At 38.3% G+C, this 72,089-nt stretch overlaps 6 protein-coding genes and 1 long non-coding RNA gene across 7 annotated transcripts in view; 4 read left to right on the top strand and 3 right to left on the bottom strand.

Moving 5' to 3' along the window:
- Positions 1 to 2,321, top strand: part of LOC134824291 (FERM domain-containing protein 5-like) — an 18,642-nt gene extending 16,321 nt beyond the window's left edge. The window contains exons 7-8 of the mRNA XM_063836107.1: positions 99 to 244; positions 466 to 2,321. Of these exons, the coding sequence (XP_063692177.1) occupies positions 99 to 244; positions 466 to 1,386 (1,067 nt within the window). The 3' untranslated portion in view covers positions 1,387 to 2,321. The remainder of the gene's footprint in view (positions 1 to 98; positions 245 to 465) is intronic.
- LOC134824468 (SUMO-interacting motif-containing protein 1-like) lies at positions 1,387 to 1,883 on the bottom strand. Its single transcript, XM_063836373.1, has 2 exons — positions 1,449 to 1,883; positions 1,387 to 1,401 (listed from the first exon to the last, which is right to left on the bottom strand). The coding sequence occupies exons 1-2, from the start codon at positions 1,881 to 1,883 to the stop codon at positions 1,387 to 1,389; spliced, it is 450 nt and encodes a 149-aa protein (XP_063692443.1).
- A 19,166-nt stretch (positions 2,322 to 21,487) lies between the features above and the next one.
- Positions 21,488 to 22,733, bottom strand: LOC134824467 (uncharacterized). The gene is made up of 4 exons (XM_063836372.1): positions 22,651 to 22,733; positions 22,254 to 22,435; positions 21,992 to 22,088; positions 21,488 to 21,567 (listed from the first exon to the last, which is right to left on the bottom strand). The coding sequence occupies exons 1-4, from the start codon at positions 22,730 to 22,732 to the stop codon at positions 21,488 to 21,490; spliced, it is 441 nt and encodes a 146-aa protein (XP_063692442.1). The 5' UTR covers position 22,733.
- Positions 22,734 to 26,810: 4,077 nt separating this feature from the next.
- Positions 26,811 to 28,690, bottom strand: LOC134824128 (WD repeat-containing protein 76-like). Its single transcript, XM_063835862.1, has one exon. The coding sequence runs from the start codon at positions 28,688 to 28,690 to the stop codon at positions 27,194 to 27,196; it is 1,497 nt and encodes a 498-aa protein (XP_063691932.1). The 3' UTR covers positions 26,811 to 27,193.
- Positions 28,691 to 37,863: 9,173 nt separating this feature from the next.
- LOC134824422 (uncharacterized) lies at positions 37,864 to 39,204 on the top strand. The gene is made up of 4 exons (XM_063836325.1): positions 37,864 to 37,932; positions 38,049 to 38,160; positions 38,285 to 38,333; positions 38,519 to 39,204. The coding sequence occupies exons 1-4, from the start codon at positions 37,892 to 37,894 to the stop codon at positions 38,617 to 38,619; spliced, it is 303 nt and encodes a 100-aa protein (XP_063692395.1). The 5' UTR covers positions 37,864 to 37,891; the 3' UTR covers positions 38,620 to 39,204.
- A 9,856-nt stretch (positions 39,205 to 49,060) lies between these two features.
- LOC134823980 (uncharacterized) lies at positions 49,061 to 51,171 on the top strand. Its single transcript, XR_010161333.1, has 3 exons — positions 49,061 to 49,125; positions 49,339 to 49,446; positions 51,100 to 51,171. It is a non-coding gene; the product is annotated as an uncharacterized LOC134823980 (long non-coding RNA).
- A 139-nt stretch (positions 51,172 to 51,310) lies between these two features.
- LOC134824466 (uncharacterized) lies at positions 51,311 to 59,925 on the top strand. Its single transcript, XM_063836371.1, has 5 exons — positions 51,311 to 51,425; positions 56,442 to 56,631; positions 56,944 to 57,103; positions 58,076 to 58,173; positions 58,804 to 59,925. The coding sequence occupies exons 1-5, from the start codon at positions 51,311 to 51,313 to the stop codon at positions 59,300 to 59,302; spliced, it is 1,062 nt and encodes a 353-aa protein (XP_063692441.1). The 3' UTR covers positions 59,303 to 59,925.
- Positions 59,926 to 72,089: the final 12,164 nt, after the last annotated feature.

The following is a 72,089-nucleotide window of genomic DNA, read 5'->3' as shown; positions in this document are numbered from 1 at the left end:
CGTATAATTATCTAATTATATATAATTACCGTATAATTATATATAATTACCGTATAATTTTATATAATTACCGTATAATTTGCAAGAATATAATACAGGATCACGTGAGCAAGAACACTCCTTTATAATAGAGAGAACAAAACACTGCAAAGCTCTGTGGAAGATCTGTATTGAACACCACGACTTCTACAAGAGTTTACCTCCAATTGACAGAAACGCTACTCTTCACAGGTCTACTAGTCAGGTAAATGTGATAAAAAACTTAAATCTTTGTTTACTTCGTTTAGCAAAAACTTGTAAAATTTTTAAATTTTCACTACTAGAACTCTTGAACAAATCATAACTTGATCCGTAAGTAGCCGATATGCTTGTAATCTTCACTTATGAACTAATATGTGAGAGATTATCTAATTTGTGAGAGATTATCAACTATAAGCTATTCTAAAACCACCTAATTTCCCTCAGAAGTCACATAGAAATGGAACACAGAGCCGTGCTAATATCCCGATAGAGACCCCGCGAGAGCGAGCAGACCAAACACCGCGTGATCGAGGAGACTCTCACCACACACCGCGAGGAGACTCTCACCACACACCGCGAGGAGACTCTCACCACACACCGCGAGGAGACTCTCACCACACACCGCGAGGAGACTCTCACCACACACCGCGAGGAGACTCTCACCACACACCGCGCATTCACCGCTCTCAGCCCAACACTCCACATCGCAACACTGACGCTGCTCCACGCAACACGACCACTCCTTCCAGGCCACAACACGTGCCACGTGTACCAGACTACTCCCGCAAAGCTGAGCCGCGCGCTCCTGAGTACACACGTGCAGCACCAGACACTCGCCCACGTGCAGCACCAGACACTCGCCCACGTGCAGCACCAGACATTCGCCCACGTGCTGACTACTACAACTCCCTGCCGCGGAAGCGCCATGACTACCCCGGGGACACGAACAGATACAATGAGACGGGATACTACGATAAGAATATAACTAACTACAATAACCATAGTAACGGAGCACTTAACAAGCGCTCTAAGTCTATAGGAGCAGGAGATGTGCTGGATCTAGACTACCCTGAAAAACAGCGTCCTTACTCTGGGACCAACTATCGTACGGACTATCGGGACTATAATTACGGAGCTTCTAACGAGGCTTTTAGAACCTTCTTTACAGACACAGTGCTACAAAACAAGACTCAATACCACAGCAGTGTAGGTAAATCCTGGGCTAACAATGTTAACTATGCGGCACAGCCCCCAACAAACGGGTCTAAGAGCACACCTGATGTCAGATTAGCTGCTTCACAGCCTGCCTTCATGACCTCCTCTGCTATGAGACAGGCCAACTTTCTCATGACCACTGAACTGTAGTCACGTGGTGTTGTGCTGACGTCACGTGGTGTTGTGCTGACGTCACATGGAGTTGTGCTGACGTCACGTGGAGTTGTGCTGACGTCACGTGGAGTTGTGCTGACGTCACGTGGAGTTGTGCTGACGTCACGTGGTGTTGTGCTGACGTCACGTGGTGTTGTGCTGACGTCACGTGGTGTTGTGCTGACGTCACGTGGTGTTGTGCTGACGTCACGTGGAGTTGTGCTGACGTCACGTGGAGTTGTGCTGACGTCACGTGGAGTTGTGCTGACGTCACGTGGAGTTGTGCTGACGTCACGTGGTGTTGTGCTGACGTCACGTGGTGTTGTGCTGACGTCACGTGGAGTTGTGCTGACGTCACGTGGAGTTGTGCTGACGTCACGTGGTGTTGTGCTGACGTCACGTGGTGTTGTGCTGACGTCACGTGGAGTTGTGCTGACGTCACGTGGTGTTGTGCTGACGTCACGTGGTGTTTTCATGATGACACTTGGTGTCATGATGTTGCAGGATAGCTGATATTTAATTTAAAGTTCAGAATATTGGAAGACGTTTCTAATGTTTATGTTTTAGAGCTAAAAACTCTGGTTTATTAGATTTATTATTTGACATTGCTGAGTTGGGTTTTTAAGGTTTAATCACGTGACATACTATCAACTTAATCGATTAACACTATTAATTAATTAATACTATTAATTAATTAACACTATCGGTCAATTCGCACTATTCATCAGAGAATTTTATACGAATGATTACTTTAGACATATTATTCGTGACTGTAGGGTATTTTACTCAAATTATTTCACATACATGTTGACAGTATAATCATTATGATTGTTTATATTTGTACATGATTATCAGTAACTTTAATTCAGTTGTTCTATGACAGAGAATATGACATTTTGTTGACATAAGCAGTTTATACAAAAGTTTAGTTCAAACAAATAGCGAGTTTAACTTTATCAGAACAATAACACATGTTTCGTGTGTGTATACATATTACATACATGCATATGAGTCAGAGTCCTTAATTTGAAACAATTTGCAATGCTTACCAAGTCTTTATATAGGAGGGAATATGATGTGTTTTATGAAGGAGTTAGTATGATGTGTTTTATGAAGGAGTATACTACTTGCTTGTTGGTAGGGAGATTTGTATTCAATAGAAGTAAAATATCACGTGTTAATGTATGTACTACTGGTTTATCCACCCTCTCCCTTTATGTTAGTAGGTCGTATAACGTAATCAGTCACTAGGACAATGGTTATCAGTCATGTCAGGTATTTTGATATTACACATGAATCTAGGTGTGGTACTGTAGAAAGAGGGAGAGGGGGGGGGGGGGGGCACCGCTATAATCCTCAAGCAGTATGTGTTTGCACATTTCAGCAGTAAAAGATAAAACATACATGCTACATGAAGAGGTCTCCTTCTAGTCGTTGGAGTGGCCTGCATCACACACATCTCTTCTACGGCGTAACATGTTCCTCCATTCCACTCGTTTCAGAGCTAAGTGTTTTACTGCGTCTCTGCTGATGTTATCGACACCTGTAAATTCAGCCGCATCCTCGAGTACACAGGCCATCCAGCCTTTGCAGGGTCCCCAAAAGATAAAAGAATTACGCTAATTTAAATAGTGCTGATATCTGGTTACTTAAACCAAATGGTTCCACCTGGACACGACCAACCCTGGCCCCTTTGCTCGAGGAATAATTTATCTCTGAGTTCTGATCACAGTTACAAGATAATCCACTTAGCAGTTACATAACCGGTCTTTCAATTGGTTGTCATGGTAACCATGATATCAGTAATGTGTGACAACACATTCCTTTGTATCTTAAAATTCACGCTCATATTGTCCTGTTCGAGAAATTCTACATCCAGTGTTTAGCCCCTTTAAATTATAACGGTTTTTAACGCATCTTTAAAACTGACGAATAACCTGGTATTGTGATGTTTATAATGGTAACTCATTTCATAAACATGTCTGTTGACATAATATCTGAAGTCTGAGAACATTGTACAAAAAGACTTGGTCAGTGGTAACTAGGAGTGTACAATACAATAAGTGTAGCTGTTTCACCCTGACAATGTAAAAACACACCTTACTAACTTCTTTATAATATTCTTCACATTTAATTAACTAATTAAACAGTTTCCTGTTCCAAGCCCACGTGCTCCCCTCACACGCGCCTTATAGGCTCTTCAATAAACTGTGTGTACAACTACTAGGTTTAACTCTAAACTTTATAAAGTGCTTTGTAACAGTATATCCGGAGTTAAGTTCACTGAAATAGTGAAATGTGTGTGAATAATATGTAATGACGTATCCTGTAGAAACAGATTTATTATCCGATATCGTCAATCATTACTGAACGTTTCGTGAGATTGAATTTAGAGAGAAAAGAATAACAAATTCTTACTGTGATCAAAATAACCGGCATTTCCAATTTCCATTAACATAAGCGCATTTCCATTACTGAAAATATGAGGAGGTCTACGAAAAATAATTGTCGGGACGCGCGAACACAATATCGCGTTTAAAGTTTTGTTGTGCACATCGAGTACTGGCGCGCGCAAGTTAAGCATTGCCTGACTTAGCGGCAGCAGAAAAACCGTATTAATTCCGATGATAAGCAAGACGAGTTATATTATAGATACCAGCAATATCACAGTGCTGGCAAGCATGACCGTTGCCCTTACACCTTCTATACTATTACACCCACCCCTGCAGATTTCGTCGATTTCAGGTGCCGTCGGCACCATAAAAATTAAAAGCAAACATACATTTTTTCCCCTAAAATCGAACGCTTTCTGCGCAAAAAATTGACCTCAACAGAAAAAATTAAACATGGCTTCAAATCCAAATTTGAACCAGAGATTTTTCACTTCCTCTCGATAAACTTAATTTTCAACCCAAAATAAAGTCTCAAAGGGGTAAATTACTCAGGTCAGGATTGTAGGCAATGATTATATTATTATGCCAAACCATACATTTTTGTAAATTCATTAAATTTTCAATTTAGCCTAAAACACCCTATTTCGCAAAAATTTTCCGGGGGGCTGCGCCCCCCTAGCCCCCGCCAATGTGGTCCGCCCCTTACCTGGACCCCGCTGGGGGCCGCGCCCCCAGACCCCTGCCACAGCTTGCAGCTTCGCTCGCCGACAGCCCCCCCCCCCCCCCCCCCCCCCCCCCCCAAAGAAAAATCCTGGCTACGTGCCTGAGCAAAATATAGGTTAAGGGCTTTTCAGATGATTTGGCTCCTCAACAGATACCGACGTACATAACGGTCAATATGTAGTTTAGGTTTACCTGGCCCGTAGGTTACGAATGTGCCCGAGGAGGAAAAAAAAGCAAACTTAAGAAAATTTCTCGGGAACTTAAAAGTTCACCTCAAAACGAAATCTGCACCTATGATTACACCCCCTTTACTGTTTTTTCAAGCATTAAGGCTCATTTGAAGTCGTTCAGCAGGTTTATTTTAGTTCAAAGCATTCTAATTCATTCTAATGTCAAAGATGACTTGCTACACGTTGTATATGATAGGTCTTATCCACTCTGCCTTAAAATGGTGGTGCTATACTTACTTAGTTATATATATATATTTTTTTTTAAATTTTATATATATATATTATTAGTTTGTACCAGGTACAGGTTCGATTCCCGACTCTGTCACTAGCCGTGGGGTGAGCGTCGTCGACGCTCAGCTAAGGATCCTAAGTGGTCTATGCAGCCCCCCGGTCCACTCAGCCAAATACTCGAGAAATCGGGTGTGAGGGTTAAATGAGGAGCTGCCCATTGCAGCAAAGTCTCGGGCGAAGAAAGTACCTTAACCGTCACTGGCCTAATGTGTAATTGAATCCTTCGGCTTCCTGTAATTGGCTGGTTACACACTTGTGTAACAATGTGGCTGTTGGAATGTCCGAAGAAAAATAAGTGTTGAGATAAAAAATTTAAAAAAAGTCAGCCACAACTATCAGTAAAACAACGCCTTGAATCAGGATCCAGATCTATTGTTAATCATAAATAAGCTTGAAAACTTTAACTACCCAAATTTACGCCCATTTCCTCCGGTTGGAGCAGAAATGGCAGTATGGCAAGCGGTAAAGAAGTCTTCAGCTTCCTTAATACAGATATAAAGCTGATATATCTCTGATATATAAAACTCAAAATCAACAACTATTGAGTGATTTTCACAATCTTAACCGTAGGTCCAAATCACAGTCAATAACGCTCCGTAGCTCCCTGAAACAATACTTTAATCTCTCCAAAACTTCGTAGATTTCAGCGTCTCATATTCACACCTAATTCCCTACAGCCCTCACTTTACATGGAGTTTAAACAGCAACTTGCTCTGTTTCAGAAAAGTATCATTCTCACAAAGAAACACCACATCCCTCATATTAATCCTGTGACTTCTGAATCTGGGGTTAGTGGGAGCGGAGGTGTTCATGTTGTCCGCTAACTCTGATTTAGGGCGCTTCCTGGCCCCGATAGCTGCTAGGGCTGTCTTGTTAGCTTCACGCTGTCTGATCAGTTGTTGTTCTTCTAGTGCCACCTAGAGGAGAGTAAATGAGAAATAAAGTAAGCTTTCTGAGCTGTAATTTATAAAATACGGCAAAAATACTGTTTTAAAATGTTTCGTCAATCTATCCTGTCATAATAAGGAGTAAGGAGTTTCTTGAAATGTAAAATTTACCTGTTTAGCTTTCGCCTTCGCCTCGGAGTTGGTTTGCTTGCTCCTCGACTTGGCCTCTTTGCTCTTTAAGCAGCTGGACTCTCTCTTTCTGTTCTTCTTTTCGTTTCTTCTAGCTGGATCTGTTGCAACACTTTTAACTGCGACTTTACATCATTTATCGTTATCACCTGAAAAGGTGTAAGTTTGTTAACAAACCAATTTGAAAATTAATCAGGGGCCTGATCAATTTCAAAATATGTTTATTTAAGAATTGTGACAAGGTTTTAACCTGGTCGTCCTGTTTCCTGAGATCCAGTCTGTGGTGGTTAATGGACACCAGTCTCTCCATCAGGTCCTTCATTCGCCTCCAGCGCGTGAGACAGCATCTGTTTAACAGCGGGGGGAACAGGAACTTACTCCGTGTCTAAAAGTTGTTTTTATTTCGAGAATTCCTTTGGATTTTCTTAATAAACTAAATCGTTGTTTATGTAAGTTTTTTTAAATAGCTGGGTTACTTGTTAATTGCTGAGATGATTTTAACTCTCCAGTTTTTAATCGCCAGAAAATCTCAAACCTGTCACAAATGCGGGATATTTTGTTGCCGATTGATTCAGTGGTAACCATAGTGACATCAGCAGTGCTCCTTTGCTCCTGTGACACTTGATCTTGTGTACTGATCTTAGCGGCTTCTTCAGTCAGGTTAACTCCTGGAAAGAGGAAAAGTTACAGAAACTAAGATATCTTACCGTTATTACTGAACACTATGTAAATACATTCGTGAAGGAAAACGGTAGCAATATTTTGGTAACGTTGGTTGAATATTGTTCGGAGAGTTAAATTATTCTGGAAAATTTCAGTTTGGAATATGGTATTTTTCCATTTTCAGAGTAACAGTTTGTAGTCTGAGCAGGTAGTGTATCTGAGTTCACAAAAAAATCACAGAGGATAGAGTTTCATAGATTGCTAAAAATCTAATTTTCATTTTAACTTTTCTGAAAATCACCATTTAACAACTAAACATAAGATTATAAAATCATAAGATTAAAAATCGAATCAGATCATTGTGTAAGTATTTATTATTTATACACTTCAAAAAGTTAGAAAATTAAAAAAGAGACAATTTTATGATTTATTAACTTCATGCGTTTTACTCCGAACTTCCGAAATATCAAATATCATTTCTTTGATTAAATTGAAAGAAATAAAATTGTTATAAATATGTTCTAATAAATAGGTGAGTACTGGAGATGTCACAAGATTTCTTGCATGAATAAATAATGAATATTTTGCAGAACAGTATACAACCAATTCGTCAGCTCTACTGAAACATTCGGCTGAAATCTATTTCATCACTGAATATTGATCGATGAACTACATTTTCTGACCAGATCTATTATAGTCGTGTAGTGGTCAGTGGTTTATAAACTCTCATTGGTCAATATATTGTTAATCCGGAGGTCTCTATTTTAATCTGATCCACCGTTCCTTTTCACCGACTTCAGGTCCAGCCACCATTCGAAAAACAGGGAATTCTGCGATAATGGAAATAATTTGAATTCTCCTGCTTCATAACTCTGTACAGAGCTCTGTTTGAACTTTATATTCTCCTATTGTATTTTATATGTTTGTATCTATATTTTAATGTGAGTTAACTCCTTATATTTCAGGAGTATGTTATATATAAGATATATCTGTTAGCCGTGGGGTCTTTGTATATCTATTGACTTATTTCCTGACTTATCAACTCCAAACGTGAAAGGTGTCTGGCAGCTAGTTGAAGACATCATGATCTCTCTCTGTATTAAACTCAGATAAATGTTAGTAATAATCGACGTTAACATTTTGCAATTTACAATTGCACTTAAATCACATCTAGCAAGTTACTAATTCTTTGCATTATATATGTTACGTCACCATAGCATATATCTAGTCCCCTACTACACGGCATGTAAACAGGGATTGGCTAGTTAGAGGCGGTCCGTGTAGGCCTTACACTGTGCTTTCAGCAATACTCATATGTCATTCATAGTGTACGTTATATAAGATACAAATAAACATTTTATAATTGTTTCAATGTTCAACACTGCTAAAAAACAAATACCTACTTGCCCATCGATTAAGCAGTCGCCAAAACAAGGCCCAAAGTTAATTTACCTTCACACCTTGTTTTGGAGACTGAAGGATGTCAATAAATAAATAATGGATAATATTAATACTGAATATGATGGATAATCAGTAATATCAATCCACAATCACGAATCATGTTTTCGATGGGCAAGCACTCGCAACTGGATGCTGAAACAAACGGCGCAAGTCTTGCACCGTTCATGCAGCATACGTCGCGAGATATCATGAGCTCCGCTAACTCTGCGATTCTAACAAATGAATTAGGCTCCCCCGACAGAAACACAGGTAACAGGGGGTTGTGGAAGGACACGAACACTGTTCGTTAACTCGTACCCCGGGTACCCCCTAGATCATGTCCCACCGGAGAGAGCCCACCACCAGTCATATCGAAAGCAGCTTTTAATTCTGCATTATAAATATCGTGTCGTCATGATAAATATATATTACCACTACACACTTTTATGCACAGTACAACTAAAATATTAACAAGAGACAGAAGAGTTTTACATCGGCTCAGCACCGCCAGGACGTTGGCTATACGCGTGGTTCATAAATTAGTTTGATTTGGGTACGGTTCGACCGGGAAAGTGGTCGGGATCAGTTCTCATAATGAGTGATCACTGTTGACTGTCGTCAGAAATATTAGAGCGGGAACTTCCCCACTCCCCAGGTTCCGGACGAAACGCGCACAGTATTGAGAGTATCAGCGCGCAATATGGGAATGCTGTGCGCCTTCCCATATTGTTTTATCATTCGGCGATCGCGTTCTACGTGACTGGTGAGGAATTCAACTTATCTATCCATAGATAAGATTATCAGTCAGTAAGTGGGAATAACAGGCACAAATCACTTTAAACTCATAATTCAGTGAAATTTTTGTCACCTAATACGGGCATGGTATCCAGAGATAAGATTATCAGTCAGTAAGTGGGAATAACAGGCACAAATCACTTTATACTCATAATTCAGTGAAATTTTTGTCACACAAATCAGTTCCATACCTGTTTTGAGCTCTTAGAAGTGACTGTTTAAGCAAATTCTTGACAGAGCTGCAAGAGGAGGTGAAATTCATCGGCCCAACTTTACGAAATTTGTTCCACAGCCATGCAGATTTGTAAATAAATTGATTAGTTGGAAAGGGAGTGATTAACAGATTATCTTTCCTATTTGATAAGCCGAATAGGTAGTATAACGAAATTGGCCTTGGTACTCGTGATTTAATGATCTTAAACAATTCCATTAAACAACGGTATCTGTATAGGTTCTCTATAGCAAGTAGTTCGTGTTTTGTGAATAGAGGTTTGGTGGACTCTTTAACATAGAATTTAGATCCTAGACGTTGAGAATTAATTGGTCAAAAAAAAATCAAAATCGACCAGAACAAAGTAAACCTGAACGCATGTCCAATCAATGAGGCAGAGAGAAGTCAGTTGAGATCAGCAGCAGGACAGCTGTTCTGGGCAGCAACACAGTCACGACCAGATATTGCGTATGGCACATGCATTGCATCCAACTCCTATGCTTCGGGTACGATCAAAGATCTGAAACTGGTGAACAAGACAATTGTGTTTATGCAGAAAAACCCACTGTCAATCAGGTTTCCTTCACTTGACCTTCAACACACAACAATGGTTGTATTGTATTGTATATTGATGCTTCCTTTGGTAACCTGGCTGATGGATCCTCACAAGGTGGGCATCTTGTATTGATGGTTGACCGATCTGGTCAGTGCTGTCCACTAACCTGGCAGAGTAGAAAGATAAAGAAAGTATGTAAGATCACATTAGTTGAAGGCCTGGAGTCTGCAGAGCTGATCAAAGCGCAGTGGAATGAAATTGTGAAAATAGATGTTCCTATAATAGTCTGTATAACGGATTGCAAGTCCCTCTTTGATGCTGTGAAAACAACAAACACCCTTGAAGACAAAGGGTTGAGGATTCCCATGGCTTGTCTAAGACAAAGATTCAACAGAAATGAAGTACGTTATGTGTGGGTTCCAACAAATCTCCAGCTTGCAGACTGTTTGACAAAGGCAGGTGCATCTTCGTCTTTGTTGCGTGAGGTGTTAGAAAAAGGGAAACTTCCTAGTGAATTGAGTCAGTACTCTGAATTGTAATTGATGTAATGTGTAATGAACGTTGTAATTGAACTATTAAACTGTAATGTGTCATGAAAGTTAGAACTGAACTTTTAAAATAAAAAGTGTGAACGAATGTGAATGAATTGTTTGATATAATTCTATTACTTTGATTGAATTGACCCATGGCAGAATCTGTGTTTTAAAGGTAGCGCAGTTTGATACTTGGGTATTTTGTTTTTAGGGATTTTTAATATTTAAACATTTTTTAATATTTGAGAGAAAGTTTAGTGAGATTGTGAACTTTATATTCTCCTATTATATTTTATATGTTTGTATCTATATTTGAATGTGAGTTAACTCCTTATATTTCAGGAGTATGTTATATATAAGATATCTCTGTTAAGCTGTTAGCCGTGGGGTCTTTGTATATCTATTGACTTATTCCCTGACTTATCAACGTGTGTCATTTCTTCACTGATTTAACACTCTGTGCTCACGGATATTTTTCAATAAACTTCTATTTCTTTATTCCATTTCTTCAAACTTCTTTACCTGCCATTAAAATCAATCAATAAATAAACACACCACAAACTATTCCTACCAACCCGTTATTTACCTGCCATTGAAGCTACATCGTTGATCTCATTATCATCCTTAGATAAAGTATACTTCTTTTTGTACTTGTCTGCGAAAGTTTGCTGTGGAACGGAGAATGTTGGAGCGGGGTGATAGTGTGATCCTCCTCCTACTGCACTACCGACTGAGGGAAATGGGTAGATTATGCCACGGTAATATGGCCTCTATAATCTATATGGCCTCTATAATCTATATATTCGAGCTTTTCATTTAGAATTAAAAGAGGTCCTTCATATTATGGAGCCAGACATGATACGCATTACACGCCAGGCGGTATATTACCGGTGGTAACCAAACGGAAATTGGAAAGGTTAAAGTGTTCCTTAGTAATATAAACTATAAAGATACTACTACTGTATCTGTTAACTCGGGTGGCAGACAACTGAACCCAATTGAACCTAGTTCCCACGCAGTTAACAGGCACTCAATCAGCTTAATTGGGTGACCAATCAGCTTAAATCCCAAAACGACAACTGAACCCAGGTCATATCACAACTGCACCCAAATTGGAAATACGACAACTGAACCCAAGGAAATACGACAACTGAACCCAACGATCGGATTTTCAGGTTCTCCTTCTTCGCAGGGGACTGTGGTCATTATCACTATAGGATAGATCATGACAACTGTAATTTAGAGCATTGGAGCCCTGTGTTCCACTGTTTCATGTCTTCCAAAGCTGATGGAACTCACCATTAGCACGCTGGATACTTGGCTCAGGTTACTTGACTCAGATCTCGTGACTCCTGATGCTTTGGGAGGGCCTGCCATGGTTCAGATCTCGAGCCCTGGGTCGGATCTCGATGCTTGAGGAGCAGTGGATCGTATCCTTTTCGGCACGCTTCGTGAACACGTAAGCTTGTTAGATCAGATCTCGCGATCGAAAGGCACCTGAGACCTTGTCATCTATTAGTACGCTTGTTATACAGATCGGATCAATACATAAGGAAGAGAGATGGTGGTCACAGTATCGAATCATGGTTGTCTTCAGCAAGTACATCAGCGGCAAAGAGGAGATCAACTACTTCTGGATCAGATGAGGTTAAACTGTTAGTGATTTCGAGTGATGATTGGGTTCAGTTGTCGTTTCAAAGTTAATTAGGTAGTCTGATTGGGTTTATAATTATTTTCCCAAGCTACCCTGTCTAGGAAAAGTCCAAATTGGGTTCAGTTGTCCGGTAGCCGTTAACTCACACTGATGTCCAATAGAGTTGACAGGCAGGGGAGCAGAGAGTGGTATAAGTTTAGAGGTTTGGACCGGAGCAAGACCCGGAAATGGAGTGTGGGAAGACACGGTTTGGGGAGGCGGCTGTTTTCCCTGCATACTCTGCATACTTCTCTGCCGGGACTGAAAGTGAATTTTAGAACCACGCCAGATAAACCCCAATCAAATTGAATTTTCAGTTACTATTATAGATTTAATTTTAGGACCATTTATTAATTAACATGAAATTAAACGGTAAGAAATTCTATATTTTGTCGTAATGTCTGAACACTCCGGATTAGGAAGTTCATCCGAAATCCCCCGTCCGGGATATCTACTATTAACTTCTCGATTCGGGTCACGAAATCCTCTCCGAACCTCCACGTGGTGTGGCCTGGTTGGCACTAACGGGTGGTGTGCTCTCTTGTTGAGTACTAAGGTTGGGACTTGCCAACTCAAAGTTCCCATGGGAACCAGGAAGTCAACAATAACAGCTACCAAGCACCAGGAAATTTCTCTTTCAGTTATCAGGTTACAAGATAGTACACACACAAATGACGATACGTTAGACACAGATACCTAGCTCTAAGAGCTATTAAATCACCAGGAAATTCTCTTTCAGCTTTCAGGTCCCATCGAAGTCACCCACCACAGAGCTAGGGATTCCAATTCGCTCATCCTGACTACAAGGACACACTGATAATGAGTAGTCTTGACACTTCTCTCTCCAGTAACCACTTTTCAGGTCTTTTCAGTTCAGACAGCTAATGCGTAAGGGCTGACACACGCTAGACACAGGCTCGTGATAAGACAGAATTAGGGATTTCAACTCTGACTACGAGGACACACTGATAACGAGAATTCCTGGCACTTCTTCCTCCAGTAACCACTTTTCAGGGGACCGGGTTAGCTTTGCCACACTCTTTATTGAAGTGTGACTGGACGCTCTACAATCATCTAGTAGCAGCAGAGTTTGACTGACATCCTTTCTGGTTCTATTCAGTTTCTACAGCGGAAGTTCTCAACACTCGAATCAGTTCATCTTGGACATCCTACAGAGATGCTTTATCACAGCCTGCCCCATTACACGGGGAACCCTTAGATCTACAGTACCCTGGTGGACAGCTTAGCTCATTAAAGCATAGTGGACCTCTTTAGTTCTGAGACGCAAAGCTAACCGGACCAGGAATAAACATCAATGCAATGCTTAGGGGATGCAAATAGGACATACAACGTTTAACGATTTACTCGAACTTTTGATTCATTTTTAAGCTCGACGTTACATGTTATCAATTCAGGACAGATATTCCTTCTTCAGGTTCATTGAGGAAATCGTACCCGCTATTTGCGTTATACATGGCAAGTATCTGGACTAATGATATAACTTAGGATCTCAATCAATCATAAATTCCTCTCAGATTCCCAGGCTGCATCTAAAGCCCTTAACACTTAACAGCACCAATTTTAACTCCAGGTTCGTTCTGAACATCTCAGACCAACTCAACTCGCTAGGTTTTCTCATCGAGTAGAACTTTGTTCCAGGACATGAAGGAGTATACGGTAAAGAACTATAATGAACACCCAAATAAAAGATTATCTCTTCAATCTCCTTATCAAGAAGTATAAACAGGTGGCACTCAGTGATAAAGGAAAACCCCCACTAACATTTTTCCTCAACAAAAACAGGTACAAGAAAATTAACATCACAGGCACTCACATCAGATGGCTAACATGGCTACTATCAGGACACAGCCCACTAGCATACTTCCAGACGGTAGCAAACAACTCCAATTTCGAAACACAAGACTGTGAACACTGCCCAGGGGAAGCAGAAACATCACAACACTTCCTATGTGAATGCATCCAGCTGATGACAACTAGAATGAGGATATTTGGTAAACCCATCCTAACAATTGAGGAACCCATCAATAGTGAACTCGACCACATTATCAAATTCGTGGAACAGTCAACAAGGTTTGACAGAGACGATCTATTTGGATAAGCATCTAGGACATACAACAAGGTTCATAAACAATCATACACTAGACCCACACAGGACTATCTCAGATAGTGATACATATTCAGGTGTGGACCATGCTCGGAAGTCCCTCGCCTGCCCGCTAAAGAAGAACATCTGAAGTGGGTTTGCTCTGAGCAAGGTAGTAACAGCTTCGAGACTCCAGAGGTCTGTTGCGTTGATATCTATTATTCTATGTTTTTGTATATACTTAGGGAGTCCTGGAGTGTGGCTAGCAGGAGTCACACTCTGTGGGCACGGCGAGAAGGCCTCCCTCTTCACTAGGAGGCCAGAAACCGTTGACCAAAACAGAGAGAGAGAGAACTTCTCGATTCTTCCAACTCACCCGCGTAGCGACCCTAGCTGAACATGTTGCGTTAGATACCGATTAGCTAGCACCTCAGACCGCATCACATTCACGTAGCGTTATACGTGAAGCAGTCTCTGATCTTAACTCCTAACTAGTAACTATAAGGTATCAAAAGCGTAACGTGTTCTGAAGTTCTGAATACGCGTTGATTTCTTGGAATTGGAAAATTAAATTGGCAAATGTTGCCATCTCAGGAATATTTTTCCCTATAAATAAAATATGAACGATTATCACGTGCACCAAACACCACTTTGGGTCCCGGGATGCAATACAAGTAAAACAATTACATTGTAGGGAAATTTGACCGTGCGTGGTGTAACCGCGGCAAAATTCTTGGTCAGATCTTTGTTTGTCCATTAGCTGAAATGAAGTACGTTTCGACTGAAGACTGCAAGCACTTAGCACATACATAAGTCATTTATATTTTGTGTAAATATAAATGACTTATATCTCTCCCAAATCTTCTCGCATTCTCTGATGTCCAATTATTCACCAAAGGCAAGCAGAAACAATAGCGATCACAATAGATCTAAATTTTGTTAATGCTCATCGCTCACTCATGGTCCACTCATGGTCCCCAGAGCACTGATTATCGTTTGAGCTTCTTAAACATAGGGGGGACAACAAAGTTGTTACAATTTGAAGCTAATTTCAAGTGTTGTACTTGTTGAGGAGGCTTTACTTGGCTTCACTTCTCGAGCGAGGGAACCATTAGTTTCTAAAACTATCAACTGAAATCCGAGGTTATAATAATATCAGATACACTTTCATAAAATTAACCTGCATCTCGTTTCTCAAGACAGGAACACTCTGTTTGAGAAACACTAAAAGGTGAGGCTGAGGAGGTGACTTGAGGGCAACTTGGAGTTCATTCAGAAACGTTTCCTCGTCTATATTCGCTGTCATCACTTTTCCTATCAGATCCTTAACGGTTTGTCCAGTAGAGGCGTCCTGGAGATGGAACATATTCTATGGTTGGTTGACAAGTTGACACTAGTAGATCTAGTTCACTCATTTAACAGGGTTAAAAATTCATTAGCTATTTGCTTAACAAAGGTCCATAGTTCTTTAAGACAGGTTCACTTTTTTAAAAAGGTTCTTCATTGATTGTAAATAAATTTATAAATCTGCAACAACATTTACCTGTTTGTTGGAAATGTTAAGGAGGTTGGTAAGGAAAGCCTTGAGCTTCTGCACACTCTCCTGGGTACTCATACTGGAGAGGATGGCTGCTGTCTTCTGTTCTGATTTAGGTTGTTGAGGCTGCTGTTGTTGGCGCCTGATTGCTGGCTGTATTGGAATAGGTTGATTCTGAAGTGATATCGGCTGACTTTTCACCTGGGAGAAAAGGAGAGAAAATTAATGAAAATTTAAAATATTTCTGATGAAATCTGACGACGGATCGTAAAGGTTAAATCATAATCAGCAAAGAACCATAGGGCACATTTGTAGTTTCGACATTTGTTGATAGAGGTTCAGCTAGCGTACATTACAAATGATAACGCCAAGATGTTTATCGTCAAATTTTAATAATGTACCTGAACAAGAGGTAAGGTTTTTTTTTACATATTTGATAGATTTACAGATCTGGCTTGACTAAAATTTTCAGAAAAAATCATGTTCGCGGGAAGCAAAAATCCGATGAGTTTTTTAGGGGGGGAGGGGTAGGGGGTTGAGGGGGGTTGGGAAGGGTTGTCACATGACGAGAAATTTTTTGCAAAAATTAAACAATCTTTATTTGTTGATATTATTCACCCCTGTTGCCTAGAGTGGTGGGTCTGCACTTGAGAAGAGTGGGTCTGGCCGCTAGAATGGTGGGTCTGCAATCTAGAAGTGGGTCTGGCAACCAGAATGGTGGGTCTGCAATCTAGAAGTGGGTCTGGCAACCAGAATGATGGGTCTGTACCCTTAAAGAGTGGTCTGACAACCAGAGCAGAGTGGTGGGTGTGCACTTGAGAATAGTGGGTCTGGCAGCTAGAATGGTGGGTATGCAATCTAGAAGTGGGTCTGTTAACCAGAATTGTGGGTCTACACCCTTCAGGCTTAAAGAGTGGGTCTGACAACCAGAGTGGTAGATCTGCACTTGAGAAGTGTTGGTCTGGCAGCTGGAATGGTGGGTCTGCAATCTAGAAGTTGGTCTGGCAACCAGAATGGTGGGTGTACGTACACCCTTGAAGAGTGGGTCTGACAACCCGAGTGGTGGGTCTGGACTTGAGAAGAGTGGGTCTGGCAGCTGGAATGGTGGGTCTGCAATCTAGAAGTTGGTCTGGCAACCAGAATGGTGGGTGTACGTACACCCTTGAAGAGTGGGTCTGACAACCCGAGTGGTGGGTCTACACTTGAGAAGAGTTGGTCTGGCGGCTAGAATGGTAGGTCTGCGATCTAAAAGTGGGTCTTGCAGCCAGAATGGTGGATCTGCACTTGAGAAGAGTGGGTCTGTCAGCTGGAATGGTGGGTCTGCAATCTATAAGTGAGTCTCGCAGCTAGAATAGTGGGTCTGAAATCTAGAAGTGGGTCTTGCAACATGAATGTGGGTCTGCACCCTTGAAGAGTGGGTCTGGCAATCAGAATGGTACGTCTACACTCTAGAAGAGTGGGTCTGGCAACCAGAATGGTGGATTTTCGCCCTAGAAGGGTGAGTCTGGAAACCAGAAAGGTGGGTCTACAATCTGGAATAGTGGGTCTGGCAACCAGAATTGCGGGTCTGCATTCTAGAATAGTGGATCTTCACTCTAGAAGAGTGGGCCTGGCAACCAGAATGGTAAGTCTACACTCTATCAACCAGATTTGGGGGTCTATAAACTAGAATATAGGAGATATGGCTACCAGAATTGTGGGTTTGGACAACCCGAATGGTGGGTCTTCACTCTAGAATAATAGGTCTGGTGGGTCTACACTTTAGAAGAGTGGGTCTGGCAACTAGATTGGTGTGTCTGCAATCTATAAGAGTAGGTCTGGAAACCAGAATAGTGGGTCTGCAATCAAGGGAATCAAGATGAGTGAGTCTGGCAATCAGAATGGTGGGTCTGCACCTTAGGGTAGTGGGTCTGGAAACAAGAATGGTGGGTCAGAATTCTTGAATAGTGGGTCTTCACTCCAGCTAAGAGTGGGTCTGGCAACAAGAATGGTGGGTAAGAATTCTAGAATAGTGGGTCTTCACTCTAGAAGAGTCGGTCTGGCAACCAGAATGGTAAGTCTACACTCTGTCAAGTGTCAACCAGAATGGGGGGTCTAAACTAGAATATAGGATATATGGCAACCAGAATTGTGCGTCTGGAGTCTAGAGTCTAGAATAGTGGGTCCGGCAACCTGAAAGGTGGGTCTTCACTCAAGAATAGTGGGTCTGGCAATCGGAATGGTGCGTCTACACTCTAGAAGAGTGGGGCTGGCAACCAGAATGGTAGGTCTTCGCCTTAGAAGAGTGGGTCTGGCAACCAGAATGGTGGGTCTGCATTTTAGAATAGTGGGTCTTGACTCTATACCTACTAGAAGAGTGGGTCTCCTCTCTAGAAGAGTGAATCTAGCAACCAGAATGGTAATTCTTCACTCTGTCAACCAGAATTGGGGGTCTATGAATTAGAATATAGGAGATATGACAACCAGAATTGTGGGTCTGGACTCTAGAATAGTGGGTCTGGCAACCAAAATGTTGAGTCTGCACTCTAATAGAGTGGGTCTGGCAACTAGAATGCAGACACGTAAGCCAAGGGGAAGACCCCCGGAAAAAAATTGAACCCCAAAAAAATAAACCCCCTAGTCCCCATGGTCGCCTGGTAAGTGGGCTGTGTTTATGACTGTTTGATTAAACGACACGACAGGCAATCGACTTTAGCATTTCGTAAATTATTCCCAAATCCCACTATACAATATGTACTTATTCCATTCAATGTGACAAGTACTGAGTTCCCCCCTAGCCCCCAACTTTGTATTATCGCCGTCCTACAAATTTCTTTAATGCCTAATGTCGTCTAAAACAAATAATTTCTAAAAATTTTCTTGGGGGCTGCGCCCCCCCCCAGTCCCCCAACTTTATATTATTGTGATGTCTGATTATTACTGCGCCCCCCCAGCCCACCAACCTTGTATTATTTATATTGTAATGTCTGATTATTGCTGTCCCACAAATGTCGTCTGGAACACCCTATTTCTCAAAAAGTTTCCGAAGGCCAGGGCTGCGCCTGCCTAGCCCTCCAACTTTGTATTATTGTGATGTCTGATTATAATTACTGTCCTACAAATTTCTTTAATGCCAAATGTCGTCTAAAACACATAATTTCTCAAAAATTTTCTGATTGGCTGCGCCCCCCCCCCCCCCCTCCCTAGCCAACCAACTTTATATTATTGTGATGTCTCAGGATTATTACTGCCCTACTAATTTCTTTAATGCCTAATGTCGTCTGAATCACCCTATTTCTCAAAAATTTTCCGGGGGGTGCGCCCCCCTAGCCCACCAACCTTGTATTATTGTAATGTCTGATTATTGCTGTCCTACAAATGTCGTCTGGAACACCCTATTTCTCAAAAATTTTCCGAAGGCCAGGGCTGCGCCCCCCTAGCCCCCCAACTTTGTATTATTGTGATGTCTGATTATTACTGTCCTACAAATTTCTTTAATGCCAAATGTCGTCTAAAACACATAATTTCTCAAAAATTTTCTGGGGGCTGCGCCTTCCCACCTCCCTAACCAACCAAAGGAGCTTCGCCCCGGCTACGTGTCGTGTCGGGCTACGTGCCCAGAATCGAAAAAACTTAATCTTTAAATGAATAACGGAACCTTCATTATGAAGTTACGAGATGATAATATAATTGGGAGGCAAAGTGGGTATTGGGCTTGGGGCTCATAATGCGCAAAATTTGGCCGCTGTCGAGTGGGTCTGCCTAAAATTCACAGATCTAGCTATGGGTCTGACACATTTGTAAAAAAAAAACCTTAACAAGAGGCTGAATAGGAACCACCATAGGTTTACTCTGGATAGATCTTATAGGTTGGGTTATCATACTCGGCAGTACTCCAGCTACAAGCTGAAATTATAATATTTTCAGTACAGTTTGCAGAAGAAGATAAATGCTACATGGTGCATATCATCTAAGTCTAAAAAGCACTATTGTCTTTCTAGTCGTCATCGATGAAGATTTATAAGGAACGTCTAGAATCAATGTTTCCCGCAATCAGAGAACGAATGAGTGTTAAACTTCCAATTAACATTAAATCTTCATGACATTTGGAAAATATTTTCTTACCTGGGGGACGGAGGAGTGAGGTGTAGCGGAGACCATGATAGTTTGTGGAGATTGAGAAGAGGCAGCGGTGTACACTGCAAAGGGTCCTCCAGTCATGGTACCATTACTGAGGAGCTTACCGCTATTACCTGTAACAGTTACCTGTTTATTAATTATTTATTACCTGTAACAGTTACCTATTTATTACCTGGAACAGTTACCTGTTTATTACCTGGAACAGTTACCTGTTTATTACCTTTAACAGTTACCTATTTATTACCTGGAACAGTTACCTGTTTATTACCTGTAACAGTTACCTGTTTATTACCTGGAACAGTTACCTGTTTATTACCTTTAACAGTTACCTATTTATTACCTGGAACAGTTACCTGTTTATTACCTTTAACAGTTACCTATTTATTACCTGGAACAGTTACCTGTTTATTACCTGTAACAGTTACCTGTTTATTACCTGGAACAGTTATTTATTTATTACCTGTAATAGTTACCTGTTTATTACCTGTAACAGTTATTTATTTATTACCTGTAATAGTTACCTGTTTATTACCTGTAACAGTTATTTATTTATTACCTATAAAGCTATAACAGTTACCTATTTATTACCTGGAACATTTACCTGTTTATTACCTTTAACAGTTACCTATTTATTACCTGGAACAGTTACCTGTTTATTACCTGTAACAGTTACCTGTTTATTACCTGGGAAAGTTATTTATTTATTACCTGTAACAGTTACCTGTTTATTACCTTTAACAGTTACCTATTTATTACCTGGAACAGTTACCTGTTTATTACCTGTAACAGTTACCTGTTTATTACCTTTAACAGTTACCTATTTATTACTTGGAACAGTTACCTGTTTATTACCTGTAACAGTTACCTGTTTATTATTTTTTAAGTAAAACTGAAATTATCACCACTGCTAAGTAAGGCATACTGATTTTGAACTTTGTTTATTTTCAATCAGTCATTCTCAAGTAATTTTGAAATCAATTGTGTGTTCTTTCAGTCTTGGTTGCAGGAGGACGGAGTAACCATCCATTCATGCCGATAATTTAGAATCTTCTATAAGTTAATATGTAATACATTTCCACGTTTTCTACAAGACATTCTCCTCATTATCTAATATCTATAACTTGTGGTTCTAAATATTCTTGAAATTGCGCTAGATTGATTTAACTCATAAGATCCACTGGATAAGATTTAATAATTTAATGATTGACCAATTCAATTATCAAATACAAAATAACCAATAATTCAATATATGTTCAGGGTATGAAGTTTAAAGAATGAATGTAAGATTTGAGCCTACCCAGCTGCTTAATGTAGATGATCTGCGTAACTGTGAATTTTGCTCGCAAGCCACATTCTCTGATAAAGTTCATGACGATCCATCTTGTATCCTCGATGACTTGAACCTCGTCAGTAGTTCCAATATTCTCAAAAGTATAAGACTCCGATAAAATCAGATTTTCTAGGACAAAATGTATGTAATCAAAGGACCTGAGGGTCACCAAAACACAGATGTTGAGAGCAAAAAGCACCTCCTGCACAAGTATGGGCCCACGAAAATCTTGAATTTTAAAAAGAATTTCAAATATAATCACACAAAAATATCAAAAGCAATCAAATCATATAATAAAGTGAAATCCATGATGTGATGATATGCACAAAAATGAGAAATGAGAAATACAGACAGCAGGGATTTAAGCTCTTATGAACATAATGTTAGCTTTTAGGTAAACTGCCTCACATCTCTGTCTCAAGGGAATAATCTAGATCATAATCAAAGTCCTCCGGCAGAATTTTATCCCACATGTAGGAGAATACTGGAGAGAGGGGTGGTTAGATTCTGGGTGATTTGTTTGCTGGAGAGAGGGGTGGTTAGATTCTGGGTGTTTTGTTCGCTGGAGAGAGGGGTGGTTAGATTCTGGGTGTTTTGTTTGCTGGAGAGGAGTGGTTAAATTCTGGATGTTTTGTTTGATGGAGAGAGGGGTGGTTAGATTCTGGGTGATTTGTTTGCTGGAGAGGGGTGGTTAGATTCTGGGTGTTTTGTTTGCTGGAGAGAGGGGTGGTTAGATTCTGGGTGTTTTGTTTGCTGGAGAGAAGGGTGGTTAGATTCTGGGTGTTTTGTTTGCTGGAGAGAAGGGTGGTTAGATTCTGGGTGTTTTGTTTGCGCCTCAAGAATAAGGGGCTTTATTAATGTGGTGGTGGTGAGTACTGAGTATTTTTAATGGTAAGTGAGGGAGTTACCTTGTTGCGGTTGCTGTGGTTGTTGAGCTTGAGCAGGGTAGCCCGGTTGTCGACCAGACTGGATAGCACTCATGTAGCTCGCAGCTGACGTCATGAACTGAAATTTATTCTGTTAGTATTTCAGAAGTTTAATGTTAGTGTAAAGGAATATCACCTACGCTGGGGGAAAAATAGTAAATAACCAACATGAACATATAATATAGATTGTCCCCTGAGCCAAAAGTACAAACTCATAATTGTTCTAAACTCTCCAAAAACTAACACTAGGATTCGCAGCAGCAAGACTGGCCATGCTGCTAGGATAGTTACTAGCTCCATAACCAGCAGCAGTAGCCTGTGACGTCATTCCGGGAGCATGTGACGTCATACCGGTAGCATGTGACGTCATACCGCCACCGTGGGCTGCTGAGTGGCCGTTTAGACCTGAACTACCATTCAGTCCACCTGCAAAACATTTTAAATTTGTCGGTTTAAATTTAGAAATCGTTTCAAGACGTTTTGTTTTTTTGGAATAATTGTGATAATTGTGGCTTCACTTTAAATTGACGTTAAATAAAGCCCCAACATCTGACAGGTGATAAATAATTTCCCGGTAAATTAAAATCTTTCTTCGCTGATAAATTAATTAATTACGTGATTAGTTGCACTTGATGTTATACCTGAGTTAGTTACGGAGGCGTACTGTTGGGGGTTGTTTTGGTTCAGACTACTCATCATGTCGGACCCTGAGTAGGAGAACATGGCTAAATAGATAGTAAAGTTACCAGCATAGTTACCATAGCAACATTCAACATTTCAACATTGCAGCATTTCAACATTTTAAATTTCAAACATTTTAAATTTCCAACATTCGTTCAAGAGTTCAACTTTTAACATGTTTAATCAGCAATCAATAATATTTTAAATTTTTACTGTACTTGAATATCGATTAATAATGCTTTGAATAACAGAAAGACGATCGTGAATTTAAATAGGCTGACTTAATTTTAATTTAGTTATTAAATTTAGTTATTATTATTACCCTCATATTTGCAACCATTTCAAGGCCACTCAAGGTTAAGAAATAGCCACATGGACCCCTTATGTTTCGTAAGCTCAATCTTACCACGAGCAAGCTCTAACGCTTTTGCTAAGAACTTTTACTTTAGGACCCATTCCAAATGGAATCATATTCCTCTAGCTATACGTGAGATAGAGACTATTTCTGAGTTCAAAAGCAAGAAAACAACAATTTCAAGAAAACAACAATTTTATTTAGTATCAATTAAAGCAGACAAAAATATATTTCATATATATGTATATAACTAGCACGAACTTTAGATCAGATATCTTAGGGGACTTGGAGTAGCAAGAGATTGACTAGAAGGTATATACCTTTTTACAAAGATACGTCGAGAAGAATCCAGGGTGATACAGGATCGGAGAGTGCAGACCAAAAGTTTACGCACCCACCTTTGCCTCCTGAGTTCTTGGGTGGATAGAAATTTATGCAAACTTGGTCGTTTATACTCCAAGTCCCTTTCTTAAAAGAAGTAGTATTAACTATGTCTAGAGTTAGCTTCGTTCAATAATAACAATATCAATATAATCAATATCAATACCAGATAAACCTACCGAATAAATTATTAAATATCAATTAATTCATTCCGATAAAAAATTTTATAAATTTAGATATTTAGTACAACAAATGGTTAAAAAGCGCCCAAAATCGAATTGAAAGATTTTCTGTCTATAGTACAATCATGATAGTAATAGTAAGTGTGTGCCGCTGCAATTAGATTTGATTACTGCAATTTAAAATTGTTTGGAGTCCAAGTATCTTGTTCATTCATTGTGTAAATTTGTATGTAATTGATCGACTTGAAAGATTTCAATTCAATCAAAAAAATTATTATCGAAACATTAAGAAAATCCAACCAATCTGATAGTTAACATAAAATGGTTAATGTGATTGGGCTATAAATTAAATTAAACTACCGTATACAATTCTCTCGAAATCATAAAATAAGTTGACTCAACAGCACAAAAAATCTGAAAGACAAATACAGCAAAAAAAAGTTCAGTAAAAAACGAAGGGGGGGGGGGGCTCATGTTATTTTTTGTCCGTTTTTGTCCGTTCAATTTTGTCCGTTTTCAGAAAATAGGGTACCGAACGGACAAAAACGGACAAAAACGGACAAAAATTGTAACTTTTGATTTAAATTTTCTCCACAATTTGTAACAGGCTATTTGCAGAAATGGGTTCTCAAACTTTTAATCCTCAATTAGGAACAAAGAATAACATAAAAAGTGATGAAAAGGGAATTTTTTAATGAAAAATATCATGTAACAACTTTTCCATATTATTATTACTGGAGAGTGAAACTCTGTTAAGCCAAAAATTTCTTGAGCACATTTTGAGTCAGACTCAAATACGTTTAAAAACATTTTAGTATAACAATAAATTGTGTAAACAATAACACCAACAATAATTATAAATTGAACAAATTATTGAGAGATGAAAGTGAGGAAGAGGAGGAGGGGGACTGAGGAGGGGGGACTGAGGAGGAGGAGGGGGCTGAGGGGAGAAAGAGGACTGATGAGGAGGAAGAGGAGGAGGAGTAGGAGGAGGAGGAGGAGGAGGAGAAGAAGAAGAAGGACTCAGGAGGAGAAGGACTGAGGACCTGAGGGCTGAGGAGGAGGAGGAGGAGGACTAAGGAGGAGGATGAGGAGGAGGAGGAGGAGGACTAAGGAGAACTGAGGAGGAGGGGGAGGAGGAGGAGGAGTAAAACTGAGGAGGACTAAGGAGGAGGAGTACTGAGGAGGACCGAGGAGGAGGACTGAAGAGGGGGACTGAGGAGGAGGAGGGGAGGCGGAAGAGGACTGAGGAGGATGACTGATGAGGAATGATGAGGAAAAGGAGGTGGATGAGAAGGATGAGGAGGACTAAGGAGAAGGAGGAGAAGAAGGAAGACTGGTAAAGAGGATTGATGAGGAGGAGGTGGAGGACTAATGAGGACTGAGCAGTAGGAGTAGGAGGATGTAACAACTTCTATTAATAGAAATAAATCCTGTCAACAAACAAATTAACAAATTTAATAAGCAATTCAATTAACAAACTTAATTCAGTATGCAAATGTTTCAAAATAAAATTCAATAGATAATAGAGTCAAGAATTAACAACAAACAAGGTGATATAACCTATCACTATCAGTTACCTGCAGCTACTAACGATCGTATTACTACAATCTCTCTAACAGAGTTTGGCTTTATTTCAGCAGAAATTTAAAGATTCTTAAAACGTTCAACTTCTCGACAAACAAATATAGATCTCAGAAAGTTATGCAAAAACGGAAGTCAGTTAAATTGCTGCATGAATAATAAAATAGTTGGTTCTCATCTAAATTCCAGGATCAAAATAAACTCTGAGCGATTTCTTGGTAACACGGTGATCACTATTCACTGTCAGCTGTTTTCTTCTTTTTGAACTTTGATTAAAATAAAAATGAACTCTGCTGATCAACGTTTAACATAAGGGACCATATCATCTGCATCATCATCATCAGGCTCAGATCCTGAATCAGGGTTATACTTAACGGGCTCCTGTTTAGAAATACGTGAAGATTTCTTTGCAGGAAGTGTTTCTTCTGGTTTCTGAATACTTTTATCCTTTTTAGCATATTTGCGTTTGGGCTTTGAATCCTTCATCTCTGATTTGATTGCTTTAAGGTCAAGATTCTTTAGTATCCCATCATTTCTCTTGATGTTGAAGAGTCTCTTGCATTCATAAGGCGCCAGATCAGGTGTTTTTCTGTGTATCTTCATAACATCCTTGAGAAGATCCTCCTCTACACCCAGACTGGTCAACTCCTCTCGGAACTTATTATCTTCCTTTTCTTTTAATGTTAGTCTTTTCTGGGGCTCTGTAAACAACAACAAATCAACTTTTTCATCTTTGTAAAGAACCGGCTCCATTACAGATATTCGTGATGATTTCCTAGGAGGGAGCATCTCCAATGCTGTAGCTGTTTTTATTCTTTTCTTAGGGGAACTCATTACCTTGTTCGTTTTGTATTAATTAATTAATTGAATGGAAATAAGCAGTAACATTATATATAAAATCCTCAAAATCAAATAAAACATATTGAAAGAACAAAGCGTTAGTTAGTGCAAATACTTGAATGCCTGTGTTTTTAAGATTTGACCTAGAACAAGTTTCAGGTCTAATGTCCATAAGATTTAGAGATCATAGCTTCTCTTCGGCTTACCTTGATATCATATTTTCTGCATTCATAGGGCATAAGATCTGAATTTTTGTGATGTATCTTCATAATATCAACCATGATATCAGCATCAACTCCCAGATTCCAGATATTCTCTTCTTGGCTATACCATTCCTGGGAAGCTTCCAATCATCAAGAGGAAGAATCTCTGAAGGGGCACCAAATGTGGCTGTTTTCTATGAATTTCTACAATATCACTCTTATTTAAAACTCTTCATCGTCATATCTCTCATTATTTATTTTAAATGAACCTGCGGTTCTATATAAATAGTTGGGATAATAAGTTAATACCTCTACTGTAGTCAACCCCTCTCGGCAGATAACGTAATATGCAGTGATCGCAGATCGACCGAGGGCAGGATTTGCGACCGAGACCGAGGAAGGCACATTGTAATTTAACCGAAGCCGAGGCAAACCGAGGAATCATTCTTCTGATCGAGGCCGAGGAAAAATCGTCATTCCTCGGTAAACCGAGGCCGAGGATTCGGTCGATCACTGATAATATGTGAACGACCTCTTGGCATGGTGTTAGGGGAATAAATAGTCCTGATGCTACTAAAATCAATTATCAAAATTGTATTAAAACTCTGCAACTGGCATTGAGTATCGAAACGGTTACAATTGAAATAAATTAAAAATTTGTCATGTAGTTAATTTAACTAACATACAGATTACAGAATATGATAGAATATATTACATAAAAGGGTCTGGAATTGAAAAACATGATAGAATCTGGTAAAAATTTATAAGTTAATAAAATACCTTCGATCTTTTATTTGATCAAAAGATGAATTTAAAGTTAAAAAAGAGAGCTAAAAACCCCAAGTTATAATAAGTTATAACACGAGCTCTGGTTTATTTTGTGTGCTCTGTAATGTCAATGCGACTTATAAAATCGTAGCAAATGACTTTCAGGAAATGCCCTCCAAAATTGAGAATATCAATCGTTATGAAAAATATAACAATATCCGCTCCCATTACCAGTACCACAAACAAGAGCGTTCTGTGAATGATGAAACTGTACAAGCGACTGAATTGAGCCAATATTCTCACTGGAGAGAGTGCACTCCATTTTTCCTTGCATATTATAGATTTCAACACGACGCGGCTGAGCCACGGAGCCAATAACAAACAGTTCATCACTTGATGGATGCCATCTCGCTTGGAACTTGGTGAGCCAGCTCCAGCGACCTGTGTTATTACAATGAGAGAATTTCTTAACTTCTGATAATTTAGCCTTATCGCTAAAGTCTAGTATGCACACTTTATCGTCATAGCCAACTGACACAATTCTTTTACCCCTGATAGGATCAAAAATAGCACTGCTCACTGTTTTAGCATGACTTGTGTTCATATCTACTGGATGTTTGGTATTTCTATGGTCCCAGGCTGCAATTGTTGCATTGTTTGAGGTGGATAAAAAGTAGTTTGTGTCATATTTGCTATGATCCAGTGCCCACAATGACCCATATTTACTGAAGTCCGGTTTAGCAGGATACTCACAAACCTTAATGTTCTCTCTCACGTCCACCTTAAAAACCTGTCCATTTGTTCCAGCAACCAACACCTCATTTTCGTTATAAACATTTAACGACCTGAAGCACAACTCTGGGTCTGAATACAGCTGGTCGTACTGTAGTGTTTCAAAATCGAACATCCGAATGGAAGAATCATACGAGGATGTAAATAACTTGTTCCAAGAAAACTGGCAACCTCCAACTAAGTTAGTGTGAGGTTCTAGTCGAATTGTAACCTTCTTTTCTCCAGGCACAAACAAACCTACCTCACCTTGTTTACTGCCACCTGCCACTATCAGTTTATGTCCAGGATGAATTGCCATTGAGGATAGCCGAACTTTACACAATTTTGCCATATGACTTTGGTCGAGGTGTAGATTTCTGATGTCTTCTAAAATAGTGGAGTCTTCAGATTTGAGTTTTGGAGGGGTTACGAGGAGATCTTTGTCTACTGTTTTCTTTAGCACATCTAAGATTGGACCAGCGGAGTCTGATTTGATGTCAACAATATCGTTAAATGCAAGCTTAGGCCTAGATGGGGCCCTCGGTCTTTCAGATCTTTGAAACCGCACGCGCAGAGGTACCAGGTACTCCGAGGTATTATAGTGAATTGGCTTAATTCCAGCAATTCTTGCAGATTTCCTGGCTGGTTCCAGGGGAGTTGTGGATTTTGGCTTTGGTGTCCAAGTCTTCCGTTTCTGTGATTGAGAGGTTTTGGATCTCATTTCAAGTTTAATATCCATAAGATTTAGAGATCGTAGCTTCTCTTCGTTTTTCTTGATGTTATACTGCCTTTTGCATTCATAGGGCACAAGATTTGGATTTATGTTATGTATGTCCATAATATCATCCATGATATCGGCGTCAACTCCCAGATCCTCCAGATCTTTTCTGAACTGAACATCTTTCTTCGTGGCCATTCCTGTGAAGCATCCAGGATTAGAATTTATAATAATTTATAATAATATTAGTTTCACATAATCTTATTGACTGGCGACTGTTTTTATATTTTTTTGATAATAAACTCATAATCAATGATCATAATTACTATTGATATCGAAACCAAAAACAATAAAACAAAAAATAACTCAAATTCTAAATTCTAGGCTCTGGGAAGCTTCCAATCATCAAGAGGAAGAATCTCTGAAAGGGCACCAAATGTGGCTGTTTTCTATGAATTTCTACAATATCACTCTTATTTAAAACTCTTCATCGTCATATTTCTCATTATTTATTTTAAATGAACCTGCGGTTCAATATAAATAGTTGGGATAATAAGTTAATACCTCAGCTCTACTTATACTGTAGATCAGCCATTTTTCATGCTCAATCAGGGCCAGGGGTAGTTCACATGTTTGTTATTTAATCACTTTTTAACCCCCCCCCCCCCCCCCCCCCTCCCAGAACCGAATTAAGCCGGATATCCGATCGGTTTATAAATTGTATCACTATCAGAGTGAAATTGAGTGGAGATTGAATATCAAAATTGCCGAATTGATATTGTTCTAGAGGATTAAGATTAAAATGTTGATCACACAATCAACAGCCCATCTGTCATCATTTGAAAACCCCTCTCGGCAGATAGCGTAATATGCAGTGATCGACCGAGGGCAGGATTTGCGACCGAGACCGAGGAAGGCATATTGTAATTTAACAGAAGCCGAGGCAAACCGAGGAATCATTCTTCTGACCGAGGCCGAGGAAAAATCGTCATTCCTCGATAAAACCGAGGCCGAGGACTCGGTCGATCACTGGTAATATGTGAACGACCTCTTGGTGTTAGGGGAATAAATAGTCCTGCTGCTACTAAAATCAATTATCAAAATTGTATTAAAACTCTGCAACTGGCATTGAGTATCGAAAAGGTTACAATTGAAATAAATTACAAATTTGTCATGTAGTTAATTTAACTAACATACAGATTACAAAATATGATAGAATATACAGGGTGGCCCATAAGTGACTACCCACACGCAACCTCTTAATAACTCACGTAATTCGTCTCCAAATTGCACCAAAATTTCAGAGATTATAGATATGGGTCAAACTTAGATTTCCTGAAAGTTTCGTAAGCCACGCCCAATTACAGTGGGCGTGGCGTGACACTCCCTCTTTTTCACTATTGTCTTCATAAAATGAGAACGCTTTAAGCTAAGAACTCAACATTTTTTGCACACATTTGGCTTGATAATTGAAAACTTTTCCAAAAGTTTCAAGTTCATTGGTTAAAATATGGCTGAGTTATGACCATTTTAAAATCCATCGGATATGTGATCCGAGCACTCAGTCAGTGATATTTACACTCAATTAGTGATCTCGTCACCCAATCTGATCAAGAGTAAGGCGTTAGCGTGTATTAATGAGGTTCATTAGGCTTTGATTGGATACCGATGATGACTTTGCTAGAAAGGAAAACACAAATTTTTAGGATAAATCAATAAATGAAATCAACCTCAAAGTAGGGATCCACATTCTGCTTCGACAGGAATGTGTTGGCGAAATCTATCCTCGATTGGAAATCACGGTCCAAAAGTTTGTGTTTCTTTGTGATTCGGTAGGCCCGGTTAGAAAGGTCTTGCTTTAGGATTCGCTGAAGGGTTGTTCTGCTGATGTCTAAGGCAGGAGCTCGTTTCCGGGTGCCAATCTTAGGTGTGTCCATCACGTCACCAACAACCATCGTGATGTTTTCTACAGTCCTCGAAGTTCGTCTTCTGCCGACTCTTCGCCGATCGTGTGCAGAAAACGTAAACTTGATCTTGTGATGAATGTCAAAGCAGCTTTTCCGGCAAGGGGGTGATCGGTTGAATTTCATCTGAAATTGTCGTTTAATCTGAGGGTAGAACACCCCATTTTCTTTCTTCAGGTAGACGAACAATCGTTTTTTCTGCAGTAAAGGGAGGATAGTGAACCATTTTCGATGATTCAATGGATGGTTCATTCCTTTTTATTGATTGTAAGGAACCTGTGACTAGCAGGGCTAACAAGCCCTGAAATGGTGACACCACCATAAATTCGTGTGATAGCGTTTTAGGTGCTGTCAGCTGTATAAGTGTATAGCCCGGCCCATAAGCAGGCTGCAACCAATCAAGCGGTGCATGTGAGCCAAACAGGCCATTAACCAAGTGACGAGATCACTGACTGAGTGCTCGGATCACGTATCCGATGAGTTTTGAAATGGTCATAACTTAGCCATATTTTAACCAATGAACTTGAAACTTTGGGAAAAGTTTTCAATTATCAAGCCAAATGTGTGCAAAAAAGTTTGAGTTCTTAGCTTAAAGCGTTCTCATTTTATGAAGACAATAGTGAAAAAGAGGGAGTGTCACGCCACGCCCACTGTAATTGGGCGTGGCTTACGAAACTTTCAGGAAATCTAAGTTTGACCCATATCTATAATCTCTGAAATTTTGGTGCAATTTGGAGACAAATTACGTGAGTTATTAAGAGGTTGCGTGTGGGTAGTCACTTATGGGCCACCCTGTATATTACATAAAAGGGTCAGGAATTGAAAAACATGATAGAATCTGGTAAAAATTTATAAGTTAATAAAATACCTTCGATCTTTTATTTGATCAAAAGATGAATTTAAAGTTTAAAAAGAGAGTTAAAAACCTTCACATTAGCAGGGTCATTGAACAAAACAAACAAAAACCGTTAAAATTGAAGAAATTAATTAGTTTGTTATCAAGTTATAATAAGTTATAACACGAGCTCTGGTTTATTTTGTGTGCTCTGTAATGTCAATGCGACTTATAAAATCGTAGCAAATGACTTTTAGGAAATGCCCTCCAAAAAATGAGAATATCAATCGTTATGAAAAATATAACAATATCCGCTCCCATTACCACAAACAAGAGCGTTCTGTTAATGATGAAACTGTACAAGCGACTGAATTGAGCCAATATTCTCACTGGAGAGAGTGCACTCCATTTTTCCTTGCATATTATAGATTTCAACACGACGCGGCTGAGCCACGGAGCCAATAACAAACAGTTCATCACTTGATGGATGCCATCTCGCTTGGAACTTGGTGAGCCAGCAACCTGTGTTATTACAATGAGAGAATTTCTTAACTTCTGATAATTTAGCCTTATTGCTAAAGTCTAGTATGCACACTTTATCGTCATAGCCAACTGACACAATTCTTTTACCCCTGATAGGATCAAAAATAGCACTGCTCACTGTTTTAGCATGACTTGTGTTCATATCTACTGGATGTTTGGTATTTCTATGGTCCCAGGCTGGGACCAATAAATTGATTATTTGTTTAATTGAATTGTTGCATTGTTTGAGGTGGATAAAAAGTAGTTTGTGTCATATTTGCTATGATCCAGTGCCCACCACCCCTGTAGATTTCGTCGATTTCAGGTGCGGACAGGACCATAAAAATTAAAAGCAAACATAAATTTTTTCCCCTAAAATCGAGCGCTTTCTGCGCAAAAAAGTGACCTCCACAGAAAAAATTAAACATGGCTTCAAATCCAAATTTGAACCAGAGATTTTTCACTTCCTCTCGATAAACTCAATTTTCAACCCAAAAAAAAGTCTCAAAGGGGGAAATTACTCAGGTCAGGATTGTAGGCAATGATTATGCCAAACCATACATTTTTGTAAATTCATTAAACTTTCAATTTAGCCTAAAAGACCCTATTTTGCAAAATTTTTCCGGGGGCTGCGCCCCCAGACCCCTGCCACAGCTTGCAGCTTCGCTCACCGACAGCCCCCCCCCCCCCCCCCCCCCCCCCCCCCCAAAGAAAAATCCTGACTACGTGCCTGAGCAAAATATAGGTTTTGGGCTTTTCAGATGATTCGGCTCCTCAACAGATACCGACGTACATAACGGTCAATATGTAGTTTAGGTTTACCTGGCCCGTAGGTTACGAATGTGCCCGAGGAGAAAAAAAAGCAAACTTAAGAAGATTTCTCGGGAACATAAAAGTTCACCTCAAAACGAAATCTGCACCTATGCCAGGGGCTTCAGTTGAAAGATTGTTGCCTTGTTCAGGCTCTGTATTCACATCCAATAACTTATCTGGAGTTGTATTGGATATACGGTGAGACTGCATATGGACCGTTAGAGTCCACGGATTTTGGGCATCATAAGAGCAGATCTTACAAGACAGCAACTTTGAGGTGGAACCAGCACATGTCTTTAGTCTTGTTGTGTCTCTCTAGATAACGTTCCTGTGTTGTAGAATAATTACAATTAGAGCAGTTTAATCTCCCAGATACGCCATGTTTTCTATTTACTCTCTGTGGCACTGCATTTTCGTTCCCAACTTGATCTTCTTCATTATCACTCGTGTCTGGTGACTGTGGAGCAGAGTTTGATTTGCCCAGTCTCATTTTAAATATATTGGGTTTGCGAGGCAGAGGTCGACTGGTTTTTTCCAGTGTGAGCGGCGACTTCATTTGTGGAGTTGAGCTAGCTTGTAGCTGGTACAGATACTGTATTGGCAGGTGTTGTTTCAGCAGGTTGTGCTATTTTATCCTTAAGGCAATAGTTAACCTGATGAGATGCTAAGTACCTTGCCTGGGTTGTTAGGGTTAGGGTTAGGGTTAGGGTTAGGGTTAGGGTTAGGGTTAGGGTTAGGGTTAGGGTTAGGGTTAGGGTTAGGGTTAGGGTTAGGGTTAGGGTTAGGGTTAGGGTTAGGGTTAGGGTTAGGGTTAGGGTTAGGGTTAGGGTTAGGGTTAGGGTTAGGGTTAGGGTTAGGGTTAGGTTAGGTTAAAGGGGTTTTTAGGGTTGGGTTTGGGTTAGGTTAAATGAAGAGCCTGTTAATACTTATTTCAAAAGTACGACATCAACAATTCAAGTACATTTTGGTGATGACCTGAACAACCTGGTGGAGACCCTTGATAGTTCTTTTTTCATCATAGGACACCACCTACACAGGGTTTTTTATTCTTCTAAGTGGACCGTTCGGACAAAGACCATTAGGACAAAGACCTTTTTTTTTGGGCGGTTTCAAGGACAGAGTTCAGGAAACGTGTATCAACAAGCTCATTTAGATCCAGACAAGGAGCACAAGCCCAACAATCAGGACCCTTAACCGTTGTCATATTTGTAAGGAAACAGACCATTTTGATGAGAGACTGTAAGTACAAACACATTTGGAGAGAAGAAGCTTACATTCTTTTGAGTCGGACTTTAAACTAAAAGGACGAAGACATGTGTATGATGGGAGAATCGACAAATAGGCACTTTTAGATCAGGGTGCTAGTTTCCACAGTGTGTGGAAGAAAATGGCTGACAGCCTTCGAGGAATCTCTGACATCAGCTGAACAGAAAGTGGTCACGTGACTCCTTGTGAGAAGAATTTTTGTTTCGGGGATGGAGAGTGCAGTTACTGCCAGCTACAAAAAGCAACTCCCAGTAACAATATGTGGTCAGAAAGTAAACTTTAAAAGGGTTTATTGTGAAAATGATATTCTCAGTTCAATGTCTAGCAGAGTTCCATGAAAAAGATGAAGATGAAGTTCGATACTGAAACTGACAAAGTTTATGGCTATCGGAGGAGAAGAGAATCTAGTGGATCACTAAGTCAGGAACATGATGATACCCATAGGACGATGTGAAAGTTCTATCAGCAAAAACAGATTCTGAAGAAAACTAATCATGCAACAGTAAATTAAGGTCCGTCTGTTTTAGAGGGAGAAGATTTACTTCCCCATGGTCACTAAGTGACGATGAAAGTGATCAAGAGGAGGAGTTAGAAACATTCTGTGGCAGCTGACAATGAGAGTGTGCAAGACAATGAGCCAGAAATTGAGCCAGGTTAGTGAGCTAGAGGGACCTTGAGTTGTGAGCTCAGTTTAGGTAATGTGGGATCAAGAAGTGAGCTCCAGAAAGATGAGCATGATATTGAGACAGAAATTGAGCCTGATGACATGGAACTGTAAGTTCATTTTCAGGGAGTGTGGATTGTCAGTCTGTAGTGAATCTGTCGGATTGGGAAGTGTGTGTCAAACCGAAACAGGCGTGGGTGTAAGAAGAATGACATTATCAGGTTCAGATCCTCGGAGAGTGATGATTGGAATAATGCCTTGGTGATAGGTTGAGCCGGGAAACCTACAGGGAAGAACAAAAATCTCTTACAATGTACGACTGGAAGAGTCAAACGGTGAACCGTATCAGTGAGTGGATAACTCTGTAACAAGTGCAGAGGTTAAAGATTGTTCAGGGGGATGTCTCACGAGAGGGTGCAGTTTTCTCAAGCTCGCTTAAGTCATAGTTCAAGGATACTTGTGAATTATGTCAGAGAGAGAGTATTATACTGTTTTGGTCTTTATGTTGTAGAAAGAGATTGATTATTGTTGCTCAAATTATTTGTTGTTGAAATGTACAATTTGGTTAAACAATAATTTTTAACGTCTTTTGTTAATAAACTTTTAACTTTAAATGTGTGTATATTTTAGTATTGTTAGAATTACCAACTAGTAACCGAGTCATTTTTTACATTTTTAAACTTTCAGGAACTTTTATCATGCTCGTGGTGTTTGTATTAACATATCTTTTAACAATCTTTTAAACATTTGTAACTCTTTTACACGTATATTAATTTTGAGTTTTTATGTTTAGAGAAGTTTCTCGAACAGGAAGTTTTGGATGATTTTTTGACAATTTTTTTCTTAGTTCATATTTTTACTGAGAATGTAGTAAGTTGTGAATGTTTGATGAAAGTTAGTGTGAATACACATTTTTAGGAACCTAGTCTATGTTTCGTCATTAAGTGCGGGAAGATGATCTGTGTTCTGTAAACTCCGGTATTTCAGGATTGCGACCAAACACTAGTTGATGTGGACTAAAACCATAAACATTAGCTAGTGAGTTCTTAGCATTAATCGCCCACGAGATAGCGATGTCTATGTTACAGTTAGTGTCATTGAGAACTGCCTCTATCATTTCTGACAACAACCGTTGTGTCTTTCTACCGTACCATTGCAGAAAGGAGACTCCGCTGGGGTAGTTCTAACCTTGATATTCAATACAGCACACATTTCCAGAAACTTTTCATTATTGAACTCACCACCATTATCTGACAAAATGAGTCCAGGTCTTCCGAAAATAGCAATCCACTTGTCAAATAACTTAGTCATTATTTCATCAGCTTCCTTACTCTTTATGGCTGCAGCCGCAGCATAGCGAGTAACAGGATCTATTGTGTGCAAGATCCACTGTCCACCGTTGAGCATCTTCAAATCAATAGCTATGACGTCATTGAACTTTTGTCCCATTGGTAGGGCTACTTTGCGATGTGGCTTTTCTTTGGATTTATGTTGTTTACAGAAATCACACGAACCTTCCACTTTTCTGAGTGCATTCAGTATCTCCTTCTCATTCGGAAGCTGCATGTCTTTACAAACTGAATGATCTTTGACGTAGAACCATGGGCGAAATATTATGCAGATGTTCAGCACACTTCACTGAGTCGGTACTGACATGGAATGTGAGGTGCTGCTCTGTAGTGTCCAACAAATCTGTTTGGCTGATAGAACTTTCACATCGTCCTATGGGTATCATCATGTGTCCTGACTTGCTGATCACTAGATTCTCCTCTCCTCCAAGGGCATACACTTTGTCAGTTTCATTATCGATCTTCATCTTCATCTTTTTCATAGACTCTCTGGACAGTAACAAAGGAATATCATTATCCACAACAAACACGCTTAAAGTAACTTTCTGACCACATATTGTTACTGGGAGTTCTTTCTGTATCTTAGCTGTAACTGGCATCTCCTTCCCGAAAAGTAAAATTCTTCTCACAAGGGTCACCTTGACCTCTTCTTGTTCAGCTGATGTGAGAGATTCCTCGAAGACTGTCAGCCATTTCTTCCACTAACTGCGGAACTAGCTACCGTATCTAAAAGTGCTCTATTTGTCGAGTCTCCCATGGGGGGGGGTGGGGGTGGAGATACGTGAGGCACTCGTCTTCGTCTTCTAGGTTGGAAATCAGACTCTAAGATTGCAAGCTTCTTCCTCCAAATGTTTGTAGCGTACAGTCTCTCATTATTTGTCTGTTTTCCTTACAAATATGACAACGTAAGGGTCCTGATCGTTGTTCTTGTGCTCTTGTCTGGGTCTAATGGGAGCTTGTTGATACACGTTCCTGAACTCTGTCCTTGAAATGCAGGTCTTTGTCCAAAGGTTCTTTGTCCGAAGGATCTTTGTCAAAAGGTCTTTGACTGTAGGGTCTTTGTCCAAAGGTTCTTGGTCTAAAAGGTCTTTTAGATGAGTAAAAATCCCTGTGCTGTTGATTTCTTTGTTGATAAAAGACTTCCTGGGGATCTTCTTCCTGGTTGCTCTGGTCATCCCCTTCATACTCTACCTCGAACTCAGGCTCTGAGGCTGATGGGTATGACAATTCATCAAAGTGTTCAGATTTGTTGACGTCGTACTGTTGGAAGTACGTGTTTACAGGCTCTTACATCTGTGTTCTGTGACGTGGAAAGAGTGGTAAGTAGTTTATAGTTATAGTTTAGTAGTTTAGTCTAGGAGTTCCCGCTTCCTCTTTCACTTTCATTTATAGTTTCACGTGGATTACCTTTCACTTTACTCACGGTAGTTTTCCCCCAGGGTTTTGTTTTATAGTTATCAGTTCCAGTTTAGTTGAAGTCCTCATCATTCAGAAGTCCCTCATATAGTAAGAAGAACATCATCATCAGAGTATTAGTTTTAATTTAATAGTTGTTTAATCTAATAGTAAAAAGACATTATTTAGTTTAGTATTGAATTGTGTATTAGTTAGAGCAGTGTGAGTAACTGAGTCACACCAATCACCTTTCAATCACTCATTCACTATTTGAGGGTGAGTACATAGAGTAAAAAGGTTACATTTGAAACACCATTTATTTGTATAACCTCTTTATTCATCTAATTTGTATTTATAATAATTGAGTATTATTTGTTATTTAATTAACCCAAGAACAGGGTTCCAACAATACTTACTAAAACGGGGAATTTTCACATGGTGTACAGTACTGTTTACTAGTGATTTTTGTTTATTTGCTCCAAGTTTTTGATGATTATGTTTATGTTTCAGACAACATTGTCAAAAGTTGTAAAATTTTACCCCAATTGTTATTTGACAGTCATGGCTTCAAGGGTGCTTGCATCACGATTAATGTCCAGCGTTAGAGGTGCTCAAAGATCTTTCATGAGAAGGTAAAACCTTCAAATTACACCCTATTGATTACTATCAAGTTGTTTGTACTGTACCATTTTCTGGGGATATTTTATTAATTACTCCCTCATAAATCATTTTCTCTATTATTTCACAGGTTTCACAATGGACCTCCTCGAAATCCTGATGGTGAGAATCCCTGGCCATATGTTCAACAGAAACTGTTCTTTGCATCTGGATTTGGTGTCTGCTCTTTAATGCTTGCTATGGTAACCTATTTTAAATCTGCTGTTGAAGCTACTCAGTGTTCCCCGAAATTCCTTGAGTTCTACAAAATTTAATTTAAAAAGTGGACCGGTTTCTTCAGCATTCTTAAATTGCCATCCTTTTCAGGCATACGCGTCTGATCTATTTAAGCCCAAGTTTGGTGAAATCGATTGGGGTGAGTTCATTTTAACTGCAAATTATATTTTAGATACTACAGTTTTTAAAAACTGTCTCATTGATTCAATGAATGATTTTGTTATTAAAATGAAATTACAAAGTAGATTAACTTTCATAGGTACATCTGCTTTAAGAATTATATTTTTCATCTCAAGCTAGTATTTACTGAACTCTCTATTTTAGACAAGATTAGAGCTGAGCGTAATGCTCTAGTAGATGAAGCAGCGGAACCTGAAGATGGAGATGATGAAGAAGAGGATGAAGAGGATGAAGACGACGAATAATCTCAAAATTCTTCATTCGAATTATAGATGCATTTCAAATTAGGAGTCGTTAGGCTTATTGTGGTATAATTGTTATAACACTAAAGACCATCTTGTATATAATATTTAAAGTAAATACTATTAAAAGTTGCCAGTTTTAATTGTATTATTCCTAACGTTGGATTGATACTGCCTGCTTTCAATTTTCCTTTTCTTGATCAGTTTTTGAAACAGTAATTTATTTATTTCTTTGATTGAGAACGTTCTTTGTTTGAAATGTATTGATTTTGTGCCAACATGGTCAACATTATCTCACCAAGTCTTTGCTAGTTCAAAGACATACCAAACAATTGAAATGGATATTCCACATCGTTCGTTATCATTAAAAATAGGTTACGTATACAGTTTAATAAGTTTATAATATCATCTAGTGGCTAAAACGTTCCTTTTCGAAAATGCAGAACCTCAGTAGCAATGTTATAAATTTAAATTTCCTGATCATGAAATCAGTTCAGTGATAGCTCCTAAAGTTATATCAATGTTTACTGTTTATGTTTTGTTTCTATCATGCAGTGGTCATAGTTTTGTACTGAAAAACCATCTGAATACTTTGTTTCATTATGTCATTTCGATCAGTGTTAAACTGTCATAAATTGCAATTATCTAGGGTAAGGCACGTAATTTTGTCAGGGTACCTAATTTTGTCATTTTGCTATGAAAAACTGCCTCGGCTCGGAATTTCAGCTTGAAAGAAAAGGTTTGTGTATAAAAAGAAAGCTTAGACTTTGCTGAAACTGCTCCTACAAAGTTTAAGTTTCTAGCTCTTTTGCATCTGTGTCAAAAATGAAGGCGAAACTGTTAACCCGAAAAATAAATAAGATCCTTAAAGTTTTCTTAAGGAATTTTCAAAATTTTGATTTATTGCTATTTCAAAAGTAATTGAGCTAGCTTCATGCCATTGCATATTTCAAATGTCTTCTACAGCAGAAGTATACGTACAAATTTTCAAGTCTCTAGCGCAATTATTGTTCAAGTTACAGAGGGTGACAAAATTAGGTTCGATTTTGCAAAAAGTACCTAATTTTGTCAAAAACATTGACCTTTCTCAAATTTCTTGTAAATCACAGATTGTGTTGAAAATGGCCTTATACAACTATTCTGAAGTTTTTTTGCCCATAGGATATGTATAAGGCACTTATAATAGCATTTAAACACTTATAATAGCATATTTTCGCCGAGAAATATACTGTAATTCTGGGTTTTAAAGAGCTATTGGTAAATATAGTTTCGTGAATCAGTAACCAATATTGATTCATGCTTCATAGAAAGTTTTCAAGATGCCAGTGGTTTCAGGGGCATTTGGGGGCTATTTTCTAAGATTAGATACCCAAAAAGTGTCATCTTTTCATCAAGCTACAAAACTATGAAAACATCATATCTTTGGGATTTTTGAGGTCAATGTTGGTAAAAAAGCGCTCGAATGATGCATCCAGGTAGTCTAAAATACCGAGAAACGGTTACTTTTTGCACAATCTTCAAGTGACAAAATTAGGTTCGGGGTGACAAAATTAAGTAAAGTCACCTAATTTTGTCATTTTTTCAAAATAATTTTTTTCAACATCTTCAACCCCAGCAATTTCGATCATTTTTGTGTTAGAACTTGCCTAGACTGTCTACTATAACATGGTGGAGGTTTCATCTAAATCGGAATTTCAGACGAGGTTAAAACCCATGGTTTATATCAGGCAGTCGGAAAATTGCCAAAAAATGACAAAATTATGTGCTTTACCCTAGGTATAATAACCGTAGAAAATTATAATAATTATATAATGATTATTTTTCGTAACGTACGGTAAGGACCCCATTTCCATTTTCCATCTCTTCAGAAAAAAATATTTTCAACATAAAACACATTTCTTCGTCTCTCGTCTTCGTCTCTCGTCGAAAGTCCATACTCTTGTTTAATCCAGCAAATATCTGCACACTATGAAAACTAACCACCTCCCCCGTGTTAGCGAAGGACAATGGACAGGATTTTTGGGGGTTTACCCTCGGTGGGTGACCTTACTGTGAACTGTGTGTACACTGCACTTCTACAGCCCGTCAATGTCGTCAAAATACTTATTCAAGTTAGTATAGAGTTAATGTAGAGTGCACATTTAGTGCACATTTAGTGCAAGTTAAGTGCACATTTAGTGCACATTTAATGCACATTTAGTGCAAGTTAAGTGCACATTTACTGCACATTTAGTGCAAGTTAAGTGCGCTTCTAGTGAAGAGGTCACTCTCCTGAGTATGCTCTATACTTTTCAGAGCACTATTTGATCTAATTCTTTGTTTTTAAGAAACAACGCTTTTTATGTGATACAATACGCTTTCAAATGATATTTAATGATATATTGCTCTTTTATGGTAATTCACAGAATGAATTAAAATAATTATGCAAAATACCTATTCAATAAATCCTATTAGTATTGTCTGTGGATTTGAAGGTCACAAGAGTACAGATATCCACAAAGCCTCACTTTAGTTTACCACAATAATTCGTGACTAACCAACCGACTCAGCTTCAATTTCCACACACAACATTTCCTCTATTGTTTTGTATAATTTAAAACTTTACAATAAAAATCAAAACCTCCCCCCATAATTTGCCGCATAATTTGCACCTAACACCCAAATGGTCCGCATCTAAAGCAGCCCGTTTATAGCCATGGTTAATGTAGACGGTGACATAGTGCGAATGTTACGCTCGGAAGCTGGCAAGAACCCTACCGTCAGAATGGCCGCAGTTTAGCACAAGTTTTGATTTGCAAGCCTTTCCATACTATCTCCATTCTGCTTCAGGTAGCTAAGTAATAAAACAGAAAATATTTTGTTGTACAAGAAAAGTTTTTTTACTAATAAAGCAAAATTTTCATAATTTAATTAAAACTTTCTGTCCGATGAGGAAAGAAAGTTTTTTTGAGGAGAGCCGCTCAGACATGGGCACCGTAGTGTGTAAATTATTTCTTTATCTTTTATACAATATCTTTGTCGCATAGTAGCGGGGTAGTAAATACTGTGTTTCGTTTCGTTTCGTCGTTAAAAAGCTTACCGAATGTCATAAGTTAGGTTCCCCAAATATGAAGAATCCTGCAAAACACTAGCAATATCATGTGAGGTATATGATTAGTATGATTGCGGTGACATACTAAAATACCTTGGTGCTGATAGTCATTTAGAACTTTAGAAGTATTTAAAACCTCATTTAACTTTCTGGGAGGAATCGGGGAAGTCATTAACTTTTTGTTTCCCGATCTGGCTACATTATGAGCCGGAGTACTCCGGCTATAAGAACATTTGTCACCGTTATTCAGCTATATTAAGTTATATGTATAGTTATGTATAGTTAGCTATATGTATTGTTAACAGGTCACAGCTAGTTGCTTGTTATGTGAAGCATTTGAAATATGCTATCAATTTGTACTGTATGTGCACTTGTAATATCATGTCCCTATGATATTAGGAGATAATGGAATATTACACTTATTGAATAAGGGTATATAAATGTACTTGCTCAAATAAGTAAATAAGGAGTTTTTCGAGATAGAGGTAATCAAACTTTTAAATCAGCGTTAAACGAAGCTTGCAATTAAAGGTAGTTTGAATTTGTAATGTATCAGTTTACTATGTTTAAGTAATGTAGTGTTTAGTAGAAGCATCATAAAGTCGGTTATACATTCTTACCGGTTATTAGCAGTAATTAACAGTAATTAACCGGTAATTAGCAGTAATTAACCTGTAATTAGCAATTAATCTGTAATTAACCGATAATTAACCGGTAATCAAGCAGTGGTTAGTGTTCTTTATATAATACCGGTCGATCACAGTTAACGAATTTTCATCAAACTGATTATTCGTGTTCTTATCACTATAACTTAATTAATTAATTAATTACTTAATTGATTAATAACAAAGTAAAATATTCCAGGTTGGTTACGAGCCACTTCCTCCGACGTTCAGGCAACCGAGCATGTTCTTCTTCTCTGGGGTTATTACTATCCTAACAATCTTCAAATACATGAAATATTGGTGAGTTTATTATTTATAAACAATTTTCCACGTTTGCAATTATAAATTAATCATATTAAATAACCTTTCTACATCCAGAAAACACGGCAACTGCGAGGAAATTTGGTACCAATGAGGACAATTTTAGAAAACCCGACCTTTTTTGCAAACAATTTTTAAAGGGAGACATTTGAATGGGAAGAAATTTAATATATGAGATAACGTTATATCTTTCTGCCACTAGTAAATAGTGTAATCCCCTCTAATTAACTAATTAAAAACTAACTCTTTAACTAATTAGCTAATCTCCAGGCAGACAAAGAAGGATCCCGCTAGTCCTCTACCGAGGTCTGACACCCGACTAGGAGGGGTCTTCATTACAAACTCTGTCAGGAGTGAGGTGTTAGCGGCACTTCCAGTTTCTACTAGCAAGTGTCCTCCTGAACAGATTGCTTCTGAGGTTAAACTCATTAACTCATTTAAAGTTCATTAGTTAATTGTTTAATTGATCAGTTCTTATAGTACCTTAATTTCCAAAAATTTGGGCGACAAAAAATTTGAGCGGGCCTCTCGCCCAAATTTTTTGCAGACCAAATTAATTGCTACATCTTTTCCGTCTGCTAAATTTTTTGCTATAACCAAACTTTTGGCATTTGGCCTGTGGACCTGAAATCTATAGAAAGGATGGCTTTTTCTTCATATCCAAGTGAAATAATATTTGAAATTTTAGTTTTCTAATCTGTCCTTCATGGCTTCACCAAGAAAAAGGCTTATATTTTTAAATGAATAGAAATAACTGGAACAGTAACAGCTACTAATAAAACAATGGCTAGAGCGAAGGTACGGATAGCTAGAGATTTAAACAAGATCTGCAAATGGATTATCATCCACCGTAAAGTCTGATCTACAAGCATCAGTTATACCCGACTTCTCCAACGCCTTCCTTATGCTCATCTGGCCTCCCTTTTAAATAACAAAAAAGTTCGTTGATCCAACGAGCGTGTACTTCACGGATCACTGTCAAGCGGGGTATCAATTTTCACACTGTCTGATGAAAACTCCCTCCATTGAGCTGACACACTATGTTTTTCGCGTACCAATCTTCTTACTTATTGCGCATGGAATTCTTAGCCAGTCCATTGATAGATAAGTCCAGGGGCTGTAGATGATGGGTCATATTAGCTGGTTAATTAAAATTAGACTTGACCTTTGGTCCGGTTACACTTTTAAAGTAGTTCGCTACACACAATATGTACACCTTTGCTTTCCCCCAAAGCTAAGCGTATGTGCCGCTTAGTTTGATAGATAATGATGTAAACCTTCTAATTTTCTTTTCAAACCTTCTCGACCATCTGGGTGAGGCGTCATAATGATAATTGTATGTGAAAGGGGTATGATAAGATATGCTGAGTGTAAATAGACTAAACTATTTGATTGAGAGACTAAATATCACTATTGTATATCTATCATTTAGTACTGTGCCATATCACCTGTATTTTGAGTAGTTATGGGAGATCGTAAATTTCATTAATGTGAAACACAACTCAGGACTACACTAACATGCTTAAAATTGAAAGCAAATGACTGGCAATAAATGAATAAGGCAAATATCTAACTGAAATTTTAGTGGAAATCGGTCATTTTTCGAAGAATTTGTGCCCAAATTTTCGGTCGCCCAAATGAGTTCAAATTTTCTGCCCAAATTTTTCGGGCTCAAATAATTGTGCTCAATATAATGGCACACAAATTTTTGGGAACTAAGGTGCTCTTACTAGATTGCGATTAATTATGATTTTTTCTATCTATCATTTAAGAAATGAAAGAAGCACGTCATTATAACATCCCCTCTGCAAGCTGAAGCGTGGACAGCTTTGTTCAGATAAATAAATACAATAAGAAAAAAAGTAAGTTGATACAGCACTTTATCCCAATAAATATTTATCGGGTCAGATTAGTAACCAGTAAAAACTATAACAAACTTTGACAATGTAGGACAGCAGATACTCTACTGTCATGGTATCTACAAAAATGGTTTTTTAACAGTTAAACCTAAACTAGTTAGGAGGCAGTGCGCAGCACAAGCTTAGCAGTGATAACCTCGCATCCTCTGCTAGTTGTTACTAAACGGATGATAGTTTCACTTAATGGGGAGAGGAGATAAGTACAGTACTGTCCCTGGTGCTATTGCTACTATCTTCACGGTGCGTTGAGGAATGCAGTTAATTTGTTATTTAATTAATTAATTATTTAGTTATAAACCGGTTTTACCTCAACTTGGTTGTTGAGTTGAGTATTTTAAAATTTGGAGCAAATTACTTTGCTTGGCAGGGGATTAGTTAAGATTGTAAGGTTTCTCTGCTATCAAAGGGACATCACCGGCACCGTTTGCATTATTATCGTGAAACAGTTTTCAAATCAATATTAATTGGATAATTCACGTTTATAAAGTTATTTAATATTATTCATAATATCTCAGTGAGGAAGTTGTTAGGTTCTACGCGGGTTATTAATCCACATTTATTGGGTGAGGTATCTGGTAAAGCTAATGAGGTTCTCATTCAAGAGGATAGTCGAGAAAATGGATGGTTTTAGGTTGATGCAACGGGTTGGTAATTTCTTGACATTTTTAAGCTAAGAGAAACTTGGATGTTTCTTCATTACATATTTGTTTTATTTTCCTGACAAAAAGCTAGACCCCTAAACCTTATTTGAGGATTTTATAACGATAATAATAAATAAATGTTCAGATAAACAAGAAGTTAGGACTTCCACTGCCCGGCAGGAAGTAAATACCTCCCTGTATACTGCTATTCCTAGAGACACACTCAACCACTTACATGTCAGTTGAAGTTACACACTTCCATCATCCCCTACAGTTCTCGTAGTAGTGAACTTCTATAGAATATGGTAGCATGCTTTTTACAATGATTTTCTCTCGCGCTCTCTGCGCTCGCGGCTCATCTCTAATAGTACAATATAGCAGGCTAATCACAACACCTTAACTGTTAATATTCGCTACATTATAACCCTTCAAACTATAACTTCTGTCAACCACTACAAAAATAATTATGAACCTACCCCATCCATGTACAAAATTACATCAACATAACAAATACAATGAAATTCTAACATTTATTACCCGCTACGACAATCAAACCTATACCAACAATAGAGTACATTTAACTTCCTTCAATCGAGACTTAGTGATGAATGATATGATATTCTGGTACTGAGGAGAGATTGAGAGAAGATTTTCGAAACAAATTATTTGCGAAGTTCCAAAATTATGCACTTCATTCAGTTTCAGACTTTATGGACCATATTTTATATATTATCAAAAGCTAGGAGGAATAACAACGTCTTAAGAGCATTTTTCAAAACATTCTTCAGGATGATAATGATCTCTACTGAGTAGGGTAGTCAGTCAAATTTTTTGGTCACAAAACATAAATGCAGCATCCGTAGTCTGAAATGAGGAGCAGGAGGAAACTTTCTACATTTAAAGTCATCATCTAAGTCTGGACCTTTTGTCTTCGTACTACATAAGATTGATGTTTCCTTGTAAGTATGAGGGGGGCTTTTTTATTAAGCCCTTGAAGACCAGAAGTGATATTTGAACTTGATCTGAGGGAGATTGAGTGAGTGAGGTAAAAAGTGGAGCTTTTTGAGGTAATGCATGATAGGTTACGTATATTTTTTCCGGTAAAGACCAAAAAATAAATCTAGCAGCAATAGTTCTAGTATCTTTTGAAAGCTATGGAGATTCTTGTGTTATACCTTTAATAGACTGAAGTTGCAGTAGTCTATGAAACAGGAATATTGGGAGTGAACTAATCTGAACTTTTAGTTCATGGAAAGCTTTTGAACCGAATTCTGATAAGTCCCTTTGTTCGCAAATAACATTACTTTGGACACAGCATTTATTGGCGTCCAGATCATTGGGATCGAAAAAGGACTCCCAGGTTCTTGGCCTTGACTAACAGGAACAGATTGAGAGTTCCTCCATCATAGGAGAGTAGAGGATTTGTGAATATTGTCTATATCAAAGAAACGCTGTTTTTTCATCATTCAGTTTTAGGAAGTTAACTGTCATCATTGCTTTATATCCAGGAATAGCATTCCTCCCGCTGTTAACATCGGATTAGAACATCGTGAACATTTCACGGAAAGTACACCAGTGATTCCCCTTGCCAACCATCCAAATGTAACGAGAAGAAAGAATCATAATTTTGTGAACCAATTTCCTCAAGATCTCTGGTATACAATTGAACAGTAGTGGTCCCCTTATAACAGGATCCTTGAGGTACACAATCTCCAGATCGCATTCAGAGATGTGGCTTTTTAATGTAACCTGAATGTGCGATTATTAAGGTAACACTGTAACCAGCTGAGTGTCGCACTCTTTTCAACTTTCCATCTAACGCATTCCTCTGAGGTTTCCCAGTAGTTTTAGATTATGGTTTTGGTGTCGAAAACGGCTGTGATAGATCTAAGAGGTAGAAGCACAACATTCGATTGCTATCACTCATCATTTAGATTTCATTATGTATCTTTGTAACTGCAGTTTCACAACTAATGGAATTTTCTCTAGCTGATTGGAATAATGGGGAAAATAGGTTGTTGACATCCAGCCTATTCATTTAAATTTGCAATGAACTACTTTTTCTAGTATTTGGGACAGATGGGTAGATGCTAATCGGTCGCTAGTTTTTCAGCTCATCAACATCTAAGGTAGGTTTTGAGTCAGGCCTAATAGATGCTTCTTTTAGGGCAGTATGGAAAATTTCCGACTCTTATTGATTCATCACGTTGTAATAGATGTATGGGAGAAGCTCGGGTAAAGCAGTCTTGAAGAGCCAGCGCCACATTGGCATCGAGAAGGTAACTTGATTTATTGGGAAGACTCTTAATTAAGTTTCAAGTTCTGATATGAGACTTCCTTAAACTGGGATAAGTCTACACTTTGTTTTCTTTCAAAGAGAGTTTTTGGTACCTTGAACCGTTAAGGGAAGTCTGCGTTTGAATTCCCTTCTCACTATTAGAGTAAATGGTTTTTACTTTTTTGTCAAAGAAAGTCTTGAGTTTTTCACACTTCGATATCTTCACCATTGGCAGTTTGTTGGAGCCATATTCTTTATCTAAAAGTTATTTGTGACTTGTCGGTCCTTTCGAGTTCTCCTTTGCAAGAACTGGCTGGTTTATCTTAGTGCTATCTCTAGCTCGATTGATGGATGATTTCTGCGTCACGCACTTTTCAAAGTGTTGTAGTTATTTAAACTCATCATTCTCTGGATACTTTTTTGGCTTTTCGTTTTGCTTTTCTCCTCTCTCTGACAGCATTTGAATTTTCATCCCTCAAAAATCATGACTTTTCAGCAGGTAAATCGTTTCGTAATAAGTGGGGCATGTGTGTCCAGCATGTTCAGGACCTTTTTATAAAGGTTTCACAGCCTCATCTAAGGCTTGATATTAGCAAGGGTTTTAAGCTCTGAACAAAAACAGCTCTGCCGGAACATATCGATGTCCAATTTTGCATAGCTCTCTGACATCTTTTTCTTCATATGTACGAGCTTATGAAAATCGAATGAGACTGGGATCGATAACTTACTAGATAGTGATCAGAGCTGGTTCCAGTGCTTGTCTCTACCATCATATATCTGTTACAGACAATGAGTCACTTACACAGCCTAGAGTAAATAACAAGTCCAATGTCCCACCAGAGATGTGAGTAGGAGAGTCGACATGCTGAAGGAAGCCTTTGCTCTCACAAAGAGCAATTAAAGTTCTGGGCAACATTATTGTTTAGGTCTTTCAACATGGAAATTAAAGTCACCACAAATAATTGGAGATCCAGTTTTAAGCGAAGTTTGTCCAGGTATCCATCAAGTCATCCATAAACTTAGATATTTTTGTTTCATCATATTTTGTTTTGGCCTGAGTGCGGCGATAAACTACGCATAGCCTGATAACCCTCACCAGCTGTTTTTATTGACACATTCAAGTACTTCAAAAGATGAATATTTAGTAACATCATTGCGTACAGGCGAAATCACTTTGGGGTTGAAGAGAAAAACCAACACCACCTCCCCTACCTCTTCGAGGGGCACTGATAATAACAAACCCAAAATCACGAATTTCGGCAAACTTGCCCGATCATAGATTTAAGCCAAGTTTCCGTGATACAACAGATAGAGATCGAGTTATCCTTAAGCATTTCTAGTTATCTGCCACTAGTTTTGTTGCAAAGAGACCTTGCGTTGAAACAACCAATAGAAAGCTGTATTTCTGTTGTTTAGCACCTAATTTCACATTACGTTTTTTGAAATAAGTCAGTGTTAGCAGCAATACGTTCAGTTTTTAAATGCTGTTATTTCAGTTGACTACAACGATAATGACGGTTAACAAATGCGGGTAGCTGTATCTGATCTCCCTGCTGTACAGGGTACTCAGAGGGATGGTTCGCTTGTATCAAGGGTACGTCAACTTCATATCTCAAACAAAAAGAAATAATTTTTATTTATCACACTGTACCCTATTCAATTTTTTTTGACAAAAAATGTATCGACTTAAAAGAACAAGCTTCTACTAATATACAATAATGAACGCTCAAATTATGTTTTATTGTTATTTTTCAAATAAAATAATATTTTAAATAAAATAATATTTAAAAATAAACCTTCTGCACAGCTCTGTGGAACTCTGGTAACATTAAAAGAGGTAGTAACCTGATGTTCGCACGTAAAGCAGCCGACCAGTCATGGCACACTCCTCCTACACCTGCTGCTGCCTTCGTCGGTTAGTTTACATCACGTGTTAGTTTACATCACTACATCACGTGTTAGTTTGTATCACGTGTTAGTTTACATCACATGTTAGTTTTCATCACGTGATATATCACGTGATGCATCACGTGTCCGTTCAGATGTGACGTTTAACTTAAAACTAGTGTTTTAACTCAAAAGATCCGGCACCTGAAACTGATCGTAAAGTTCACAAGTTAATTGATTTATATTCAATGTTGTGATTTTGGTTAAGTGATACTTTTTAAATGTTTAAAACTCTGCTACTTTTTATCATCTTAGCTAGCTATCTATGTTCATAATTTATGTAATTTTTTTTATAACATGTAATTTTATTACATAAAATTCCCATTTAAAATTACGATCGTATGTTTAAACAGGTGATATCACAACATAATATCTAGCTTACCTTTAATTATCTGGCAAAATTCACTCTTTCTTCAGGTAGACAGTGTCCGAGCATATTGCATGAACCTTTGTTCCCTACACCAGTGCCCTTAAATCATAACGCAAATCTTCGTGAGAGCTTCACATAAACGCCCCTGCACTATTATTTTTTATGTCGATCATTTTGGCACTAAATGGAACTTCGTATTATCGTTTAAAACTGATTATTCAGTGATTGAATTTTCAGATTCTCCTCCAAAATCGTTTGTGAACAACGAACATTCAACTTGTAACCTTGTCAAGGTATGCACGTGCACAAAGATGCTGTGCTGCGCCCGGCATGTGCTGCACGTGCTGTGCGCGGCTCTGCTCGTGCTGGTATTTAATTGCACGTGCTGTGCCCCAGCTCTGAAAACTCTCCATGAACAGAGCCGCGCACAGCACGTGTGCGGCTAGCCCCTGCACGTGCGCTCAGCATCAGTGCCCTATTCGTTGATCCAGGCCTAGGGTATGTCAGGGTTTTTTTGTTTAAATGTGAATTGGTTAAGTTTAATGTCCAACACTTACGGACAAAAATGGGATTGCAGATTCGCACTTAAATTGTATCATTTCAAAAAGCAAAAACTTGGTTCTTTGTACATATACTTGTTTTGACGTATAAAATGTACTAATTGAACGTATAATAATGCAATATATAATGTCTGCTAGTCCGCTCACGCTTTGGATTGTACAGATCTACATTATATTATAACATTCGGATTGTATGTTAGTTGTAGTATTTTTAATGAGAAGAATTACCTTGAATAGTTTAACTTTACGTATTTCTACACAGAAGTTCTTGCTGTTAACTACATGTTGTAAACTGTATTGTGTCTGTTTACATCCGTGATATCGATCATTATTGTAATAACTTGTTAACATGTACCATGTCGTGATTGCATTGCCATTGTTGTGTAATTTGCTCTTGATGCACTTTTTCAGCATTCTTGTTTTCCACTTTAAAGATACCTCTTTTGATGTACATCTTGCATGTTTTTGCTTTTAGATAAAGATGATTGAATTTATAAATTACCCACTCATATGCATGGGTTTTTTGTACCAATTTAAAATAACAATTTATTAACTTTGCGAAAATTTAGAATTGCATCCGTTGCATCGATAATTGCTAAATTTTTTGTTGGAATATTTTTTATTGCAAAATTTCCTCGGTGTATCAAGAATTTAACTTTGAAAACTGAAGCAATGTATTGAGTTAGAACAGTTTCAGAAGCGCCACCGAACACTGCAGAAGCTTTAAAGATTGCTGAAGAGCTTTTGCTCCCTCTTGATGCGCTGCCATCACTGAAGCGCCATCGAACACTGCAGAAGCATGGAAGATTGCTGATGCACATTTACTCACTATCAAAGCGCCTGCCATCGCTGAAGTTCCAACAGTTGATGCAGCATCTGTGATCCCTGTTGAAGCTTCCCCGATGACTGCAGTAGCTTGGGCGATCGCTGATGCACATGTGAAGGCTACTGACACCTTGGTCATCGCTGACGTTCCTGCTGTAGCTGTGGAGATGAATTCTACTCTGACAACTCTAAGTGAATAAAGCAACCTATTGTCACTTGTTCTGAGTGATATCCTGAGTGATAAATCCTGAAATTGCTTTTATTTATTTGTTGTGATTGACTATAGTTTTCTTGTTCTTCTTTTCGAAAATATTGGATGATGTCTTTGTGTTTATTGCTGTGCAAATTTGATTCTTATTCTATTAATTCTGAGCGACAGTTTTCAGGTCAAATCTAAAGATTGTTGTAGATGTGCATGCCCAAGCAGGAACTGTAGATCATTATTTCATTTGCTCAGTTTATTCAAGCCTTTTGATTGGTTTTGTATTAAGATTTTGTCCTTATAATTTGCGTTTCCTTAAACTAAATCATGAGCATCTCAGCTTCAGGAGATGGCTATTTAAGAATGAAGCAATGTAATCAGATACACAAACCAACTTTTCAGATGCCGTTGTCGATGCAGCGAACCAGTTATCGATGCAGTTGTCGATGCTGCCCTGCAGTTGTCGATGCAGTTGTTTGAAGCAGCCCCTGCAGTTGTTGATGCAGTTGTCGAAGCAGCTCTGCCGTTGTCGATGCAGTCCATGCAATTGTTGATGCAGCCGAAACCAGTTATCGATGCAGTTGTTGATGCTGCCCTGCAGTTGTCGATGCAGTTGTCGAACAGCTCCTGCAGTTGTCGACGCAGTTGTCGAAACAGCCCCTGCAGTTATCGATGCAGTTGTTGATGTTGTTTGTCAGACGGGACATGTGGCTACAACGCAGTGGCCTCAGAGTAGAATCTCTCCCTTTCTCATATCACATGTGCCATATGTCCATTGTCCAGGTATAAATAGGTTGTCAATCACGTGGTATTATCGTGCTGGATTGGTTAAGGATTGACATATTTTGTGGAAGCGGCCGGTATGTCTGGTATGTCTGGATTATTGTGGGTAGGGTAGGTATGGCTGGATGATATGAATAAGGAACCACTTAAAAGTCTCGATAAGAAATCCTATTGACTTAGAAGCATAGTATTAAGTCGTGAGCTTATAATATGGCACACTTGAAGTATAGTCTTAAGTCCGTGAGATTATAATATGGCTGCTAGTTATCAAATTCAATTTGATATTAATTGCGGAGGAGTCGCTTTTTGCCCGCTGGCTGATGGCTAGCGTGAAGCAGTTAAGTGCTAATTGCAAGTGCCATCTCTTCATGAAGTTTATTTACATTTAGAGATCTTACCAACTTTAACATACGATATTCCGTCCTACACCTAAACTGCTCAATTAAGTAATTATACTGTCCGTAATTAAACACCTTCATTAAAAACTATCATTATCTCTAAATACAATTATAAAAATGTTCTTCATTTAATATTATCTTGAAATTCCGGTTTCAAAAAATCATTCAGATTCATTATCATACTAACTATGCCCTATTATATTAATAAACAATAAATCTCATACATATAAACCCTATACGATCACCAAACACCATTCTAATTGAGACCTCTCACCTTAACCTAAATCATTATCATTCTACATAATAAACAGTATATCACACTTATCCAAGCCCCTTAACCCCACAAATACTTTAATATCACAACAAAAAAACCCATTAAATAATTCTAACATAAATTAAATTTAAACCCCCCATCCAACTTTCCCACTAATACACCCTATTACCCCCTACACCCATAAAACCCATAATAACTACCAAACCCACATCCTAAACTTATACCCCAACCTACTATCATAAATTACCACCATCAAACAAAAAACCCCTCAAACCCAACTACCCCATCCCTAAACATTTATTTCCCACACCACACATTATCCTAATACACACCAACCGCACCCAATCATACCCACACCCCATGACCCCCCCCACCTCCATTCCTCAACAACATTCCCCAACCCCAATCTACCCTCACAACCCTAACTACAACTATCCCCCCACCACCAACAACATAAAAAACTGCTCTCTCTCTCTCTACTCTCTTTAATTCTTAAAATCATTTATCCCCTTAATAAATATAATTAAAACACCTTAAAACCACTAAAAAACCAACATAAATAAACATACATATAATAACAAATAATTCTACACTAAAAAAACACTCACACAAACCACAATTATACACACCCCACCTAACACTCCACAAACTTTAATAACACACCACAAAAACCCATAACTCACAAAACTTATCCTATATGAAAACAAAAAACAAACCCCCCAAATATCTTACATAATCAGAATACCCTATAAAACCCCTATCCTACATAATCAAAACCCCTGTAGATAGTAGATATAGAGTATAGATGAGTATAACATGTAAAATTTTATCATCCACACAAATCCACCACACAATTAACTAAACCTGTGACTTGTATATAAATTTCCCTATAAATTATCAAAATCAGAAAACAGCCAAGACACCACACAACAGCCCATAATAATACCCCATTATAATACTCATGTATATGAGATGAGATATAGAACTCATCTAGCGCAGATCTGCGCTCTAGCTCTCTACTCGATCGCGCGATATAGATGCACCCGTATTATGTCCAGACAACATTCCTTATTAATTCACCCAAATATCACCTAATCCAACCTACCCACATCAACTATATACAACCATCCACTCTATTCACCACCCTTAACTACTCTCACACCAAAAAATTACACTTACTAATTACACACCTAATATCAAACCTCCATAAAGCATCCCATCATAATATCCTACAACCTAACCATACTCTCTACATTTCTCAATCACTCCACTATAACCTTCTACAAATCTTATTACATTATTCTCATAAACTAGAGAGAAATCTTCAACAAAAAACTCTCTCTCTCGCTACTCTCTCTATTCACTGCGCTCCCCAATCGATCTTCAAATTAAGCTAAACTATAATTACTCGTTCATTATCAAAAATATTAAATTTCAACTTCTAAATTGCTAACGTCCTATTTTTCGCATAATCCTTATAATTACGCGCTTATTCTTTCTAAAGATATTGCCTATAACCAGGAAATCGCTTACTCTCACATTTTCTTTATCATATCTTAAATTAATCGCTTATCATCTAAAGATATGACCCTATAACAAGCTAATGAGTAGCTCAATTTTTGCGCAGAATCTTATAATTAAGCGCATATCTTCTAAAGATATGAAAATCTAATGAGAGAGAGAGAGAGGAGAGAAGCTCAGTTTTGCGCGAATCGTTATTAAGCGACATTATTTTCATAAAGAATGAAATATAACAGGAAATGCGTAGCTCATTTTTTAAGCAGAATCGTTTCATTAAGCGCTTATTTTCTAAAGATATGAAATATAACAGGATAATGAGTAGCTCATTTTTTGAGCAGAATCGTTAATTAAGCGCGTATTTTCTAAAGATATGCAAATATAACAGTGATAATGAGTAGCTCATTTTTTAAGCAGAATCGTTAATTAAGCGCTTATTTCTAAAGATATGAAATATAACAGGATAATGAGTAGCTCATTTTTTGAGCAGAATCGTTAATTAAGCGCTTATCTTCTAAAGATATGAAATATAACAGGATAATGAGTAGCTCATTTTTAGAGCAGAATTGTTAATTAAGCGCTTATCTTCTAAAGATATGAAATATAACAAGGGATAAGGAGTAGCTCATTTTTTAAGCAGAATCGTTAATTAAGCGCTTATTTCTAAGTATGAAATATAACAGGATAATGAGTAGCTCATTTTTTGAGCAGAATCGTTAATTAAGCGCTTATTTTCTAAAGATATGAAATATAACAGGATAATGAGTAGCTCATTTTTTAGCAGAATCGTTAATTAAGCGCTTATTTTCTAAAGATATGAAATATAACAGGATAATGAGTAGCTCATTTTTTGAGCAGAATCGTTAATTAAGCGCTTATCTTCTAAAGATATGAAATATAACAGGATAATGAGTAGCTCATTTTTTGAGCAGAATTGTTAATTAAGCGCTTATCTTCTAAAGATATGAAATATAACAGGATAATGAGTAGCTCATTTTTTGAGCAGAATTGTTAATTAAGCGCTTATCTTCTAAAGATATGAAATATAACAGGATAATGAGTAGCTCATTTTTTGAGAGAATCGTTAATTAAGCGCTTATCTTCTAAAGATATGAAATATAACAGGATAATGAGTAGCTCATTTTTTGAGAAGAATTGTTAATTAAGCGCTTATCTTCTAAAGATATGAAATATAACAGGATAATGAGTAGCTCATTTTTTGAGAAGAATTGTTAATTAAGCGCTTATCTTCTAAAGATATGAAATATAACAGGATAATGAGTAGCTCATTTTTTGAGAAGAATCGTTAATTAAGCGCTTATCTTCTAAAGATATGAAATATAACAGGATAATGAGTAGCTCATTTTTTAAGCAGAATCGTTAATTAAGCGCTTATCTTCTAAAGATATGAAATATAACAGGATAATGAGTAGCTCATTTTTTGAGAAGAATCGTTAATTAAGCGCTTATCTTCTAAAGATATGAAATATAACAGGATAATGAGTAGCTCATTTTTTTAGCAGAATCGTTAATTAAGCGCTTATCTTCTAAAGATATGAAATATAACAGGATAATGAGTAGCTCATTTTTTGAGCAGAATCGTTAATTAAGCGCTCATTTTCTAAAGATATGAAATATAACAGGATAATGAGTAGCTCATTTTTTGAGCAGAATCGTTAATTAAGCGCTTATCTTCTAAAGATATGAAATATAACAGGATAATGAGTAGCTCATTTTTTAAGCAGAATCGTTAATTAAGCGCTTATTTTCTAAAGATATGAAATATAACAGGATAATGAGTAGCTCATTTTTTGAGAAGAATTGTTAATTAAGCGCTTATCTTCTAAAGATATGAAATATAACAGGATAATGAGTAGCTCATTTTTTGAGCAGAATCGTTAATTAAGCGCTTATCTTCTAAAGATATGAAATATAACAGGATAATGAGTAGCTCATTTTTTGAGAAGAATCGTTAATTAAGCGCTCATCAGATATATGATGAAGGGTTAGGAATATAACAGGATACACCACAGGAGTAGGACCGCGCGAGGATCCCTCCCAGGACTACGACGACGAGCGGTACCCCGCGAAGAAACGGCGCGTCAGCTGCGGGATAGAGATAGTGAAATGTAATATTTGTGGGTACCACTTTGATAGTCCGGCTCAGCTGTCTGATCATTTGATACACCATGATTCAGATTACAGATTCAACCCCATTTACAAGTGAGTGAATGGAATTTAATTATTTTAGGAGCGTGTAATTCTACACTACTGTACTGGATATACCCCAATTATAGTCGACTATAATATGTACAACATTGTAATGTGTATTATTATACGTTGCACCCAAGAAAGCTTCTTGTACATTTTTTTTAAAAAACCTCGTCGGATATATAGAGTTGTATATAAACTTTGACTTTATTTATTTACTTATTTGCTTCAGGTAGTACTTTATTTATTTATCTATTTAAAAACTTATTTAAGCTATTACTTTAATATTAAATTAACTTATTAATTAATCTAACCCCCTCCCAGATGCTCCTACGGACAGTGCATGTTCCGAACTGACGACAGACCGCTAATGAAGCACCACATATCACGTGTTCACCTCAAATCAGACCAAGCCCTTATCAGTAAGAAGTACAGAAACAGGAAGTTCTTGAGACCCACTATCCTCTGTAGTACCTGTCCTATGGTAGGTTCTTATTATCTGTAGTACCTGTCCTATGGTAGGTTCTTATCCTCTGTAGTACCTGTCCTATGGTAGGTTCTTATTATCTGTAGTACCTGTCCTATGGTAGGTTCTTATTATCTGTAGTACCTGTCCTATGGTAGGTTCTTATTATCTGTAGTACCTGTCCTATGGTAGGTTCTTATTATCTGTAGTACCTGTCCTATGGTAGGTTCTTATTATCTGTAGTACCTGTCCTATGGTAGGTTCTTATTATCTGTAGTACCTGTCCTATGGTAGGTTCTTATTATCTGTAGTACCTGTCCTATGGTAGGTTCTTATTATCTGTAGTACCTGTCCTATGGTAGGTTCTTATTATCTGTAGTACCTGTCCTATGGTAGGTTCTTATTATCTGTAGTACCTGTCCTATGGTAGGTTCTTATTATCTGTAGTACCTGTCCTATGGTAGGTTCTTATTATCTGTAGTACCTGTCCTATGGTAGGTTCTTATTATCTGTAGTACCTGTCCTATGGTAGGTTCTTATTATCTGTAGTACCTGTCCTATGGTAGGTTCTTATTATCTGTAGTACCTGTCCTATGGTAGGTTCTTATTATCTGTAGTACCTGTCCTATGGTAGGTTCTTATTATCTGTAGTACCTGTCCTATGGTAGGTTCTTATCCTCTGTAGTACCTGTCCTATGGTAGGTTCTTATTATCTGTAGTAAGGGGGGGGGGGGGGGGGGGGGTTCAGTAATAAACTGGTTTTCTCAGACTGAGTTATTTTAGAATTATCAGAAATTTTGGTTTAAGACTAGGTAGTAGGTATATTAGACTAATAGGTATATTACTTTTTCGGTTGTTTAAAATGTTAAAATATCAAAGATGTTTTCAATCTGAATTTTGGGCTGTTTTTGAAATTTTAACCACCATTTCACCACTAAATATCTTGCATTTCAACATTTCAACATTGAAATAACTCAAATATTCCGTTAGGTATTTGCTACAGAATCAGAGTTGTGGCAACACACACCAAACTGTAAGGAATACAGATGCCAGTTTTGCGGGCAACACTTCTGGACCATTGAAAAAAGGTATGCTATTAATTAATTAATTAATTATATGATTAACATGTTGTTAATACAACAATCTCACCTTTTGAAGTCAATCGTACTGATTAATTTCTGGTACAATTTGATGTTGGACTAAGTCATGTTTAAACATTTTAATGACATTCTAAATTGTACACATGTATATCCACGGGACACAATCAAACTTGAGCTCAAGTATTACTAATTGCATAGGAAATAACAGATAATTTTTCATTTCGCATACGAGATGTGTCGCTAACTTCTTTTTTTAAGTAGTCTAAATCTAGATCATGTAATATCGATATTTTATGTAAATTGAATTTATTCAAATAACTGCTAATTTATTCAATACATATTATGTAAATAGATACATTGACGACTTATTGATCATAGTTCACCTTAGTTGTTGCTATTGTTGTTAAATAACTGACACTAATATGTATCGATAAATTGCTGTATAAAATTGGACTTTATTTAATTATTTATTTATTTGAAATTACAATCATATTCTTAACATAGACTATTGGTTTAAATGGTAATTAAATTGGTTATTCACTTAATCTAATTAAGTATTTAATTAGTTTACTCGATTTTGGTAAATAATCAACAGGTATTTGAACTATTTATCCTCAGGTATTCGCACGAGTTAGCGTACCACGAAGACGAGTTCGAGTATGATGAGGAGGAAGAAGAAGATGAACAAGAGGGGGCGGGAGAAACAGAAGATAGTGCTGAAACCGAGCATTCTGAAGAAACAGAACAGAGCACTGAACCAAGTGAGCTGCCAGAGCTGAAAGTAAAGGAGGAGCTGATAACAAAGCAGATAACAAAGCAGATAACAAAGCAGATAACAGAGCAGATAAGAGGGGAGGAGTCTGCTGAGGGTATAAATCCTGTCTCTACACCGGAATCGTCAGAAAAAGTCGGAGGGGAAGAAACGGAGGAAACTTCTGAAAGGGAAACAGAAAAAGAGATTGAAACTGAGAACACAGAGGTTGAGCTTAATCAATCTGAGGATGGCCTTAAGATCACGTGTGCTAACGAGGCACAATCGCAGAAAGAGAACTTGTGTGAAAATTCAGAGAATATCCCAGACTCTGATGTTGTCACTGATCTAGGGGATGGTTCCTAAATTCCTGTCATAGCGATCCTAATTCGTGAAATAGCAATACAGAGCTCAGAACCCAGTACATCACAAATATTGTGGTGCTAAATAAATTGGATTTTTGTGAAATAATTCATTAAAGATGCTCAGGAATGCAAAAGTTTGTGCATTGTGCAGTGAAAGGTCTACCATGATGAAGCAAATAAAACAAATACATGTTCAGTTTTGTTTTGTTTACGTTGAGATTAGTGAAATGTTGAATTATGAACAGATCTCTGTTTGAAACGTTCATTTATATTGTCGAGCCTTTCGGCCTATTAAAATAACCTATGTTACAGTCACAACTAGCTTAATTCAAATTACATATTTTTGAAACAGTACCGGAATCAACACAGTCAAAAAATTAAACTGTTGAAATATTTTCAGAGCATTTTATGCATATTTTATGCATATTTTATGGTTAGTATTTCAATTTTTACTCTTTATCTTGTAAGCAGTATATTTACGACTTGGTTGTTGGTATAATAATTTAATTACAAAATTATTTCTCTCGACTTTCCTATTATCTGCTTTCCACCGGTGACGGAAGTGTTTTTGGAAGTGTTTTGTTAACCGATGATGTTAAGATACTTGTATTGATGATAGGTTTATTAGCAGTACAGACTTTCTATTAGAACTGTTTGGGGACTGGTAACAAATCCTGAAGATCAAGTTCACTTGCTTGAAAGGGTCTACTTTCTGAGGTGGATGTAACGCGCTGTATACGATAATATTTGAAAAGTCCACATGAGTCGTTGTCTTGGATGCTGCGCGCATAACAGGCGCGCGTCAGTACGTGTGTATATGATACCGATTCAAATCATGCATGGTGGGCTCTAATATATCAATACTTATAGGCGGATTTAACACAAATACATGATAAAAGTGATTTAATTGTCCGACTGTGCCAAATGATGTATCACAAAATCAGGAATTACCAAGAAAATTTCCAAAACAAGGCTTGTAAATGTGACGTGGGTACTGCAAGCAGAAATTTATTGAATAATGTAGTATTGGACCAAACAATTGCTAATAGCTGAGGCCGGGACAGGCTGACCGCCCGTTTGTGAACTCTAAGTCTGGGTCTCCAGGTATTAGAGTCTAGTTGCTAGTTTGTAGTTGCGTCGAAATTTGCCCCGCAAATTTTGTTGCGTGGATCGACGCGTAAAATTTAAGCATTTGATGCACTGCAAAAACTTAAAACAGCCATGTAAAATGTAAATACACTCGGTAATTTTTATAAAGACACGCTTCATATAAAGACAAAGCATGCGCCTTCAAATGAAAATAACGTAAACAGTAAAGACGACAAGGCTTCAAAAGTGGAAAATTAAAAAGGCCAAAACACAAAACTGAAAACAGGTCTATAAAAATAAATATTATTTAAAGCTCACCCCACAATCTGACCTTACTTCTTCCAGGCAGCAAATTTAAAAACGGGTTGCGATGAATTAAAGACGGTGAAGCCTTTACAATCATGGTAAAAATTTAATACGCTGAAGCCTACGCCAAAGTGCAGAACCGTTTATTATTTATAATTATACAGCAGGGTGTCAGAATTATTGGCGTGTTTGAAATTTTATGTGTATTTTATAATGAAATCAATATTTTTCAACGGGTCATAACGTTTTACTTCTGAATATCGAAATTACAAAATTCAAAAACTGGTCTGTAGACAATCGTCTGAACTTTTTCTTTAATCCAGAATTTTGTGTTGATGTACCTCAAAACCCATAATTTAGGCCGTTATTTAAAGGGTCGATTCCATACTTGGTTAGATTTACGAAGGAGTAAGGGATTTATGTGTAATTTTTTTTCGGTGAATATTTTCTGAAATTATTCTTTAGACTAAAGTGCACAGCTCTTCAGGCGATAGCGAAACATATAGAAAACTATAGATTTTATAAAAGCTCTTTTTCTCCTCTAAATGACGCAATAAAATATAGTCAGGCGGACTCATCCCGGAATTCAGGGGAAGCAGCCGAAGGCTTCAAGTCCAATAATCCCAATTTTTCTCTTTCGTCGTGATTATCGACGAAATTTAACTTTTTTCGGACTTTGTTTTTAGACTGAACTGGTCTGTAGTATGAAGGATTATCTCTCGAATGATCAAGACTCCATAGGAAACTGACCCTCAGAAGTCAAGTAACGATCGTTTCTAAAAGCTTGGGTAAGCTAACATTTTACGCAAAATTGTCTACGCGCCAATAATTATGACACCCTGCTGTATAAGTATAACATATAACTAACTGAGTAATATAATATAAATATAATCTAAAATGAACGAGATTAAGTCCTAGTCCGTTTGCATGTGACGATTATATAAAAATTAACAACGTAGTAATAAATCCATTAGCAGTGTTACCATCACATTCTCGCTAGAAATTTTTATGAGGTCTTGATCCTAGTACACATTTAATGTTTCTAAAAACGAATGTCTCCAGTCTCTTTGGATATGATGATTAATCACTCTACACTCAACTGTCACGTGAATTTTTTAACCTGTTCCCGGCCCTAGGGGCCCTGGTTGACTATTCGAATCTCTAGCCTATATATACTAATACCCTCGATCTAATCTGATCCCGGGGGGCAGGGGGCCATCAGTATCACCCCCCATTCGAGAAATTTGTCAACTCGAAAAATATTCGCGTTCATTTTTTTCAAATGGAGGTTCATTTTCACATTTATTTGATAGTTTGGATAGTCAGATCAAGCTAAATATTATTGAATTGTGTTTGGCCATTCGAATTACGTTTGTCCTGAAAGAATTAGAACAGCTGTAGCTCCTCAGATGAACGAGATATGAAGCATGACGAGTTTATTCATTACGTGTGATCAGGTGATTGGTTTACCTAATCACACGTGATAAGGTGACCCCGTTGACCACCCCGTTAAACATTATGGGAATTGTTAAGGTTGCCCAATTAAGGTGTCGTGTCACGGTGTCACATAATCACCCAGTCAATTTTGTTGACGAGATACAGAAAATGCTTGATTACTTCGTCATTTCTAATCCGTTTTGCCTCATGTTTTGAGATCATATGTAACATTTGATAATCTACCGTCTCTGAAAAAATTAGGCGTTCAGCATGTTCAGATTTTTATAGATTTATCAATATCATTTATAGAAAACGCAATATTTGGCCCACAGATTTGAAGGAAAATAGGCGAATTTGGTTTTCAGATTTAAAGGAAATGCGCAATTTGTCGCGGAGAACTGGATCTGAAAAAATTGCGATTTGTTGCGGCAAACGTGAAAAATCGTGATTCCGTATATGCTACAAAAATATTTAGAATTTATAGCCGAGTCTGCTTAAAAATTTGGCCGAGTCTGCTCTAAAATTAGTCGCCGAAAAATTTAGTCTTGAGACTAAATGAGCATGAAATTTGGTTTACAACAATTTTAGTCAAAAGTTTGACTAAATTTGTGGTAGACTAAATTTGTCGTTCTTAAAGTTAAGGTAACTAGCTTTACCATACTACGACTATTATACTACTACTATGGCGGAACTAAGTCCTAATCTACGTCAGATAACGCCCTCCATATACATCTCTGTCCCGCATCAGGGTTCGCAGTTCCTCTGTAGAGTTTTTCCCAATTTCCTCCAGTAACATAAACAAGTAGCTTTGTCTTGGTCGGGCTTGCTGTGCTCTACCATGCATAGGTTCCCATAAAACTAAATCACTGGCTAACAGTTCAGGATGTCTGATGCCATTTTTAATCTCCTGCTTCGTAACTTGTTTGACAGCCTTGGAAGGCTACCATACAAAGTTATATTGCTGACCTTGTCCTTCCAGTTCCATGAGATACCCAGCACCATACGTGCAGCATCTTTGTGTATGTCCCGTCCAAACTTTTCTCTTGTATTGTATTGAGCCTTTGTCAGTGTCCAGGTTTCTGATCCGTAGAGCAGTACTGACTCACAAGCCACTATGAACAATCCAATCTTCAGGCTCTTTGAGTTTGAGAGTTTGGATTTCCAGATATCCTTCAGTCTATCACTATGCAGTAGGGCACTCCATGCTTTTCCCTTTCTAATTCTAACCCTTATCTCCCTATCTGTGCTCTCAATTCAGGAACCTATGTAGATGAAATCATTCACATTTTCTATTGCTTTCCCAGATCGACTTTGGAGGTCACTTATAGATCGATCTCCTTATTCAATGTCATAACCTTGGTCTTGCCTTCGATTTTGTGTAGCCCCAGTCCCACGCTCGTTGCCGCCGATTTACACAGCGCCTGAACTCTATAGCTAGCCTGTCTCAGCTATCTAACGTTCTATCTCACTGCACAGTCCATGCAGTCCATGGTGATATTTTTGGCTCCCATACATCTTAAACCTAACTCTCTATCGACCATACTACTCATACCACCATCGCGCTTCGCACAAACATAATTCTCATCCAAATCCTAGTACCTTTTAACTAACACAAAGACCCCACTCTATTTTACTACTACCCCTATATAAAACCTACTTCTAATTACTATCCCATTTTCCATTACAACACAACTTACCATCTTCTTTATCACATCTTCACTTAAAATCAAATCATTAAATTACCTAACAATCATTATTCCTAACCCTCAGACCCTTACTCCCTATACTAACCATAACACCAAATCTTATAACACCAAATACCTCCAAACACCCCCCCTATCCTATTTCCTCAATCACCCTTTTACTCACACTTTTAAATCACCCTTTCTATACTAACTCTTTTCACCTCTCCCCTCCCTTTCCCTCATTCTCAATCACTCTCTCCCCATCCTCTTTCTCCAACTCCCTCTAATTCTCTCTCTCCTTTCTCCATCTTCCCCCCCCATCTCTTTCTCTCCTCATTTACTCAATCACCCCACCTTCTCCCCTCTTCCCCATCCAATATCTCTCCTCTTTTTCTTCCCTCTATCCTCTTAAAAAACTCTCCACAAAAAAAACCACAAACTTCTCCCACAACCACAATACACCAATACACCCACAACCACTAAACCCCCCATAGTCTTACCAAAATACCTACACCACCCTTCCCCCAAATCACACACTCAACACCCAACCATACTTAGATCACACATCTAACACCCTCACCAACCCATTCACTCTATAGCAACCAAAAACACATTCTATAACAAAAACACCCACAATACTTCCATGACCAATAATAGCCAAAAACTAATCACATTTCAATCTTGCTGCAGCCAACATGATCGCCAGCCTGCTCTTTCCTTTTTACATCAGCTCACCAAAATTTTTACATTGAACACTATACTCATGATTCAACCATCCGCCATCTATGATGACTTCTGACACCCAGCCACTCCACCATTTTTGACCATCTACTCCCCGGGGTCTTATCTTACCTTCCTCTACAATACCACGTTAATTATAAAACTCTATTTATATATATAGTATCTCTATCTACTCTATTCTATCTCTCTCTTCTCTTTCTCTCTTCTCTCTCTCTCATTCTCTTCTCTATTCTCTCTCTCTCTCTCTCTCTTCTCTCTCTCTCTCTCTCTTCTCTCTTCTCTTCTTTCTCTCTCTTCTCTCTCTCTCTCTCTTCTTCTCTCTTACTCACCCACTCACCTAAACCCAATAATACAAACACAACCCACAAATTAACCCAACACATCACTCATTCAAAATCCATAACATATCCACCCCCCCCTCATCCCCTACATCCCCACCCCACACCCCCCTTATTATTCACTATACCCACTACCCCATACCACATACACCTCACAATTAATCATACATTATCCACACACATACCATACACTCCCCAAATCCCCCACCTCCCTAAACCAACCTCACTTTACCTCCCACAAACAACCCCCACTAATCCTATTTACCTATCTTCCCCTCAATACTATTACTACATTATGAGATCTACCTCTAATACATCTCACTATCCTCTTCTCCTATCCCTAAAAAACCAATTAAACTTAATACAAAACTCCCTCAATCTAATAACCCTAACATACCACACCCTAACCCCACCTATATACCCATCCTACCCTAATACCCTCCACTAACCAACAATACCCTATCCCCAATAACACACATAACCCCTCCCCTAACCACCTTACCCAATAACTACCTAAATTACACACCCCTTCATCCCCCATAACCCCACATATCCACCCCATAATATATTCCAAACTCCTTCCCCCCCAAAACAAAAAACCACAAACCACTCCCTCACACCACAATAACCATATAATATAATTATACGTCCACATATCATAAACACCCACCCCCAAATACTATAATAAATATCCCTACCAAAATCCCACTAAACCAAACCCCCCACCCAAATAATATAATATAAATATCCCTACCAAAAAACCCCAAACCTACCTCATCACCCTATTATCATCAAACCATCATCCCAATATTCAACCTAAATTATAATCATCATATTGTTAACTCCATCTTATCGGTTTATTCATTTAAAAATTATAATAACCATTATACAATTAATATTGACTATAATGTTGAGGTAAAGTTACAGCTTTGAGATGTAAATCTGTGTGCTTCGCAGCGTTGTAATCGGTTCCTGTGTCTTAGTATTTGGGTTTTTCTTTCATTTTTTGGGAGTTAGCCCAATGATAGCTTCTAATACATTTTAGAAGATGATAATATGAAATATGTCTATGTCCCCCAATCCCGTAATACTAACAAAACATATATAGGTGAGATAGAGATAGAGAGAGATCCTAAAATTTCCCGTTCGTATTTTCGTCCCATGTCTTATTTGAGCTTTTACTCTTTTTTAGGTTCGCGTTTAATGAGAGACACGAACACAGTTTTAGAATCGTATAAAGATTTTACGGTTGAACTTATAAACGTCACAGTAGTTTGCACTTTTAAACAGTTATGCAGTTTATTATACAATTATTTATAAATTATTTCTCTGAAACCGACACTCACAAACGAGAACCTTCAAGAATTATCACTCCTTAACCCCACGCCTCCTGGAATATTATAGCAGCTTTTTTATAGATAGAGTTAGACCCGGCCAGACAGTGCATTAATTAGCTTGTTTTTGTTGAAAATACCATCATGATAATGAACTATACCTTTATATATTATCCTTGTTACCTGCTAAAGTTCTACTTTTATATAGTTTATAATTTATATCGCTGATACTAGAGAGTGAGAGAGAGATGAGAACACTGGCCGCGTTATTACATCAAATTCCAGACAGCCTCAGATATATAATGATAGATATTACCCATCTGGTTATGTTTCTATATGTGGATTATTACGGTTTGATATGTATAGCTTTATCAATGTTTGTATGTGTCTGTATTGTTATTTAACTATTGATAAATGTCGAAATGTTTTTACTTTTTCCGGCTCTCGCTACCTCTCAAAATAGAACATGCGTTAATATCTATTTCTCTACCTCGGTATATGACTTATAATTTAAAGACTGGGAACAGTAAACGTCCGAGACATTTTTAGTTTCGCTAATCGAGGGGGAGAAATCAGTCATCTTACTGCATAGTGGTTGTTATCATAGTTCTACATCACAAGGCATATTGTGATTGGTCAACTTGTCCCTAAATCCGGTAAACTCTTAAAAAAGGGCTAATTTCGTTTGATTGAACTCTCCCGTTGTGTGTGAAATAACTCATTACTCTGAAATTTGTCGCCCAATTTTGGTCGCAAGCGCGTTAATGTCTTTTATTTTAATTGAAAAATAACTGAGTGTGATGAGACCCGTTCACTTTCGTTTTACGGGTTCGGAAAATTCACCAGTAAGCAGAAGCATCTTGGACGCAATGTGATAAGCATCGCCGTCAATGAAATGACCGAAATAATCAAATTCATTATATAATAGCCAGTTTTTTACTTACAGTAATATAAGTTACTGTAAATACTTATAAGCATATAGTATCTAATATAATCATGGTATTAGTAATATTAACTTACAGTTTATTACTGTGATTACAGCTTACTTATCTAGCCAGTTCTATGGCTGTCTCAGAGATCACGGAAACCAGCGACTGTGATCCCTCAAAACTTCTCCTCCGGAATAACTTTTCTTGTGTTTCTGACTGAAGCAAGTTCAGGTACTTGGGTATGTGTGCACCGCTGTCCATGACATAATGACTCCAGGACGGGAGTTATTGTAAAAACCAATTAAAGTACTAATGCAAGATGATGGTGTTTGACGAACCGGGACCTGTATTGGCCGATCATTAGCATATAGTTATAATGTCATTAGCATTAAAACAATTAGCGGTTTAAAACGTGGCGTTTGATGTCGCTGCCTGTAGTGTAGCTGTAAAATGCGCCGAATATTTTGTAAAGCCTAGTAGGTTCGTGCGCACTTTACGACCTTTTACGCCGAAAACGATCTAATTCAGTACTGTTAGGTACTAAAAAAAAAATAATCTTATCGTTAGTTTATAATGTCATGGTTTTTAAATCATTAGCGGTTTTATAAACTCTGGCGTTTCAGCATCTAGATTAACTTTGTATTTGCACCCAATATTTAAAAAATGTGTCAGTTTTGGTGTTTTTTATTTTGTATGGTTTTCGAGGGTTTAATTTGATAGTTTGATAATTTAGTAAATGATAATATAACAATTAGCAGTTAGTATATGTGCGACAAGTTTTTTTTGCAAACAGCTACATAATAAACACACTTGTTGAGGACTTAAGTTGCAACCAACCATTAATGGAGTTCACATGACTCTGTCCGGAACTATTATAACTAATTATGTAAGTCATAAACTTGATTTATTACGTAAAGCTTATAGCGCAGGCTGTGTGGGAAACTGGTTATTTGGTTAAGCGCTGTACTCAGTGCTTGGGGTATGAGCTCAGTTCGTATATGAATATCACCATAATTATTTTGTAATGCCTTTTTTTTAATCGGTTAAAATCACAGGTCTAATAGTGTCTATGATTATAGTTAAGTCACGGCCTGTTATTCACTGACGCGCGCGTACGACGTTCGTATTACTGTGATTGGCCAAGATCTCAAAGCCGCAAGGGGCATCGTTACTCACCAACACGACTTTCCGCAAAAAAAACCGTAAATAAAAGATATACAACTAAAACTTTTTGACTGGTTTCAAATGTTTTATTTTCTTTCAATCAGCATGACAAATACAAATGCCAGGAATCAAGAATTTTATTTTTAGTGCTAATAATTATTTTTAGTCCCTTGAGTCTTGATACACTTTAGGGTTTAGGAGGTTTCATGTAGTTAATGACCTGGGGTCGCGTCTGTGTATTGTGGAATCTGTACCGAAAGACTGTACGAGTACAGCTGTTGGTAAAGGACTGTGGCAGTACGAGTACCAAGTTGGTTGGTAAAGACTGCCAGTACGAGTACAGTCTAGTTGAGTACATAGATGCACAGTACGAGTTACCAGCTAGTTGTAGACTGACAGTACGAGTACCGCTTGTAGTAGACTGCAGAACGAGTACAGCTAGTTGTAGACTGCAGTACGAGTACCAGTAGTTGTTGGACTGCAGTACGAGTACCTGCTAGATTGGTAAAGGGACTGCAGTACGTGTACCAGCTAGTTGTAGACTGCAGTACGAGTACCAGCTGTTGTAGACTGAGTACGGAGTACCAGCTAGTTGAGACTGCAGTCTCACGGAGTTACCAGGCTAAGTTGTAGACTGCAGTACGGTAAGGCTAGTTGTTTGGCTGCAGTACGTTGTACAGCTAGTTGTAGATGCAGTACGTGTACAACTAGTTGTTAGACTGCAGTACGAGAGTATACCAGCTAGTGGTAGGTCTGCAGTACGAGTACAGCTCGTTGTAGACTGCAGTACGGTACCAGTAGTTGGTAAGACTGCAGTACGAGTCAGCTAGTGTAGACTTGCAGTTCGAGTACAGTGTTGTAGACTGCAGTACGAGTACCTGCTAGTTGTATGGCTGCAGTTAGAGTACCAGTAGTGGGTAAAAGACTACAGTACCGAGTACCAGCTAGTTGTATTTAGACTGCAGTACTGAGTACCGCTAGTTTGTAGACTGCCGTACCAGTACCAATAGTTGTAGGACTGCAGTACAGTAACAGCTAGTTGTAGACTGCAGTTACGAGTACCAGCTAGTTGTAGACTGCAGTACGGAGTAAGTACCAGTAGTTGTAGACTGCCAGTACGTGTACAGCTAGCTGGTTTGACTGCAGTACGAGAGTACCAGCTAGTTGTAGACTGCAGTACGAGTACCAGTAGTTGTAAGGACTGCAGTACGAGTACCAGCTAGTTGTAGACTGCAGTACGAGTACCAGCTAGTTGTAGACTGCAGTAGAGTACCAGCTAGTTGTTAAAGGCGCTTGCAGATTAACGAGTACCAGCTAGTTGGGTAAAAGACTGCAGTACGAGTACCCGCTAGTTGGTAGACTGCAGTACGAGTACAGCAGTTTGTAAAGACTACAGTAAAGTACCAGTAGTTGGTAAAGACTGCAGTACGAGTACCAGCTAGTTGTAGACTGCAGTACGAGTACCAGGTAGTTGGTAAGACTGCAGTACGAGTACCAGCTAGTTGCATAGACTGCAGTACGAGTACCAGTAGTTGGTAAGACTGCCAGTACGGGAGTACCAGTAGTTGTAAACGGCAGTACGAGTACCCGCTAGTTAGTAAAGGTATGCAGTACGCGTACCAGTAGTTTGTAAAGACTGCAGTACGAGGTACCAGCTAGTTGGTATAAAGACTGCAGTACGAGTACCAGCTAGTTGTAGACTGCTGTACGCGTTACCAGCTCAGTTGGAAACTGCAGCAGTAGGGGTGTAACAGCTAGTTGGTTAAAGACTGCAGTATGTGTACCAGCTGGTTGTAGACTGCAGTACGAGTACCAGTAGTTGGTAAAGGACTGCAGTATACGTGTAGTACCAGCTAGTTGTAGATGCATACGAGTACCAGTAGTTGTAGACTGCAGTACGAGTACCAGCTAGTTGTAGCTGCAGTTCGAGTACAGGCTAGTTGGTAAAGGGGCAGTACGAGTACAGGGCTAGTTGTATACTGCTGTACGAGTACCAGCTAGTTGTAGACTGCAGTACGAGTACCAGCTAGTTGTAGAACTGCAGTACGGAGTACCAGTAGTTGTAGACTGCAGTACGAGTACAGCTAGTTGTAGACTGCAGTACGAGTACCAGCTAGTTGTAGACTGCAGTACGAGTACAGTAGTTGTAGACTGCAGACGAGTCCATCTAGTGAGACTGCAGTACGAGTACCAGCTAGTTGTTAAAGACTGCAGTACGAGTACCAGCTAGTTGTAGACTGCAGTACGAGTACCAGCTAGTTGTAGACTGCAGTACGAGTACCAGCTAGTTGGTAAAGGCTGCAGTACGAGTACCAGCTAGTTGGTAAAGACTGCAGTACGAGTACCAGCTAGTTGTAGACTGCAGTACGAGTACCAGCTAGTTGTAGACTGCAGTACGAGTACCAGCTAGTACCACCAGTCACTAGTCACTACCAGCTAGTTGGGGTCATCCAGTTTATTCGTTATAGCCAACGAAATTTTCTAATCCATTATAAAATGGTACAGCACTTAATTGTGTTAATTTCATATCACATAACGCCTCTAATCCCTTGTCTGAAATTGTATAAACTTGAACCCTGATAATGTTTATTGTTTATTGTTTATATAACAGGATAACTTCTCCTACTGAACTTTCTGTTCTATCCACATTCCACAGTTGAACCAAACAATGTGTGCTTTGTAAGTTTGTTTGGTCTGATCCTGTACAAATATCTCCTCTTCAACACGAAGCCTCAGTAATGAGTTTTAATGTGTTGTATTTGGACGCACGAAAGGAAATACACAATATGTTTTTCCGGCCAACAGGAGGTGATGGTGATAACTAAACACTGTTCATAACGAACAATTTATAGGAGGTGCAGGTGAACTGCATTCACCTGGTGGCTGGTGAACAACCATCTAACTCAACATTATTACCAGGACCAGTAACATCTCCCGTGATGTCGTCTACAGTGGTGATCAAGCAGGAGGAAACAGAGGTTGATGTAGATAGTGGATACCTTGAACATTCACCCTCCAAGCGTACTTACGAACAGGTTTCATTTTATAACACTACCTCCAGAAATTCCCAACCGGACACTGGACAGGTTAATTTCCATAACGAAGCTATTAACATTTTGTGATACGGTTTTTTCCAATTCCATAATACAGGTTGTTACTTTAGTTCGTACTTACGAACAGGTTTGTTTTGGTACGGTTTATTGCCATATTATAATACAGTTCATTTTCTAACACAACCACCAAAGGATTCTACTGGACAAAACCAACAAAGGATTCTATTGGACGGGTTAATTTTCTAGTGAATAACCTCCATGACCGTTCTTACAAACAGTTCATTTCCATAAACTTTATCTATCTAATAGTTTTACAGACAACTTACTTCGAATTCTTAACGACGGTCGTGGTAATAATATAATAAAAACCGATGATAAATTCAAAAATGAGTGGTATCAAATTAGATGTTGTCACTGAATATTAACATCATCACGATTAATAAAGGAAGATTCTAATTCTAATTTAAATTACCATAATATTTTCACAGGAGTTTGACGCAGTTATAAACGCTTCAACCGAAATCCTGAAACAAGGAGCCGACCTTCTCTCCTCCAGTGGTCCAAGCTCAGCCACAACTGAAAACCCTAACATCACGGGGATTGAAAACGAGAATCATCTCAAACGCGGAACGATCAGCTCTGACATGGACTCCGATCCACCTCCGGATGTTAATAACCATCTTCTCAGGCTGGAGAAGCTGTTGCAGAAATT

Source organism: Bolinopsis microptera, chromosome 12 (genome assembly GCF_026151205.1).
Source record: "Bolinopsis microptera isolate Bmic1 chromosome 12, MBARI_Bmic_1.0, whole genome shotgun sequence".
In the NCBI taxonomy this organism is placed as follows: Eukaryota; Metazoa; Ctenophora; class Tentaculata; order Lobata; family Bolinopsidae; genus Bolinopsis; species Bolinopsis microptera.
The sequence above is the reverse complement of the archived record's forward strand: the minus strand, read 5'-3'. Positions and strand labels throughout refer to the sequence as shown.

What these genes read in the sequence shown, in the direction of transcription:
- LOC134824422 (XM_063836325.1), top strand. Translation starts at nt 37,892, where the DNA reads ATGTCCAGCGTTAGAGGTGCTCAAAGATCTTTCATGAGAAG. An exon ending in GCTCTTTAATGCTTGCTATG is followed by an intron (nt 38,161 to 38,284) that starts GTAACCTATTTT and finishes CATCCTTTTCAG; the next exon opens with GCATACGCGTCTGATCTATT. An exon ending in GTTTGGTGAAATCGATTGGG is followed by an intron (nt 38,334 to 38,518) that starts GTGAGTTCATTT and finishes TCTCTATTTTAG; the next exon opens with ACAAGATTAGAGCTGAGCGT.
- LOC134824466 (XM_063836371.1), top strand. Translation starts at nt 51,311, where the DNA reads ATGACTGCAGTAGCTTGGGCGATCGCTGATGCACATGTGAAGGCTACT. An exon ending in TTCTACTCTGACAACTCTAA is followed by an intron (nt 51,426 to 56,441) that starts GTGAATAAAGCA and finishes GATACACCACAG; the next exon opens with GAGTAGGACCGCGCGAGGAT. An exon ending in TCTGTAGTACCTGTCCTATG is followed by an intron (nt 57,104 to 58,075) that starts GTAGGTTCTTAT and finishes ATATTCCGTTAG; the next exon opens with GTATTTGCTACAGAATCAGA.
- LOC134824128 (XM_063835862.1), bottom strand. Translation starts at nt 28,690, where the DNA reads ATGGCCACGAAGAAAGATGTTCAGTTCAGAAAAGATCTGGAGGATCTG.
- LOC134824467 (XM_063836372.1), bottom strand. Translation starts at nt 22,732, where the DNA reads ATGTTCTCCTACTCAGGGTCCGACATGATGAGTAGTCTGAACCAAAAC. An exon ending in CGCCTCCGTAACTAACTCAG is followed by an intron (nt 22,436 to 22,650) that starts GTATAACATCAA and finishes AATGTTTTGCAG; the next exon opens with GTGGACTGAATGGTAGTTCA. An exon ending in TTGCTGCTGCGAATCCTAGT is followed by an intron (nt 22,089 to 22,253) that starts GTTAGTTTTTGG and finishes AATAAATTTCAG; the next exon opens with TTCATGACGTCAGCTGCGAG.
- LOC134824468 (XM_063836373.1), bottom strand. Translation starts at nt 1,883, where the DNA reads ATGACACCAAGTGTCATCATGAAAACACCACGTGACGTCAGCACAACA.